The following is a 72,089-nucleotide window of genomic DNA, read 5'->3' as shown; positions in this document are numbered from 1 at the left end:
CGGCAATTCCAGATGTCGAGGGCAAGATTAGAGCCCACCTACGGCTCAGTGGTAGCGAAACCTTTTCCGAGGGGGTCATATAATGCCTCTCCAGTGAATACTCCGACTCCGATGGAGATTGACACTACACGTCATCGCGGACCATTATCAGAAGAACAAAAGTAGCGACATCAAGCAAATCGACTATGTCTTTATTGCGGTGAACCAGGGCATATTGCAGTAAATTCTCCCCATAGGCCAAGAAGACAGGTAAACCAAATAGTTGCTAGTTCTAATTGTACTAAACCCGAGTCTATTTCAGTAGGAATATCTTATAGTCCTAATAGTACTAATAGCCCAAATCTAGCGAACAAATTTGATGTCCTTAGTCAGTTAGAAGAAGAGTTAAACGACTAAGTCTAGCCAAAATAGGAGCCGTTTGGTTGGACAGCCCTAGATCTATGCAGCCCATTAGTGGTTCCATTCCCTCTAAGCAAGTTAGCAATGTGTTCGTAGCCCAGGTAACAATTAGTACTAAAAGTACCCCTCCAGTACATGTCTTAGCACTTCTAGATTCTGGAGCTATTTCTTGCTTCATGGATAGGAATTTTGCCCAAGCTCATTAGATATCTCTCAGAAAACTCCTGTGTCCAGCCTCTATAATAGTCATTGATGGTCGTCCCATTGCGTCTGGAAATATCATACAAGAGTCAAAGCCTGTTAATATTTTCCTAGATAATCTAGCGTGTGTAGTATCATTTAATATAATTAGTATCCCAGAACATCCCATTGTGTTAGGATTACCATGGTTCGAATTACATAACCCAGACATAGATTGGAGAACAAGAGAAATCTGGTGTCGACAAGCCTGAGGATCTACTCATAAGATTGCAACCATTTCACTACATCAGTTGCCAGAATAAGGACGCAAGAACGAAATGTTTCTCTTCGCAATATCAGTAAAACCCTTCGACACCACTAAAGAGGAGTCCATTGTTCAACTTCGAAAGAAGTATCATCATTATGCCGATGTGTTCGATAAAGTACAAGCCAATACGCTTCCTCACCATCGACCGTATGATTGCCCCATTGATTTACAACCTGAAAAAGAGCCACCATGGGGACCGATCTACAATTTGTCACCAACCGAGCTAGAAGTCCATCGAGCCTATATAGAGAAGAATTTGGAAAATGGTTTCATTCGGCATTCGAAACCTTCAGCCAGCGCACCCATTTTCTTCGTCAAGAAAAAGGATGGATCATTTCGTCTCATTGTAGATTACCGTGACTTGAATAAGGTCACCATCAGAAATAGGTATGCACTTTCCCTTATCTCAATTCTTTTATAACGGATCGATGGTGCAAGGTTCTTCACAAAGATCGACTTACGGGGAGCCTATAACGTCATACGGATCCGACCAGGAGATGAATAGAAGACCGCGTTTCGCACCAGATATGGGCACTTCGAGTACACGGTCATGCCATTTGGCCTCACTAATGCACCAGCAGTCTTCCAACACATGCCAAATGATATATTCCGAGATCTCTTTGATGTTTGTTTGATCATCTATTTGGATGATCTACTGGTTTATTCGAAGACCCAAAAAGAGCATGATTCTCATGTATTGTTAGTACTAAAACGACTTCGAGAACATGGTCTTTATGCAAAGCTGGAAAAATGTAGTTTCGGGTGGAACCAGATGGAATTTCTTGGCTATGTCATCTCCTCGGAAGGCATCTCCATGGATCCAGCTAAGGTCAAAACGGTGGTAGAGTGGCAAACTCAGCGTTCGTTGCGAGATGTGCAAGGATTTTTAGGCTTTGCCAATTTCTACCGCAAGTTTATACAGGATTACTCAAAGCTTGTTCTTCCTCTCACACAACTTACTAAGAAGGGACAATCGTTCGTTTGGTCTAAAGAAGCGGACATGCCTTTTGAGAATCTTAAGAAGGCATTTACATCGGCTCCTATTCTAGCTCACGTTGATCCGGAAAAACCATTCATCATGGAAGCGGACGCGTCGGATTTCGCATTGGGTAGCATTCTATCACAACAAGGTAATGATGAAATGCTACATCCTTGGCTTTCCACTCACGCAAGTTTGACGCCACCAAAATCAACTACGAAATTCATGATAAGAAGTTATTAGCAATAGTGAACTCTTTTATGCAATGGAGGCATTTTCTAGAGGGATCCTTTCATCAAGTCACCGTATTCAGTTATCACAAAAATTTTGCCTACTTTCAAAGTGCTCATGTGTTAAATCAACATCAAGCTCGTTGGGCCCAATTCCTCACACATTTCGACTTCAAAATTACATATCGTCCGGGGAAGCACCAAGAGAAGGCAGATGCATTATCACGGTTTTCGTATCTAGCATCGTGTCCCGGCGAACCAACTTTCGATAACCAAAAGCAAGTAATCTTGGGACCGGCACGACTGCAAGCAACACAGGTCTTCGACATGCCCTTGGATTCCCACGTTATGAATACTGTCATGGCCAAAGTTAGGAACAAGTTTTAAAATGAAGAAGAGAATGAGAAGTGAAATATATGAGAGAGATAAGAAGAATTTGATAATGTATTAACAACGAGAGCAATGTTTACAAGAATATGCTAAAGACTGGCGTTGAACCAGAATGGTTCATCAATAGTCAAATACATGTTTATATAGCATGGTTTGGATACATGCATGTTCGCCACCTCATAGGCACGTATGATCGCCACTTGGCATTCATGCAAGCATGCCCCTTGGCAATCATGTGTTAGCCTATGCAAGGTGGCAACATTTCAATAATATTATTATATGTATTTCCTATTGATATAATAGAATTTATTATTTAATATGTACAATATGATGTATCCTAATGGATGGGGTTGTATGCCTTCTTTGAGGAGGTCATGGGTTCAAATCACCATAAGCCTTATTGGGTTTTGTATACACATGACACCATCCCTCTCCTTTGACGACGAGTTCCACGAGTCGTAATGCATGAATTCGGACTTGGCTTATCTGGATATTGGCGATGATATTCAGCCATCAAGTCAGAGGCATTATCAAGGTTCTCAACTGGCTCCCAAGTACGATCATTTGGTGTATATCCTAACCAATCCACGAGATAATAAAGCTTTTTACGTATTATCTTGGAGTCTAAAATAGCTTTGACTTCAAATTCTGGGCCATCAACAAGTTGAACTAGAGGTGGGGGGTAGGACAACCCGATTTGGAATGGAACTACCAATGTAGGGTTCCAACAATGAGACATGAAACACCGGATGTAGATGCATCTGTGGAGGTAGATCAAGGCGGAATGCAACTTCATTAATCTGATTGGAGATAATAAATGAACCAAGTCATTGATAATCCAACTTGTCACAAGGTCTAGTAATCTTCGCATTACGTCATAGTAACCATACACGATCCCCCATTTGAAACTTCACTTCCTTTGGTGAAGAGTCGAGACGGTGACGATCTGTGGCTTTTTTGTGTGTGGCTTGAGCAGTTTGCAAATGTTGAGAAAGTGCAACAGGCACGTCTTGGAGTTGACGCAGACGATCTTCAACGCAACTTCGAGATTTCTGGATGTGCCATCATTGTCCAACAAGGATGATATCCTATGTTTGCAAAAAATGGAGTATACCCAATTGAGGAATGAACTGAATTATTGTATGCAAACTCTACAAATTGCAAAAAATCCACCCAATCATCCTGTTGGTAATTGATGAAACACCGAAGATATTGCTCTAATGTTTGATTCGTCCACTCGGTTTGACCGTCACTTTGTGGATGATAGCTTGACGAAAGTTTACAAGAGATTTTGAGCATCTCAAGCAAGTGTTTCCAGAATTTTTAGATGAATTGTGGGCCACAATCACTAATGATGTCATTTGGAAGACCGTGAAGCGGAAATACTTCTTTCATAATGATGTCTACAGTTTCTTTATTGCTGATGGTTTTCGTGCATGGAAGAAAATGCGCCATCTTTGTGAATCAATCTACTATAGTGAGAATAGCATCAAAACTCTTCGAAGTTGGAAGATCTGTAATAAAATCCACCGAGATGGATTTCCACAGACCAATAGGAACTGGCAATGGTTGTAATAACCCATATGGTCGATGTCGTGGAATCTTTGACCGACAACACACATCACAACTACGAACATAATCTTCAACAAACTCTCAAAGGTGAAGCCACCAATAGTTTCGAGAAACTAGCTCCAAAGTTTTGTGGATTCCAAAGTGCCCGGCCATTGGGTTGTCGTGACAATATTGCATTACTTGAAATCGAGACGAACCATTTGGGACATACAAAAGTGTGTTGCAAAAAAGTAAACCATTATCCCATTTAAACTGGTTATAATCTTTACGAGGATTCTTGGAGCTTGAAGAAGAAGCGTGATCTGAAATTATATGATTCAATATATCTTGAGCAAATTCATCAGAAATGATATCTGTTCGGATTGAATCAAGAAGACTTGAATCTTCAAATGTTTGAGAGGCATTAATAGTTAATAGTCGTCACCGATTAGGCCCCAAGACGATTTGTTTTTGATGATCAAATGTGGGCTCTCCTGGTTGTGGAGCCAAATAAGATCGCCGTGAGAGAGCATCTGCCTTTCCTTGTTGTACTCCTGGGCAATATGTGATGACGAAGTCAAAATGTGTTAGAAATTGTGCCCAACGAGCTTGGTGGCAACTCAAGACCCTAGCACTTTGAAAGTATGTGAGGTTTTTATGATCATTGTAAACAATGATTTGGTGGGGAGAACCTTCTAAGAAATGTCTCCACTGTTCAAACGAGTCTATAATGGCTAGAAGCTTTTTTTCGTGAATCTCGTAATTGATCTCTGCGGCTTCGAATTTCCGTGAATGGAAAGCAATTGGATGTAGCTTCCCATCATCTCCTAATTGTGACAAGATACTTCCTAGTGCAAAATCAGATGCATCCACCTCGATGATAAACGGTTTTTCTAGGGCAGCATGAAGTAGAATTGGAGCAAAAGTGAATGCTCTCTTTAGGCTTTCAAAAACTTTGGTTGCACTAGAACTTGTAAAAGAATAGCGTATGCGAAACACAGAGTACACAATTTGGAGGAATAAGACAGTTCGGTAAAACACAGAAAACGCAGAGATGGAGATGGAGAGGGAGAGACAGACAACAAAAAACTCAAATTCAAAATAATGACTCTCTATGTACATACACCGTGCTTAGTGAGCACCTTTTATACAAGCCCTGACAATTGGATTGACACAAGTACTGACAGTACTTGACGCTCATAAAGAGCAGGCTGACCGGTCCATATTGACCTTACCGAACAAATAGAGAAAAGTCTGATTTCGACGGTGCAAACCCAACTGTTGCGTAATCTTTGCATTCCAAGCTCGCGGGGCTTGCTTTAGTCCATATAAGGACTTCTTCAATCGGCAAACTGCCGAGGTGTTTTGTTTGGATAGAAATCTAGGGGGTTGTACCATGTACACCTACTCCTCAAGATCACCTTGCAGGAACGCGTTCTTTACATCCATCTAATGTAAGTGCCACCCCTTTGTTACTGCTACGACTAGTAGGTGTTATGATATGGCAAGACTCGAACCCATGACCTTATGGGTATGGGTTGAGCTCTTAACCATCACACCATCTATTGTAATTTGTAAAATATTATTTTCATTTATGTTTTATTATAAGAAATTAATTTATATTCCAGATTTCTCTAGAACATTCTAGAAGCTTCAGGACTACTCCTGAGAGCACTATAAAAGGAGGCACAAGACATTCTTTTGAACCAAATTGGTTCAACGCCAGTCTTAAGCCTCTTAGCCACTTTGTACTTATCCTTCACATAATATATTAGTTGTTATCATCATCCCTCTCTCTCATCTCGCTATCTCTCTCTCCTCTTCTCTCTTTCTCTCGAGGAATCTTACGTAGTCCCGTCCTCTTAGTACTAATAGTGCTTCTCTTCTTTAGTACTAATTCTCTCTCTGCTTAGTACTATTCCTGACAGTAGGACTCGCATAGTAGTCATCTTCGCGATAGGCGCGAAGGTCTCGTCATAGTCCACGTCGTGCTTCTGTGCGTAGCCTTTCGCTACTAAACGAGCCTTGTAGCGGTTGACAAAGCCATCGGTGTTGTATTTCACCTTATACACCCATCTGCATCTGATCGGTGTTACACCCTTTGGTGCGTAAACTAGGTCCCAGGTTTCTTTCTCCGATAATGCGCCCATCTCTTCCTCCATTGCGGCACGCCAGTTCGCGTCTTTCGCCGCTTCTACATAGCTCTCCGGCTCACGCACTTCCGCTACTCGTGTCATGTACACGTAATGGTGCGCCATGTACTCATTATACCTGTACCTCTTTACGGGGTTCTTCTGGCGGGTAGATCGGCATAATTCGTGATTACCCGATTTCATGACCTTTTCGACTACTGTCGACCTCTTCCGTGGAGGTTCCTTTTCAGTTTGCCCGTAGTCAGACTCGCTCCGATCTAACTCCGCATTGCCGAAGTCGTATTCCGGCATTTTCTTCTTGCCCTTCTCCTTGCACATAAACCCTCTCCTCGATTCTTTACGCGGGGACATCATGGTTGAGTCTCCACTACTCGCCGTCTCTTCAATAGGTTGGCCATTTCGGCCCAACCCCTCATTTGGCCCACTTAGCTAAAATGAGTTCGGACTCTCTCTCAAAGCTCCGATTTCCTCATCATGCAGAGGCATCTCAACCTCACTGACTTCTTCCTCAGAATTCGGAATGGAGTCTTCAGGTACTGGAGGTGAAGGCAAGTACCACGAAGCGGACTCGTCGAACACGACGTCGCGGCTTACGCGTACTTCCTTTGTTCGAGGGTTATAATCACTTATACCCTTTCTGCTCATCTGAATAGCCAACCAAGATACATTTCTCAGCTTTAGCATCCAGTTTCCTCCTTTTCTCCTTCGGCACGTGCACATACGCAATGCTGCCGAAAATCCTCAAGTGTGCCAAGTTCAGCTTCTTCTCGAAATACAGCTCATGTGGCGACACTCCTCCATTAACAGAAGTCTGATTCTGCAGGTAGACAACTGTCTTCACGGCTTCAGCCCAATAGAATTTCGGCATATGCTTCTCTTCAAGCAGTGCCCTGGCCACTTCTTCAATCGTCTGATTCTTCCGCTCGGCCACGCCGTTCTGCTGCGGCGTGTATCTACACGAGAATTCGTGTCGAATTCCCTCCTTCTGTAGATAACTTGTGAACTGGTCGGAGAAGTACTCCTTCCCGCCATCGGACCGTAAGCATTTGGTCTTTCTCACCTTCAGGAAACATACGAAGACTTCGCTCTTCTTCGCGATTGTGCATACCCAAATGTGCCGAGTGAAGTTGTCGATGAAGGTTACAAAGTAACGGCTTCCACCGAGACTCACGTTCTATGCCGGACCCCACACATCCGAATGGATCAAATCCAGCGGACTTCGACTACGATTACGCTCATTGGGGAATGGAAGTCGGTGTTGTTTTCCCATCTGACAGGCTTCACAGACTTGGCCATTACGGCCCCGAAATTTCAGCAAGCCGAAAACAATGTTCTTTGTTTGCATCTCACAAAGCCATGGGAAATTTACTAGTCAATCACTTGTGCCACAGGTCGATATCCGATTCGACCTTTTGTCCTTTCGCGTACAACGTGGTGCCGGCTTGATTAGTGTCGAGGATAAACATCCTCCCTTCACGGCGCCCTTGTGCGATCAATTTGCCTTCCTCTTCTATGAAGCAGTTGAGATGCGTGAATCGAACTTGCATACCTTGGTCGACGATCTGTCCGACCGACACAAGGTTCTTGGTTATTGTCGGGACATGCAATACGTTCATGAGTTTCCCTTTCTGCCCGACATGGCTGTGGGGAACTTCTCCGACATGTTTGATGGTATGCGGAGTGTCGTCTCCCGTTTCGACCACTCCTTGCGATTCCGGTTTCTCCAAGTACGAGAACCATTCCTCGTGACATGTCATATGATTTGACGCTTCGGAATCAACATACCATACATCGCTCGATTTCGAGGTGTTCACGGCCATAGAATTGGCCTTATGCTTCATTACGAAGGCTGGGCCTGATTTGTTTTCGGCTCGTTCAGAGCTTTCTGCGTAGTGCGATCTCTGACGCCTCTCTGCGTCTCTTCGGCTCGATCCGGCTTTGTCTGAATCGGCTCTCTTTTTCCAGCACTCGCTCTCCTTGTGTCCTTTTTTGCCACAGTACCATCATTCTGACGCGACTTTCTCTTGCCGGCTTCCGGTGCCACCAAGACTCCCCCTACTTGTGGAGGGTCCGGAACTGTTGTCGACACATCGATTATGCCGCTTGTTCTGCTCTTGTTGGCCACCTCCATTGTGTGCTTATCCTCCTTGTCCACCACGACCACGGGGCCTATCTTCCTCCGTGTACAGCATCTTGCCGTCGGCGTGCATACTCGTCGAAGCACCCGTGTGATTTTCCTCCACGAGCAACATTGAGTGAAGCTCGAAGAACGAAGGCGTATTCTCCCTCGTACAGACCGTTGTTCGGAAGGCTCCGAACCTAGACGTTAGCCCACCAAGGAAAACCTGCACCATTTCATTTTCCTCAACGTTCACATTGACGGAAGCGAGAGAATCGTAGATTTCCTTGATTCAGGATGTGTAATCAGCCACCGAGAGATCTTTTCGCCAGACATTGCTAAGCTCCTGCCTGAGCTGCAGCTTCCTGGCCGTTGTGCTTGCGGAAAAAATCTTTATGAGATTCGCCCACGCGTCCTTTGGCGTCTTAGCATCCCGAATATAGCTCAATACCTGGTCGCTCACACAGGATGCAAAGCAGTAGAGAAATCTGCTTGCCGCTTGTTCCCAAGCCAAAAAATCTTCGTGTGTCGAATCGGGTGCTACATCATTAGCTCCTTCGTACGACCAAGACGCATAGTTGCTCCTATCGAGCTTCTCGGTCGGTAGCGAGCTTCCCATACCTCTGTCCATATTGTTGTCTTTTACTTTTCCGAAAAAAAACGAAGAACGACTTCAACTCTGTTTTGTCACAAGCTTTTCTTGTCGGCTGCAGAGGACTTCAACCCTTGCGCTCTGATACCATGTAAAAGAATAGCGTGTACGGAAGCGTATGTGAAACACAGAGTACACAGTTCGGAGGAATAAGACAGTTCGGTAAAACACAGAAAACACAGAGATGGAGAGGGAGAGGGAGAGACAGACAACAGAAAACTCAAATTCAAAATAATGACTCTCTATGTACATACACCGTGCTCAGTGAGCACCTTTTATACAAGCCCTGACAATCGGGCTGACACAAGTACTGACAGTACTTGACGCTCATAAATGAGCCGCTACACTCACTCCCAAAATTATTCCTTTCAAGGAATATCTTTCTAACGGCCTCGCAGTGTTCGCACCATTATGGCTTACGTTATGCGTAATGTTTTACGCACTGGGTTACGCACTGCACTATGTTACGCACCCAACGTTGAGCTTGTCACTCAACAGAACTCCATGTGAATGACTTTTTCTTTCGTGTAAGCTCTGTGAGAGGCATCACAATGTTTGAATAATTCTTGATAAATTTGCGGTAAAAAATCGCAAATCCTAAGAAACATTGAACATCACGCACTGAACGAGGTGGTTGCCAGTTCAGAACTATCTAAACCTTAGATGGATCCATATATATACCTTGTTGTGAAACCACATACCCCAGAAACTCCACGTGGTTTTGATCAGAGCTACATTTCTCAAGTTTGGCAAAGAGCCCATATTCTCATAAGCGTTGGAAGACTTGGCGGACATGTATGTCATGCTCGTCTTGAGTTTTCGAGTAGATCAAGATGTCATCAAGAAATACTATGGTGAATGAATCCAAAAAATCGTGGAAAATATCATTCGCCATGTGTTGAAAAACCGCGGGCACATTCGTGAGACCAAAAGGCATAACCGTGTACTCAAAATGTCCGTATCGAGTACGGAATGCTATCTTCCATTCATCTCCTGGACGTATCCGAACAAGGTTATATGCACCTCCAAGATCTAGCTTCGTGAAAACTTTCGCTCCACTAAGATGCTCTAGTAAACTCGAAATCAAGGGTAGAGCATATCTATTTCGAACTGTGATTTTGTTTAGATCTCGATAGTCCACGACCAGTCGTAGAGATCCATCTTTCTTCTTGACAAAGAAGATGGGTGCACCAGCAGGGCTTTTAGAATGTCGAATGAATCCATTTGCTAAGTGCTCGTCTATATACTCTCGAAGGGCCTTGAGTTCGAAAGGTGATAGATTATATATTGGGCCCCATGGTGGCTCTTTCCCAGGTTGTAGATTGATAGGACAATCATAAGGCCGATGGTCTGGGAGAGAACTAGCTTTAGCTTTGCTGAAGATGTCTTCCAAATCCAAGTACTTGGTAGGGAGGGGAGTACCTACCCCTTGTGAGCTAGAGGATGGGTTTGCTATTACTGCAAAGACAAACATTTCATTTGTTTGCCCGTCTTCTCGTAATTTTTGTAGAGAGATGGGCGAGATTTGGTGAGGTTTTGAATCTTGGTTGGTAGTAACAAGGCAACTAGATTCAGGTTTCTGCTGGAAATCATTGATTGTTTGATTTTTCCAGTCAATTTCAGGATTATGAAGTTCAAACAAATGCAAACCAAGGATAACCGGATGCTCAGGGCTACTAATTATATTGAGGGAAATCATGCAAGTAAAGCTACCAAGAACTACTCAAATTGGCTCAAATTCTTCAACTATATTCCCGGATGAAATAGGGCGACCATCAATGACTACAATAGATGCAAGGCAAGGGAGTTTTTTCAATAGGATTTTCTCGGATAAAGCAAATTCTTTGTCCATAAAACTAGAGTTGGCTCCTAAATCTAAGAGAGCAGAGGCAAGAACTCGAGGACATCTAGAAGTGCTAAACTCCACTTGTGCTGAAAAAACTCTGCTAACATGATTCGATCAAATGGAACCACTACTTGGGGTTGACTTTACCTATTCAAGATTGTCCAACCAAATGGCTCCGATTTTGGTTGGACTTATTCATTTAATATTTCATCAAGTTGACTCAAGACTTCAAAACTATTGGACTAACCATGACATGTGGGACTACTAGGGCTAGACGATCTAACTAGAGAATTGGAATGAAGATTCTCACTAATACTTACTTGATTTACTTGTCGTTTTGGTCTATGTGGTCATGTGATCACGATGTGTCCTGGACCAGCACAATATAAACATAGACGCTTTGCTCGACGCTTCAAATAAAGGCCCTCGACGACGTGTTACATCGATCTCCATTGGACTTGGACCACCTGATGGAATCATGTGTGAAGTTTGGGTAGTGCTCATAGGTGTTGAGCCTACTACCGAAGCATATGTTTGATCCGTTCTTGGTCATGACATTAATTGATGCTCCGAACGTCGCTCGAATAAGCGGTTGTCACATCGCACTACACGACTTATCGCTTTTGTAAGTGATCTTGGATCTTTATGAAAAGTTAATAGCAAATCCTTTACATCATTTCTTAGTCCATAGCGAAATTGATCCATTAAGGCTTCTTCACCCCACAGAATATCACAAGCTAGGAGGCGGAAATCTGTGGCATAGGCAGAGGCAGGACGGTCCCCTTGACACAATCTTCGAATCTTGTTAATCGTTGTTCTAACACTATCAGTGTCTCCAAAGTTTTCTTGAAATTCTCTAATAAAACCTTTGAAGTCTTGGAGAAGAGGAAATTTCTTTTCTAGTAGTGGTGCAAACCACACTCATGCAGTTCCTATTAAGAGGGTCCCAACTAGTCCAACTTGAGCTACATCAATTGGATACCTATTAGGGTGCATATGAATTACTAGTCGTACTTGGTTTAGAAACCCTCAAAACAGTGATCGATTGCCATCGAACTTCCCAGGCAAAAAAATCTTCGGTTCTTTGGGAGAGGTTTGTTGCATTGAAGCTTGTTGATGAAGAGACCGCAATATTGCTTCGAGTTACAATACACGTGTTGATGAATCATCATATTGTTGTGTCTTTTCTATGCTTACTTGTTGCAAATCTCGAAGCAATCATTGATTCTCTTGTTCTAACGCCACAAACTTATTTGCGAGATGCTCTAGTTCAGAGACGACGCAAACATACTCTTGCTTACTAACTGACTCCATGGAGAGGATAACGTTTGGCAAGATTCTCAAGGAGAAGGAAGGAAGGAAAAGAGAGAGAAAGCGATAGAGAGTGAAAGAGACACAAAGAGAGAGAGAGAGAGAGAGAGAGAGAGAGAGAGAGAGAGCAAGGAAGAAAGAGAGAAGGGAGGAAGATTTTGGTTCAAACTGTCAGGGCCAAAGTTAGGAATGAGTTTTAAAATGAAGAAGAGAATGAGAAGCGAAAGATATGAGAGAGATAAGAAGAATTTGATAATGTATTAACAACGAGAGCAATGTTTACAAGAATATGCCGAAGACTGGCGTTGAACCAGAATGGTTCATCAATAGTCAAATACATGTTTATATAGCATGGTTTGGATACATGCATGCTCGCCACCTCATAGGCACGTATGATCGTGAGAACGTAAGTGTTTGCGGAAGCGTAAAACAGAGAACAACACACAGAGAGAGAGAGAGAGACAGAGACAGAGAGAGCAGAACACTATTTCAAAATTATATCAAAACTCTGTATATACACTGTGCTAAGTAGCACTATTTATACAAGTCCTCTTGGGACTGACAGAAGTACCATGTACTTCAATGCTCACACAAGCATCTGACACTTACTACGAGACTATAGCTACCTAGTAGTCTATCCTATACTAGGCTTCCGATTGGACTTCCGGTTACGGATTGCACCCGGCCTCCACTGTTTGCTGGTTCGGTTGCTCACCGTCATACCGATCCGTCTCACTTACCGGCTCCGGCTTATTCAGCCGATCCGGCTCCGGTTGAGCTTGCCGCTCAACACTCCCCCTCAAGCTCAACCTAAGGTGGGGTCGTAGTGTCGACCTCTGTGGCAGTCGGTTCTTCCAACCGACTTCTCCTGGCGTCACTCCGCCTTGCTCGCGCTCCTCGTCCGGTCCGGTCCCGTTTGCCACGACCCCTTTGGTTCTGCGCGCCTCGACCCTCTCGGTCGGCATGTCTGCTCAATAGGCCCATCTCAGTACTCACGTTGCTGTGACTCCGGCGCTTGCCAATCCGTCGGTTCTCCCACGATGGCATCGACTTCCGTTGTGTCTGTGTCCCCTTGGCCTTCAGTCGATCCGACTCATCCGGATCCATCTGTTGATCCGAGTCAGCTGTCTCCGACTCGTTCCAGCTCTTGTCTGAATCGGTACACTCCGATTCGACTTCCGGCTTCAGGCCTCTCACCACATCGGACCACTTCCGAGTCTTGGCCTTCTCCATGCTTCCCTCGGCTTCTTCAGCCGGTGAACCGAAATCGAATTCTTCATTCGACTCTGTATCATGGTCAGTACCGTCGTGATGACCTCCGCACAGCATGCACTTCTCTTCCTGAGTGCACAACTCTTCTTCACAGCCGCTTGCTCCGACCTGTTCGGATGTGTCGACTTCCTTCGTCGACTCGGCTTCCTTCATCTTCTTGTCTCCTCTTCTTCCGGCTCTCCTCTTACCGATGGGTTCAACAGTTTTTTGGCCTTTGCCCATTTCGATAGAGTCTTTGCCCTTGCTTCTCCCCCTCAAGTGCGGCACGTCGAGATGCTGAATACCAAGCATGTCGGTAAAGTGCTGCAACTTGTCCGATCCGAGTGGCTTGGTGAAGATGTCGGCAACTTGCCGATCCGTATGAACATACCGTAGGTCAACTTCACCGCTGAGGACCCGCTCACGCACGAAGTGGTAGTGCACCTCAATGTGCTTTGTGTGAGCATGGAACACAGGGTTCCTGGCGAGCTGCAGGCTGCTCATGTTATTGCAGTAAATCGGGATCGGGGTCGGTACCTCGATCCGCAAGTCTCGCAGCAGTCGCCGAAGCCAGATGGCTTCACAAGTGGCAACGGTAGCGGCCCGGTACTCAGCCTCAGTGCTTGACAAAGCCACTATGGGCTGCTTCTTGCTGCTCCACGGAACGGCCGCGCTACCTATGGAGAACATGTATCCGGAAGTGGAGTGGCGATCAGACGCATCGCCGGCCCAGTCAGCATCTGTGTAACCGACAAGCTCTTCGGGTATACCTTGACGGTATAGCAGTCCCCGGTCCTTAGTGCCGCTGACATACCGTAATATTCGTTGCGCACACTAAAGGTGCTCCACGGTTGGCTTCTGCATGAACTGACTTACCATGCTGACCGGATAGCTGATGTCGGGTCGGGTGATGGTTAAGTAGATCAGGCTTCCGACAACCTGTTGGAACCGTTTCTCATTGCAGGCCGGTCCGGAGTTGGGACAGAGCTTCTGGTTCCGGTCCAGGGGTGTGGAGACAGGTCGGCAATCCGTCATGCCGAACTTATACAACATATTCAACACGTAATGTCGTTGTGAGAGCAATATGCCGTCGGGGGTCCGGATCACTTCGATCCCAAGAAAATAATGGAGGTCCCCCAGGTCCTTCATTTCGAATGCGTCCGACAACTGGGACTTGACGCGGTTGATTTCGGGAAGACCCGGTCCGGTGATGACTAAATCATCCACATACAAGAGTATACATACCGGACCATCAGAGCCTTGCCGGATGAACAACGAAGAGTCCGACTTAGAGACAGCAAACCCCAGCTTACGCAATCGGTGCGTGATCTTCGCGTTCCAAGCTCGGGGGGCTTGCTTCAAGCCGTAAAGCGACTTCTTCAGTCGGCATACCGCCGACTTGTTCATCTCCGATTGAAATCCGGGGGGCTGAGTCATAAAGACTTCTTCTTCAAGCTCTCCTTGAAGGAAGGCGTTCTTCACATCCATCTGGTGAAGATGCCAACCCCTTGCCGCAGCAACCGCCAGTACCACACGAACCGTCGTCATCTTTGCCACGGGAGCGAAGGTCTTGTCGTAGTCGATTCCGTGGGTCTGCGCGTATCCCTTCGCCACTAACCGGGCTTTGTACCGGTTAATAGAACCGTCGGCGTTGTACTTGACCTTGTACACCCACTTGCATCTGATCGGTTTACACTGACGGGGGGGATCAACTAGGTCCCAAGTTTTGTTGGCATCGAGTGCCCGCATTTCTTCGTCCATAGTGGCGTCCTTTGTCGCTTCTGCGTAGCTCTCCGGCTCACGCACTTCTGTCACCTTAGTCATGTACGCATAATGATGCGCCATGTATTCATTGTATCCGTACCGCATGACGGGATCCTTCTGGCGAGTTGATCGGCGCAACGCACCGTCACCTGATTTGAGGTCCTTCTTGGCCAGTTCGGTCTTCGTTGCCGAAGATCCGCCTTTCTCCTTTCCGGAGTCGGATACGCACCGATCCGACTCATCGTTGCCGGTTTCGAATTCCGGCATCTTCCTCTTCCCCTTCTCTTTGCGCGTGAACCGTTTCCTTGGTTCCTTGCGCGGGGAGAGCACGGCAGAGTCTCCACCACTTGCCGTCTCTTCATCTGACTGGTCCAACCGACTCAGTCGCTCGTTCGGTCCACTCAACCGTAACGATTCCGGACTCTCATCTTGAGTCCCGGTTTCATCATCCTCTGTCAGGGCTGATTCAGGCTCACTGGCCTGATCCTCCGGCATTGGGTCGGGATCGGAAGTCGGAGTCGGTACGGAGTACCAGGATGCCGATTCGTTGAACTCGACATCCCGGCTAACTCGGACTTCCTTCGCCCGAGGGTTATAGCACTTATACCCCTTTTGCTCTTGAGCATAACTGATTAGGATGCATTTTTCCGATTTTGCATCCATCTTTCTCCGCTTCTGATCCGGCACATGCACATACGCTATGCTGCCGAATATCCGAAGGTGTCTTAAGTTCAGCTTGCGCCCGAAATACAGCTCATGAGCTGACACCTTGTCACCAATGCGGTTTTGTATGTAGACAGCCGTCTGAACCGCCTCTGCCCAGTAGAACCGGGGCATGCTCTTTTCCTCCAGCATTGCCCTTGCCGCTTCGACGAGTGTCTGGTTCTTCCTTTCGGCCACACCGTTTTGCTCCGGTGTGTATCTGCAGCTGAACTCTTGCCAAATTCCCTTCTGTTGCAGATAACTAGTGAATTGGCCGGAAAAATATTCCTTTCCGCCATCCGACCGAAGGCATTTGATCTTCCTCTCCGATTCCCGTTCCACCATCTTCTGGAGGCTCCGGAAACAGTCGAAGACTTCACTCTTCCGCTCAATGAGGTAGATCCAAGTATGCCGAGTATAGTCGTCGATGAAGGAGACGAAGTATCGGCTCCCGCCAAGGCTTACACTTTGTGCCGGTCCCCACACATCCGAATGGATGAGATCGAGCTTGTTACGGCTCCGGTTCCGTTTGGTGGGGAATGGAAGCCGGTGTTGCTTCCCAAGTTGGCAGGCTTCACAAATTTCGGCTCTCCGGCCGCTGAACTTCGGCAAACCGAAAACGACTTGTTTCGTTTGCAGATCTTGAAGCCTCCGGTAGTTGACGTGGCCTATCCGCTTGTGCCACAGGTCGATGTCCGACTCGACCTTCTGTCGTTTCGCGAACAGAGCGGTGCCAAAGTCATTGGTGTCGAGGATAAACATCCTCCCGTCTCTGCGCCCTTGCGCAATGACTTCGCCCTCATCCTCAATGAAGCACCCGAGGTGCATAAACCGCACCTGCATCCCCTGGTTGACAATCTGACCAACGGACACCAGGTTCTTCGTGATCGTCGGAACGTGTAATACGTTCATCAGCTTCCCTTTCTGTCCGACGTGGCTTCGAGGGACTTCTCCGACGTGCACGATTGGGTGAGGAGTGTCGTCTCCGGTTTCGACTACTCCTGGTTGATCCGGTCTCTCCAGAAAGGAGAACCACTCTTTGTGGCTCGTCATGTGGTTCGACGCGCCGGAATCAACATACCACACTTCCTCCATTTTGGAAGTGGTCTTCTTCATTGAGTTTGCCTTGTGATTCATCACCAAGGCTGGCCCCTTACCGGCCTTTCCGGTTCCGGATCCTTCTGATCCGTTTGCGTAGTGCGAGTTTTGCCGGCCATCCTTACCGGTCTTGCCGGATCCGGATTTGTCCGAATCGGCACACTTTCTCCAGCACTCGCTTTCCCTGTGGCCTTTTTTGCCACAGTACCAGCATTCCGTAGCAGATTTGTCTTGCCGGCCTCCGGCACCGCCTTGACTCCCCCTGCTTGTGGAAGTCCCGGAACTGCTGTCAGCACGTTCATAGTGCCTCCGTTCCTGCTCTTGCCGGCCGCCTCCATTGCGTGCCGACCCACCTCTTCCACCACGCCCACGGAACCGATCCGTTCCCGTGTACAGCATTCGGCTGTCCGGGGATGCACTGGTAGATGCACCGGCGTGGTTCTCCTCTACAAGGAGCATCGACTGTAAGTCGAAGAATGAGGGGGTATTCTCCCTTGTACACACCGCAGTCCGGAACGCTCCGAACTTGGACACCAGGCCTCCGAGACATACCTGCACCATCTCGTCTTCCTCTACGGTAACATTGATAGAGGCGAGCGAGTCGCAAATCTCCTTTATCCGGCCCGTGTAGTCTGCCACGAACATGTTCTTCTGTTGAACATTGCTCAACTCCTGTCTGAGTTGCAGCTTCCGGGCAGTGGTGCTTGCGGCGAAAACCTTTTTCAGGTTCCCCCAAGCATCCTTCGGTGTCTTGGCGTCACGGATGTGGCTGAGCAGCTGATCGCCGACACTGGACGCGAAGTAGTACATCACCCTGCTTGCCGCCTGTTCCCATACCGGGAAGTCCTTGTGTGCCGAGTCGGGTGCCGCATCATTCGCTCCTTCGACATAACTCCAGTACCCGTGTCCAAGCAGGTACTGGTGCATCTTGTAAGACCAGGATGCGTAGTTTCTCCTGTCGAGCTTCTCCACCGGGAGTGACGTAGCCATGCCTCTATCCATACTGTGTCTGTTTTCGACCTGTTAGAGTTTTCTTCTCAAGAGTAAATGTCTGCAGCAGAGGTTCTCAACCCTCACGCTCTGATACCATGAGAATGTAAGTGTTTGCGGAGGCGTAAAACAGAGAACAACACAGAGAGAGAGAGACAGAGAGACAGAGAGAGCAGAACACAATTTCAAAATTATATCAAAACTCTGTATATACACTGTGCTAAGTAGCACTATTTATACAAGTCCTCTTGGGACTGACAGAAGTACCATGTACTTCAATGCTCACACGAGCATCTGACACTTACTACGAGACTATAGCTACCTAGTAGTTTATCCTATACTAGGCTTCCGATTGGACTTCCGGTTACGGATTGCACCCGGCCTCCACTGCTTGCCGGTTCGGTTGCTCACCGTCATACCGATCCGTCTCGCTTACCGGCTCCGGCTTATTCAGCCGATCCGGCTCCGGTTGAGCTTGCCGCTCAATAGATCGCCACTTGCCATTCATGCAAGCATGCCCCTTGGCAATCATGCGTTAGCCTATGCAAGGTGGCGACATCTCAATAATATTATTATATGTATTTCCTATTGATATAATAGAATTTATTATTTAATATGTACAATATGATGTATCCTAATGGATGGGGTTGTATGCCTTCTTTGAGGAGGTCATGGGTTCGAATCACTATAAGCCTTATTGGGTTTTGTATACACATCACACATACCATACGTGAGGACTTGAAGACAGATGCTTTCGCCCAAGCCATTCTAGCACAAATTGATCCCTCTCGAGCATCTTGTTCACAGTCGCAACAACTAGGTACAAACTATCGACAATTCGAATGTCATGATGGATTACTATTCTTTAAGAAACTCTTGTATGTTCCTAATGGTTCTTGCCTCCTTTGAGTAGTCCAAAACTGTCATGACACATATGCAATTGGGCATTTTGGTAGTACTAAGACATTAGATTTAGTACAACGATCATTCTAGTGGCCTTGTATGCGACAATTTGTCGAAGATTTTGTTCGGCCTTATGATACATGTTGTAGAGAAAAAATGTCAAGGCATCATCCATGTGGTTTATTAGAACCATTATCAATTCAAGGCAAGCCATGGCAATCCATTGCTCTAGATTTCATCACGGATCTTCCAATCTCTAAGGGATTCAATGTGATTTTAACAGTAGTAGATCGATATATACGAAGATGGCTCATTTCCTGCCGTGTACTAAGGAAATCTCTAGTGAAGAAACCGCTGAAATTGTCATGTGTGAAGTATGTCGGCATCATGGCCTTCCTGATAATATCATCAGCGACCGTGGACCCTAGTTCATCTCTAAATTCTGGAAGCACCTTTTTAAAATGCTCAAAGGTCACTTGTAACCTCTCCTCCGGCTACCACCCGCAAACCGACGGCCAAGCAGAACGAACAAATCAAACGTTGGAGCAGTATCTTCAGTGCTTTCTAAGCTATCATCAGGATGACTGGGTGGATATTCTCCACTTCGCCGAATTTGCCTATAATAACTTTATCCAATCATCGACTAAAGTTACTCCATTTTATGCTTATACGGGTTGTCACCCCCCGTGGTGTGTATTTGAAACCCTAGAGTTACCCACAAATCCTTGCGCAGAGGATTGTTTGGAGCGGTTACGCAAGATACAAGCAGATTTATCTACTCATCTACAACAAGCTCAACAAACACACAAGGTTTACGCCGATTGTCATCGGCTTCCATCCAGTTTTAACATTGAAGATCGAGTATGGCTACTACGACGACACAACAAGACTACTCGCCCATGCGAGAAGTTGGATTATCGGCGATTAGGTCCTTTCCGTATTATCAGAAAGATTAATGATGTCGCTTTTCATCTCGATCTATCCCCCCAGCTTCGCATACATCCAGTGTTTCATAGTTCTCTCCTCGAACCCTATCAAGACAGCACCATCCTAGGACGTATTCCACAACCTCCAACCCCGATCGAACTTGAAGATGGACCTGAGTACAAGGTTGCCGCCATCCTCAATTCTAAGATTGTTCGCAACAAGCTCTACTATTTAGGCGATTGGCTAGGATATAATCCCAGCAAGCATACTTGGGAACCAATAGAGAATGTGACCAATGCTCGTGCTCTTCTTGAAGACTTCCATCGTCAATATCCAGATAAACCGGGTTGTTACATGGGTCAAGCTCTTGACCATTACACTATCTATTGTAATACGTAGGATATTATTTTTATTTAAGTTTTACTATAGAAAATTAATGTATATTCCAAATTTCTCTGGAACATTCTAGGAGCTTCAGGATTACTCCTGAGAACACTATAAAAGGAGGCACGAGGCATTATTTCGAACCAAATCGGTTCAACACCAATCTTAAGCATCCTAGCCTTCCTTGTATATTCTTCTCACATAATATATCGTTGTCATCATCATTTTCTCTCCCTCGATCTCTCTCTCTCTCTCTCTCTCCTTCTCTCGAGTGTTCTACACCCTCTATTTCTCTTAGTACTAATATTCCTCTCTTTGTACTAATTTCTTCTCTGTCTCAGTACTATTCCTAACAATCCCGAAGTTTCTATATAAATTGGCTAAGTAGACAAACCGAATAGTTGAGGTCAGGTCGGGTAATGGTTAGATTAAGCTACCGATCAGTTGATGATACTGAGTCGGTTTGCAATCTTTTGTTCCCGAATTGGCATCAAGCTTGAGATTTCGATCGAAATGGGTAGACACAGGTTTGCACTAAATCATCTTGAACTTGTAGAGTAAGTGAAGAATATAGTTTCGTTGAGAGATCAATATCCCGACTGGTGTACGAATTACTTCGATACCAAGGAAGTAATGGAGCTCGTCCATATCTTTCATTTTGAATCTGTCGGATAGGAGCGTTTTGACCTTATTAATGTTGACGAGATCCTTTCCTCCGATGACCAGATCATCCACATATAGGATGATGACAATCGGGTTGTCTAACTTGTTTCGAATATATAGAGAATTGTCCGATTTCCACATTCGGAAGCCAATTCGGTGAAGATATTGGGTGATTGCTTGAGGCCGTATAGAGGCTTCCTGAGTCGGCAGACTACTTTCAAGTGTTTACTCGATCCAAAACCGGGTGGTTGAATCATGAATACAACACGCGGCTTGTGGCCTGCTCCCATGCTAGGTAATTTGCGTGTGTTGGGTTGGGTTGCGTTTCGTGAGCTCCCTCAATATAGCTCCAATAGCCTTGTCCGACAAGGTATTGATGCATCTTGTACTCCCAAGATGCGAAGTTTGTTCTATCAAGCTTCTTTGTAGGAAGAGCGCTTCCCATCTGAGTGTTCATGATGTTGAATTATTCTCTGTTGCTTAAACTAGTTCTGTTGATCATCGTTGTGTAGCTCAACACAATTGGAAAAGCTCAATTAGAAAGAATGAAAGACGTAGGTGGTGTTGTGCAACGGAAGCGAGTTATGTGTGAGTGTGAGTGTACGTAAGGAAAACAGAGAGAGGGAGAGAGCCAGAGAGAGAGCTTAGAACAAGAAGTTGTATTAGTGGAAAAAATGAAATTACATCCAACAGTAACTAAGTTACAAATAGTTGGTTTAAATACCAACTAGTCTAGGGCAAGTGCCCTTTCTACTAATTACAAAACTAGCCTAGTATGATGTCCACTGGCTAGTGTGAACACTATCTCCATGGGAAGTTGAGTTCGATTCTCAACATGTTTTTTGGCCATTGTAGGGCATTGTTATGCAACACTTCTAAATGCTTCGTTGTGTGCAACACAATAACCATGTCGCTATGTGATGCCGAGGCTTCATAATGCGACACATTTGCTACGTTGATAACTACATCGAACAACAACACATAAGCAACACCTTTATTGTCGTCCATAGTAACGTGGTGTGGCATTGTTATAGCCCTATTCTATAGTAGTGTTAGGAGAGAGGAATATTTTTGTTGAAAGGCTATCAAGACACTAGTATTGTGGCTATCAAAAATATCCTAACCCTAAATGTTTGCTAGCAATGACATTCTAAATTGCCACTGCTAGCAAAGTTCTTCATTTGGAGAGTAAAAATGTGGGATTAGCTTTAAAGATAAACAAGCTAGCAACAGGTGATTGCGTCAAGTGGAAAATAATACTCATCTTGTCATACAATGTCGCATTGCTCATCGCATAATATGGGTTTACAAATTACAACAGTAGATGGGAGGGCCTTTCGTTGGATCAGATCGATGGATGCAATTGCCCCCCAATGTTTTGTCATAATCAAAAGCACAAATCACTTCTTGTGGTAACCCACTATTATGATTATTATTACCAACATACTTTCTTGTGTGTTGGAACTTGGCTCTACTACCCCTACATACACACACACACAGACACACTGAGAAAGAGAAAGCATGGAGGGATTTCTGCAGGTTTTGGACGACGTGGATGCCCGGCTGGAGAGGCCACGAAGACATGGAATCACGGAAATCAGAAGCCCCTTCTACTCCGTCATGGCTCCTCCTTTTCTTCAGGTAAGACCCAACAACATCTTTCAATTTGAAAACAAAATTTCATTGCATAAAATGGATTAACATCCATCAATATCCCCACCCCACCTTTGTACTCTGTTGTGGGTGCTTCCTTTCATCCAGTACATAGTAAAATATATCAAATCTTGAATACAATTGTTTTCCTCCTTTCTAATCTACTATGGGTCCCCCATCTCATCCCGGTAAATTAATCAAAGAAATAAAGAAATAATCTTGATATTTGTTTGCTACAAAGTTTTCAGATTTGCGGTCTCTCTCTCGACATAAATATATATATATATATATAACAGGTTTCATTTGAAACCTAAGATATTCCCTTAGTCTACTAGAGTGCCTCTGGATATGGCACTTGATGTAGAAGTCTAAATTTTGCTCCATTTATTTACACATCAATGAACCCTCAAGGTTCCGAATCTCATTTACTTTTTGTGTATGTGGGTAGTGGTAAAACGTGTTCAGATTTATATGTTCGATGATTGGGTACACATCCCATTATTGTAATCAATTGTCTCATGGACCAAATTTGGTCTTAGAAGACATTAATATATCTTTCTTTCTTTCTCAGATCACTCTTACGAAGATCTATAGGGTGTATAGAATTATGAAAATGTTCTGTATCCGATGAAATGACTAAAAATGTGTTGGATGAAAATGTTCCATATCCCACATTCTTCATTCAGGATTTCTTTTGCCAGAAGCATTGACCTTGAAACATAAAAAAACATCACTTCCACAAAGAAACTGTAGAGGAAAAATAACATTTCAGATCATTTACAATTCAAAGTGTCATAAACCAGTCCAACTTATTTTCTTCTTAGATGCACAAACAAATAGTCTGGCAAGGAATAGAACGCATACAACTAGAGATTGATAGATTCATCTAGCTTTGGATATTGTCCCCTTCTCATGCTATCACATGTAGTCTATATACATTATGCTCTTAAATGTTTTGAATAAATGGTTGAAAGGAAAATGGCCATTTAATCTGGCCTTTCAGTTTGGTCTCTTTCTCGTACTATATGGTACACAGTATTTCGTTAAACTGTGAACAAGTATAGACTTATTGATTATCTTTCACCAAACTGAGGCTTGTTTCTATGGAAATGTGCTGTTTCTTCTGGTATCAGGATATGCTTGAAAAAAATGCAACTTTTATTGATGGTCTTAAGTTCGAGGGAGGTTTGGCAAGTTTGATGCCAAAGAGCTTCCTCAAGGAGATTGCCGACATGGCACACCAGCATGGTCTATATTTGAGTACAGGAGGATGGGCTGAGCATGTACTTCAAAGGGGTCCTAGTGCTTTCAAGCAATATATCCAGGTGACCACTGGAAAATCTGAAGTTTTTTCTTTCTGGTTTTGGATGTACTTTTTTGTTTGCATTTCCTGTTTTTCTTGCTATTTAGCTGCATCATGGTGCTTAATGTTTGTACATAACAGGATTGTAAATATGTTGGTTTCGATATACTGGAGTTTAACACAGAAACACTGAATTTTCAAGAAAATGAGCTTTTACGGTTGATTAGATTGGTAAAGAATGAGGGTCTCAAGGTAAAACCTCAACTAGCTTTGGGTGCAGGTGATAGCAATTCTCTCCGTGATCTACAGAGAGGTTAGTGCTTTTGCAGCATACTATTAGTTATAATAATCCTGTTGAGGGGATCAGTATGGAACACTTGACTCTATTACGAGGGTTCACCTAAGCAAAAACATTTAGCTGTTCCCTACATAACAGTACACAATATAAATGAGGATTTTACAGATTGAAATTAAAAGGATACTTTTTAAACTCTTGCGGAAAATGTTTTCACAATAAACGGATTCTGAACAGTCTTGAACACATGTGATGAGAGAAATGCACATATATAGTGACTCTGAGGCCCCCAAAATCCCCCCTGAGGTCATACAAATGAGTCTTTGGCTGATCCTATTTGTTGGGCTGATCATGACCAGAAATGGACTATTTGATTCGAAGAGCTGAAAGGTGTCTCGAAGCTGGGGCTGACATGATTATGGTTGATGCTGAGGGTATTACAAAGGATGTGGATGTGTGGAGAACAGATTTGATAGCAAGGGTGGCGGAGCGCCTCGGGTTGCAAAAGATCATGTTTGAGGCAAATGAACCTGAAAGTGTGCAATGGTTTGTCAACCGATATGGATCAGGAGTAATGCCTCCAAATACCAAATTCCTTTACTTAATTTTTCTTTTAAACCTTTACAACTTGCCTTCGATCACAAAGTTTGTTGATTTCTCTTAAGACTTGATGATGCAGGTCAATTTGTTTATTGATCATTCACATGTTGCAAAGCTAGAGTGCTTACGATCACGAGATTGGGGTTATGAGCATCTACTAGAAGAACAGCTGGAATTCAGAGGTTTGTTTCCACCTCTAAAACAACTGGGATTTCAACAACAGAATAAGGTTAGGATTCTTCATCGAGAAGACTTGTTAAATCACTCCCGTTCATTTTGGCATTAAATTTTAATTCCATCATGAACGGATGGAACAATTCTCTCTCTCTCTCTCTCTCTCTCTCTCTCTCTCTCTCTCTCTCTCTCTATATATATATATATATATATATATATATTATCTAATGGACTTTAAGAAAGACATATACATGTATGAAATCATGTAGTCATGTGGAGATATTCAATTCAGATTTAAGCCTATCGTGGAAGTTGGATTACATGTCAAACTTAAGTACATCTTTCAGTATATTGTTTGGTACATTAAGTTCCTGTAAAGAAATCAGTAGATTATGCTAATATATCTGCTTTTTTTAAAAATACAACTTAATGCTCTGAAAAAATGAAACAAATTCCTTGTCTATATGTGCCGAATTATACTTTACCCTTTTCAAGTTATAAACTATGAGGATTTACGTCTCCTTTGTAATGTTTTCTGTTAAGTTTGGTATATACGTTCTGATCTCTTTAATGAATATGTTTGTTTGTTTTTAACATTATTTCTTTGTCATGCATTTCTATTAGATTTTATCCATGTCTGGCCTTATCAATGCTTATTTTTTGTTTCATCTGCTTTAGCTCAATAGTTGGCGTAAGCTTCAAAGAAATTAAATGAAATCATCTTTCGAGGTTGGATATTATCATTGATGCTATCTATTGATTGAATATTTACAATATTTTGAGTATATATTCCTTGGGTCAACATCTTTGGTGATTGATCTGCACTTAAAAGTTGCAGCCATTGGTTAATAAAAACTCATGGCTCGTTATGGGTATGGAGTAAATTTTATTGTGCCCTCTCTAGAAATTGTTCCAGTGCAAAACAATTATTGGCAGTGGACTAATACTTTACAGTACTTATTCTCAGGAATTTCTCTTGTAAAAAACAAAAGGTGCCTACCACCTTGGTATGTCGAGTTTTTTGAACCAGACAGGAAATCATGGACTTCGTTAAACTCCACATTAGGAATTTTCCCAAATGTTTTTAATATATCAGAGGTTATAAAATATCTATTACATTTTGTCCATGAAGTTCCATCAAGTAGGAACTTGTGTAACTTAATATAAAAAAGCCATGTTGAGTTGGATGCTATTGCTTTAGTGTTGGTCTTTATGTGTAACTTGGGTTATCATATAAATAATGCAACTTTGCTAGTGAGATGTGGTTTATGCCACAACCTCTACTTGTCAATCTGGATGGGCCAGAGGCTGAAGACATGGCCTCAATTAGATCCTCATGTTTGCTTCAATAGTTAGATGAATGCATCAGGATTTCTTCCTATGTTGATGTTGGCAACGCCATGAAGGTTTTCTTATCTTACCAAAGGACGGTCATGTGTTCCCAAGCCTCAACTTTGGTCAAAAGTGAATTTAAATTTGAGGTGTCAAGGCTTGGCCAAAGGTGTATCTTTTAACCTATCAATTTATGCACAATTCTCACATATAAGCCAAAGTTGTTTTCCAAAACACTTGAGTTATATCTTGGAAATTACTCCATGAACAAGGTCAAGTGTCAACCAGGAATTCATCTGAACGGTCATGACTAGGGTTCCCAAGTCACAACTATGGTCAAAAGACAATTTAAGTTGAGGTGCCAAGGCTTGCCCAAGGTGTATTTTTTAACCTATCAATTTAAGCACAATTCTCACATATAAGCCAAGGTGGTTTTCCCATACACACAAGTTATATGTTGAGAATAACTAAATGACTTATTTTACGCTTGGAAAATTGAAATGAGATGCAAAAATATAACTGGGAATTTTCAATTGCATTTTGGTTTTAGCCATTGGCTAAGTGGATGGGTTTCACAAGCCCAAACCTTCTTCATCTTTGAATTAGGATGACACTCTTTTTTGGCCACGGGTTACTTATTGTTCCACACGTCAATGCTAGTGCTAGAGGGGGAACCTTCATGCCATACAACGAGATGTGTATTTTGAAGTGTATAATCTTTGTTGGGCATTCATGATGGTTATTGAGATTGCCTTTAGATTCAAAATACAAGAGCTTGTCAAATCAGCCTACAGCTAACATTTTATGTATCGCCCAATTATGGTTTGTCGACATTCCCAAGTATTCAAAAGAACCCACATATTTGATAGCTTTGAAAATTATCTATAAATAGGGAAAATAAACGAGATTAGAGGGTGCATAGATTGACATATTCGCATTCGTGAGCTTTCCTATTCGAATGAAAACGAATACGAATACGAATGGGTGGTCAAGTATTCGTTTGATCCCAAAAAGAAAAAAGAGAGTACGTAAACTTATCTATTTTAATTTCTTAGGATAAAAAAAAAGGAACTTCACAATAAATAGGGATAATAAAAGAGGGACTTGACACTACTCAATTTTTATAATAAATGTGTAACTTATAAGTTATAACTATAAGTATTCGTTTTATTTTTAATAAATAAATAAAATAAAATAAAGGTTCTTTAATTTTTCACTTTTTATTCCCTCAAAATTTATGGATATTTTTATCTTGACATTAAAAATAGCACATGAAAGTTCACAGTAATCATATTTTTATAATAAATATAAAAATATTTATTTTTTAAAAATTAGTTAATTAAAATAAGTTTCATGAAGGCTGACATGACACTACAATCTATTAATGAATAATTATTCTTTTTTTGGTGAAATAAATTTATTTAAATAAAAAATTAATTAATTAATTTTTTTTATATTTATTTTGCAAAACGATTGGTTTTATAATATTCTTGGGGCGATTTCGTATTCTCGAATATTACGAATATCACGCATAGAGAATATCACGAATATCACGCATGTGTCAATCTATGAGAGGGTGCATCCATGAGATTGCTTTCTAGGTTATCAAAGGACGTATATTGTGGTTCTAGCAACATAATAAAATATTACTCTGTCGATAATTTAATCAGATTTTTCCTTGTCATTCATGTTTTAAGTTATGCATTGAAACTTAGCATTACTAAGCAAAACTTCCATGAAATTGTCAATCATCTTACCCCTTATTTCTGTAAATTGTCTTTGTACATCTAATGGATTCCCTACATAACTTTATATGCCAAACCAATTACACAAATAATTTACCAACCTAGTTACCATTCCTCTTAATTCCAAAAGCAGCAATTGCAACTTTGATGCAAGTCCACAACTATTACAATTTGTTAAAGTTGCCTTCTGAGAACAGTGATATCATTTTAGCTCTTATTATGCAATATCTATGACGAAGTTCTATGGACATCTCTACTGTGTCTATGATATCAAGCCATATTATGAACCCTAATTATGGCAAATCCGTAATCCCAACCTTGTTACAATTTTTCTCCCAAAAGCAGCAATTGCAACTTTAATGCAATGCCACAAGTGCCACGATTTGTTAACATTGTCTTGTGGATGGTGCTATCATTTTAGCTCTTCATACCATGCAATATGCTAATGATATTTTAGCTCTAATGTCTATGATAAGAGTTCTATGGGCATCTCTAATGTCTATGATATCAAGCCAAATTATAAAGTGTTGTAATTATTGCAAATCTCCAATCCATTGTAGGCTTGTGACCACTACTTTCAATCGCAAAGAGGATGATCTCAAACAGAGACATTTGAACATCATGGAATGTTGTTCACGTGAGGCATCAAGCAAGAATGCTCGTCAAATATCTACACCCCATGTTGCCTTCTCAATCCAATAATATTTCTGTTGTTCACGTGAGGCATCCAGCAAGAATACTCGTCAAATATCTACACCCCATGTCACCTTCCAATTCCAATAATATTTCTCCTTCTGCAACTCCGATTATCAATGGATTTGCCACTTCCCACACAGCTACCCAACCAATATTATACATATCCAGAAGAGTAAATAATATTACAACCAATATTACAACCAACTAATCCATCATAAGTAGTTCTCACTCATTTTCAATGGAAATCTTCTAAATTTAAAAAGAAAATCAGAAATATACATGGGCATATACTGCAAGAACTTGTAACAAATTCACAAAACATCAAATTTTGGATGTTAAAAGCACAAGACAATTTTGTATAACAAAAGGATAGTTCTATAAAGAATAGGTTAGCATTCAATCTAATCAACAATCAATAGTGCACTCACCATAACTGTACTCTTCACTTAAAATAGTACCAAACGCCCTTAAAATTGCTCTAAAGCATCATATCATATGCTTTTCTTTGGCTCAAAAATACATGCATGGTGGCTTTATTTGGCTCAATAAATACATGAATAATTGGAACACACTTGAGTTTCTCTAGTATGTTTGCAATCTGCTAGAGGAAGTTTTACAGAATCCATCAACATTCTCCAGCTATCTTTTTGAGCTTATCTTGTTTCTCTTCAGAAACTGTAAACTAGCGCCAGGGTAAGCTTTACTTCTTTTGTGGCTCCGGCTCCACCAACAAACCATCTACAGGATACATTGATTTAGCACTATCCAAAAAAACCACCAAATTTCGCCACTTCTCATTCCTTATATTTATCAAGCATAGCTTCAATTTCATCAAGCTAGTATGCTTTCTATACCTTGAAATTGTGAAACAAAAAGTGTACATAACCACTACTAGAGAATACCTCACCATCTCAAAGCAGTCTCCTTACACCTCCTCACTAATGGTATTGTTACTCTTAATGATATTATATTTGCAAAGCGGGCACGTTGCATTTATATGAAGCCATTTGTCTATGCATGCACAATGAAAATGATGACTACATGGAAGCTCTCGGAGCTCTGCACCATCTTCATAGGCTGAGAGACAAATACAACATTCCTGCATAGACAAAAAGAATGTATTATATATTACGCTATATTTTATATTTATGCATAGGCATTGATATATCATATGTGAAAATAATGAGGTTCAGGGACTAAATGTAACAGCTTGTACCATTTAAAGTGGAATCTCACCTTGCTTATTGAGATTCAACAATGGTGATCTAGCCATTTCTTGTTTTATAACGTCTTAAATCATTGTGGAAAAAACAACAGAATAATCTTGAGTTTTTAAATTTTACTAATAGCACTAAGTTTACAAACACGTAAGGATATTCTAATACCCCCTACGCTTTGAAACATGACCAAAATATCCCTGTAGTACAAAAATTACTACTAATTAGGGGTATTCTCATAAGATTTGAAAACTTCGTGGGATTTTGGTAATTTGGCCCATTAACTTTAACCCGGACTACTTTTTTGAAATGTTGTAACTTTAATGCTAAGGAAATAGGCAAGCTATTACTCTAGTGACAATGAACTTGAGGCTACAAAAACTAGCAAGAATACGCATGAAAAGAGGAAACAAAGGGGAAAATGAAGTAAAAGAAACATAATAAAATCCATGGATGCAAGCAAAGAAACCAAAAACTAGGAAGTACAATATTTGACCATAGAAAACCCAGTGCATAGATTATCAATCTCTTCATGTGAGCAGTTATATACAATTTATGGATGTAAATAAGCAGATTGTATATTAATAATTCTCTGAGTAAATAGGACAAACATGTAGAATTTCTGAACTAGCAAAGTAACAATTATTCTCTTATGAATGCACTTTCATCTAATTTTCATGTGTCTATTTGGTTACATAGCTCATCCCACTCCTACTGTCTCCATGTTTTAACAGTCTCTGTTGCACGGATTCAGTTTCCAACCTGAAAAAATTTTATGCAACTTTGCATAAATACCCATATCGTGGAAGAAAGCTAACACAACAGAGAAGTGTCAGATCGCACCTACCCTTGTGCCCCTCTTTGCTTACCCTCTTAATGCTCCATTATTCTTCAAATAACTGTGTTTGTTTCATGGGAATTAGTATTTCTACACTTTGCCACTGTTTGGAATCAGCCATGCTTTCCAACAAATAATAAGCTAAAAAGCATTCTATATGTTCACTTAAACTGCCAGGAAGAAACCTTGGGCAGGATTTAGAAGCCCTTTCGGAGACGAACACATCGATGATATGAAAATCAAGATCAAATTGTACTTAGAAGGGCATAAACTTAAAATCACAAGAGTCAGTGCACCCACCGCATTCTCTGCAGTGAGGAGGCGCTCTTTAGTTTCTTCAGGAGATCCTACTGCAATCATTATTCCCTTAGAAGGGCTTGGCTTTTCTCCTACACCATTATCAAAACTTCCTGTTCGGCGAAACGTAAATTTTGAAAGAGCATTTATCTCTTCGTCAGACGCACCGTCCTGTAAGAAGTCAGACATTTAGGATGTTAAACATAACACTCCCATAAGTGATACATATTACTCACTAAATATGTTGCCCTAGCTTGCAAAGAAGAGAACACATTCAAATAGAGAACTCTAGTTAACTTTCTACACCCAACAAAGTCGCAACTCTCTACCAGTCTTCTGATGCAGTCAAACCATTATCCTCTTCTGCCATCAACTAGCATACGATGCTGTAACTTAAAAAGACAAGGAAATCAAATACAACAGCTTTCATTTCAGCGTGCAATCTTCTAGACATGCATCCATCCTTCCATAATCTTCTGCAGAAAAACAACTTACCTATACGTTCATGATCTTGCAGCTGCAAATTCAGATGCATTGGACTAAAACATTTATGTATAGGTTTTGCCTGCATACTAAAGAGTATGAATGTTCACATCCAAACTGTGATGAAGCCTCTTCATGAACCAATAGTCAAATCATAACCTCCTCAGTACTTGGATTGTCGCAGTTCATAAACAATTCTTCGAGCACCTACTGCATGTTCTAATTGCTGAAATTTAATGAATATTCAGTTTTCTAATGGTTATACGCTTCAGGATAAGTGGCAGAGAGAAAACCCTGGTCAGAAAATTTTGAAACTTTCAAAAATATGAATCTGGTAGATATTTCACTTCCATTTCATTCAGCATCCTATAAGTTTCATTTCATATGGAATGTGTCTTTTGCCACACCGTCATTGAAGAATGTATTGATGCACAAATATGATATTTATCGTCATGGAATCATAAAAGGAAGGTGTTGTGATGTTGGAGGGTGGCAGCTCCAGACCTGCAATCTCTTTCATCTTTATTATCTCCGTTCTACATTCTCTCTTCCTAGATTCTTCTCTCTCTAGAATCTACAACTCTTTAAATGCCTTCTCTCTCTTCACTTTTTCCAAGATATTCCCTCTTATTCCTAGTTTATTGTACCTGTTTGGTAGTACAAGAGTCACTTGACTACCACACAACCATTTCACCCATTTTCCCCAATTTTGTATAAATAGGCTATACCAGCCTCTTTTGTAAAGACTTTTACTTTTGTTGCTACTTAAAAACAAGCTCTACTCTTTGGCTGTGTCTCTACTCTTTGCAACCATTTTTTCTACTGCTGTCTAACAGCCTTCTCACAGCTTGGTTGTGTCTATTTTGTTCTAACAACTGTTCCACTGCGGCTATTAACAGCTTTTCTCACATGGTATCAAAGCAGTGAGGTCTCCATATCCTCAGCCTGATTTTTTGCCAAAGAGCACAAAACCTATCTTCTTTTATCCCTCCCTCCCAACCCTATAGAGGAGGTTCTCTTAGCAGCCACCCTTCCAAATCTGTCGAGGAGGTTCTTTTTTTTTCCCCCTCATCTGAGCCTCACCTAGCATCTAGGGAGAAGTAGAAAGACCCTGAGCATCTACTTACAGTTGCTGTAAATCGTCCAGTTGTAGCTCGAGGAGGATATCCATGGCCTCACATGCCACCATTGTTTCATCAACCATTCCCCAACTCCCCAAAGAATCCATCTTGGATTGGAACAATTACTTGGATTGGGAACTGCAAATAATGACCTTGCTACAGTACCGTCGTCTATGGAATGAAGTCAATGGTAGTGACAAGAAACCACCGGTAACTTCATCCTCTTCAACCAAATCAGTTGCTGGCTCATCTAACACTGAAATTAAAGCTTGGCTAGATAAGGATTCTCGTGCTCATGCTTTCCTCATGTTTAATATTAAACCAAGCATCGCTCGTCAATTTCAAGATACAGATGAAGAGACAGCCAATGAGCTATGGGCAGCCATCAAAAAGAGGTATCATCGAGCTAATCATGCTCAAATGATAGCTACTGAGAGCCAACTAGCAAATCTCAAGATTCATGACACTCCCAACATCATGGATCAAATAACGCAATTTGTTACTCTCCAAAAGGAACTAGTTTCTTTGGGAAGCAAGTCAACTTTGTGCATTGTCTAATGATAATTGCCTGAGTCATTCTCAGCCTTTTATGACACAATTTCTCTTCTTCCCAACACACCTGATCTGAATACATTTTTTGGCATGCTACAAGATAGGACAACAAGGAAGAAAAGTGCTCAAACTTCCAATGAGACGCTTCTACATGCAAAAAGTAAAGGCAAGTGGAAGCAAAATGGCAACTCCTACAACCCAATCCAAGACCACCAAACAACCTAGCCTACAAGGAGCTCACCTGTCATTATTGTGGCTACAAAGGTCACATTCAGCCCGACTATCCGAAAAAGAAAAGGGACAATGCCAATAAATCTTCTTCTACCGAAAGTCAACCTACACCAAAATCAAACTCGGTCCACTCAGCCAAAGAAACAGTTTTTCCTTGGCATTAAGGAACATTCTTCACATTTGACTAGAACAACTACCTCAACCATTGATGAGTGGTTAGTAGACAGTGGTGCCATTGCACACATGACTTATGACAAATCCATTTTGCATGATGTGAAGCCTAGCTCCTCCCAAATCTCAATAGGAAATGCCTCAAGCATTGAGGCTTCGTATATAGGTAATGTGTTTCTTAACACTTCTTCATATGACGAACGTGCCGTTCTTCAAGATGTGCTACATGTGCCTCGCTTATCTGCCAACCTACTTTCGGTCTACCGAATCACTAAGCAAGGTTATGGAGTATACTTTGATAATTCAGTTTTGGAATTCATTGACACCAGCAGCCTACAAATTGTAGCCAGTGGCACACAAGAAGGCGGTTTTTATCACCTGAAAAGTTTCCATAGCACCTTGGAAAAATCCAAATCTCATCTTCTTCAAGGCTCTCATGCCTTGGTGGCACAAGAAGATCCCATGTTGTGGCATGCTAGGTTCGGTCACCTCAACGACAATTCTCTACAAAAGCTCTCCTTTCACAGCTAGTTGAAGGTCTGCCTATTTTAAAAACTCCCAATACCCCATGTGTTGCTTTTCTTCATGGCAAGCAACATCGGGTGCCTTTCCCTCATGAAGCCACTCACCGTGCAACATCTATCTTGGAGTTTGTGCACATGGATCTTTCTGGTTCCATGAAAACCACTACTCTTGGTGGTGCATGCTACTTCATGCTTATAATTGATGATTTCTCCCGTAAGGTTTGGGTTTATTTTCTTGTAGAGAAATCTCAAGCCTTCACCAAATTTCAAGAATGGGTAGCTCTTGTTGAGAACGAGACATCAAACAACGTTCGAAAGATCAAGTCCAACAATGGTGGAGAGTTTATCTCCCAAGCTTTCCACCATTTCTGCTCTCAACGAGGCATTGCTCGCCAATTTTCTACACCCAATACTCCTCAACAAAATGGAGTTGTGTAAAGGAAGAACCGGACAGTCCAAGAGATGGCTCGTACAATGCTATCTCAATCTGATCTTCCTCTCTCATTTTGGGGTGAAACTATCAACACATCAGTCTACATCATCAACTGCTGCCCAACAAAAGAAGTTGTTGCAATGACCCCTACAAAAGCATTTACAGGTGTAAAGTCCTCAGTATCTCATGTTAAAGTCTTTGGTTGTGATGTTTATGTTCACATTTCAGATCATAAAAGGACTAAATTTGAGTTCAAAACCAAGAAATGCAAATTTCTTGGTTACAGCACACAATCTAGAGCCTACAGGTTATGGGATTCAGAATCAAAGTCCCTAGTCATCTCTAGAGATGTTCATTTTGTGGAGTCTAAGCTGGATGACTCTAGGCTTTCACCTGAGTTCATGGTTGAGATCCCAACTGCTCCACACTCTTCTATTTCAGACGAAGATGTCTCACCTTCAAGCCCCCCATCTCCTCGTACTCAACCTCTAACTTCGCCAACAATTCAAACCTCCCTCAACTCCACTCGTTTCCCCTCCCTCTACACACCAGCTTCCACCACTTCCCAAGTGGTTTCAAGCCACCATTCGTGATTCTCATCTCTCCGATGCTGAACTTCATGAGTATACATCTGGTTCTCCGACCAACATGAAAAGAACGCGTAGGTCACAACGGCCTCTTCATTCATGCAACTTTGCCTTATTGTGCACTGTTGTGCAATCACAAGAACCCACAACAGCAAAAGAGGCCCTTGTTCTTGCAAAGTGGAAAGCAACAATGGAAGTTGAACTTCATTCCATCGAGCGGAATCATACATGGGAGCTGGTCCCACGGCCTCAACATCAACAAGTCATTGGATTGAAATGGATTTTCAAGACCAAGTACCATGTTGATGGTACTTTGGATAAGCACAAGGCACGTTTAGTTGCAAAAGGCTACTCACAAGTCGAAGGAGTGGATTACGAGGAAACTTTTGCTCCAACAGCAAGGCATACCTCTATTCGATGTGCGCTTGCACTTGCTGCTCACAACAAATGGCCCATCTTTCAAATGGATGTCAAGTCAGCCTTCCTTAATGGTGACTTGAAAGAGGAGGTTTATGTTGAACAGCCTCCAGGTTTTGAGATTTCAAAGCAGAAAAACATGGTCTACAGGTTACACAAAGCCTTGTATGGCTTTAAGCAAGCTCCCAAAGCTTGGCATGACAGAATTAATACCTTCTTTCTCTCTCTTGGGTTTCAAAACTGTTATGCTGACAGCAATCTCTATGTTTTTTCCCAAGATAATTTGCTATGCTTGATCATATTATATGTTGATGACCCTCTAATTACAGGGTCCCTTGCTTCTAAAATCGAGGAGCTCCACGCTAACCTCAAAACAACCTTTGAAATGACTGATCTAGGACTTCTCCATTATTTCATAGGTATGCAGGTCTATCAATCACATGGCGGTATATTCCTCAACCAATATAGGTATCTCAGGAAGCTCCTTGAGACCTATAGCATGTCTCCTGTCCAATGGATCCAAACTCAAAGATATCTCGTGAAGACAATTCTCCCATATTTGAAGATATCACGAAATATAAAAGGTTAATTGGATCCCTTCTTCACTTAACTTATACCAGGCCTGATGTGTCCTATAGCGTGAGTATTCTCAGCCAATTCTCAAGTGCTCCAAGCCAAAGTCATTGGCAAACAGCTATTCGAGTTCTTAGGTATTTGGCCAACACAGTTGACTATGGTCTCTCTTTTAGGGGTGGCATTGAGCTTGTTGGCTATTCGGACGCTGATTGGGCAAGTGACATTGATTCTGGAAAGTCCACATTTGGTTATTGTTTTATGTAGATTCAAGCTTGATTTCTTGGAAATCGAAGAAGCAAAACTCAGTTTCTACTTCATCGACAAAAGCTGAATATCGCGCTTACTTGGATACTTGTTGTGAGTTGCTATGGTTAATGCAATTGTTTTCTCACATTGGTGTTTGCAAGACTCCTATTGCAGTTTTCACCAACAGCCAAAGTGCCCGTGGCTTGGCACATAGCTCAGCATTTCATGGTAGAACAAAACATATCGAAGTGCACTATCATTTTGGTGGCAACTCCAGACCTGCACTCTCTTCCATCTTTATTATCTCCGTTCTACATTCTCTCTCTTCCTAGATTCTTCTCTCTCTAGAATCTACAACTCTTTAAATGCCTTCTCTCTCTAGAATCTGCAAAACTTTAAATACCTCTTCTCTCTTCCACTTTTTCCCAGATATTCCCTCTTATTCCTAGTTTATTGTACCTATTTGGTAGTACAAGAGTCACTTAACTACCAAACAACCATTTCACCCACTTTCCCCAATTTTGTATAAATAGGCTATACAAGCCTCTTTTGTAAAGATTTTACCTTTTGTTGCTACTTAAAAACAAGCTCTACTCTTTGGCTGTGTCTCTACTCTTTGCAACCATTTTTTCTACTGCTGTCTAACAGCCTTCTCACAGCTTGGCTGTGTCTATTTTGTTCTAACAACTGTTCCGTTGCTGCTATTAACAGCTTTTCTCACATGTGAATAGGGATTGAGTCAAGATCTCCTGTAATCAAGCCATTACTCTTGCATTCTGTTAGATATGACCAAAGAGTACTATAGATTGAAAGCATTCTGAGCATATCAGAAAGATGTACGAGTAAACTGTATGTTGTAAGAGTAAAATCTCAGGTTGGCTAGAATCGTAGGAACCACACCTATGCTGCACACATGGAAAAGTGTGTAGCATGGGTGCAAACCATTGACAATGTGAGAGCAGAGAAGGTTCCAGATGCATGATGAAGAGATGTGAACAAAGGCATAGATTGCCTTGTCTGTCTACTTACTCATGTCTTCATAAGAACACACAAAAATGGTATAGATGCATTATATTGTGGCAGAATGCAAACCATTGACAATGTGAGAGCAGAGAATGTTTCAGATGCATAATGAAGAGATGCAAACAACGGTATAGATAACCTTGTCTGTCTGCTTACTCATGTCTTCATAAGAACACACACAATAGGTTCAGCGTGCCTGAGGTAACATACCTAGAGTAGCATTGTTTTTCAGCTATTTATATTATTCATGGAACCATGGACCTGAATCAAATTTTGTTGAGAAACATTACATAAGACAATTTAGCCATTATACTCATTTATGTAACTTTTTCTCACAAGCAATGGAGAGGCAATACAGAGCCACGAGGATGTAACCATTTCTTCCTGTGCTTCGTAGCTTTTTCAGCCATTAGTACGCATTTATGTAGCTTTTTATCACACAAGAAGCATTGGAGAGGCAATAACAGGAAATCAAGGAGGGAATAATATAGAAACTCGTGTCAATGCTAGAAGAAAACCAGAGCATGTCTGAATCAGAAGAGCATTCACACGTGAGGATATGTGAAGGTTGGCAATGCACAAATATACTGCACCAGAGGAGAAAAAATCATGTTTACATCACAAAAACAGAAGAAATCAGAATAGATAAAAACGCTCTCCCAAGGTTTCCCGAAACAAACAAAACACTTGTTTCCTAACATTTCCGAGGGTCAGACTCCCGTGCACTTTTGTCAAAGTTATTTCTCAGTTTTATTCTACGAAATAGGCTTTTCCAATGGTCTGTTCTTTGTAAGAAATTGGCACACAAAATAGACTCCTATTTCTTGCATCTTTTCAACTTCCGGAGATTTGAAAATCTACAATAATCGAATAATTTCTGGAATTTCACTTAAATGATTGGAATCTCCCTATTTCTCTCAAATTTCAGCATATTTTGGATACCACACTAGCTTTAAATTGAGAAATTGTCTTAATTCTCTTTAAATTTCGAGCTGTATGAAGATATTTTTGCTATAGAACTATCAAAAAATAAATGCAGCATTTCACAGTTTTGAAACAATTTTCCTGTTCCCATCATTTCCGTTTCACTCATTTACTTCACAGATAGGCAACCATAGGCTATCACCTTTGTGTATATCAGTAAATCAAGCCCCAGAAAGACCGTTAACTAAAGAAAATATTGAAGTTTAAAGGTAAGTATGCAGTCATGCATTGCTTGGAGAGAGTCATGAAACAGACAGAATCATTAAGTGACACAACTAAAGAAACTAGCCAATCGGAACCCAACGTAAAAGGTCAGTTTACAGAGGTGTAGAATAACCAAATAATTCTACAGATCAAAGAAATGTCACATGTATAAATGTTGTATTCATGTTTAGGACAGTTTGGAGTAACCAGAAAAATTGGTTTCTTTTTGTTTCATTTGGCACTCTGAGGTGGAATGTAGTGGATATAGATGTATCCATTTTGTGCACAGGTCAAACTCCCTCCCCTTCTCTCGCTCATGTGGCCATTAACATCAGCACGCTGTATATTTCTATCATGAGATTGATGATAAAAGAATAGCATATTATACAGTCTGATGTCTCTTATAAAAAATTGAGAAAAGGCAACGCATAAAAAAATATTGTATAGCCTAACTATTAAAAAAGGTGTTATGACCTTCTTACATTATTCTCTTATAATAACAAACAAAAAAAGAGGTTGGCAATCAACCAAACAGCATACCTGATCAGCCACTGCATACAATATGGCTATGATACACGGTAAGCAGCAACAAACAGCTATTCCAATAACACATGCTAGAGCAACACAAAACACGACAAAGAGCACATCAAAGGCCAAGAATACGACGGACAACCTGCAAAACATTATCAAATAAACATATTTATATTCTCCATAGTAACAAAAAACTCGACCCAAAATGATATTAGTGCATTGTACCAATATAGTTTTGGAGCTTCTTGTATCAGAACTTGACCGCCTGCCGTTATCCAATAGAACCCAACAATCCACCAAATAAATGAGAACATGGTGTTCATAGACTCTAAGCGTTTGGCAAAGCTGAAAAGCATGCAAACATTTAAGATTTAAAACTATAGTTACAAAACCAAAAGCAACCCAACAGCCTTTTGCACAATACATTGCAGTGAATACTAAATTGGCTTACGATGGTTAGCTTCATACATACTTGCAACGAAACTAAATTTGCATTTATGCAGTTAAAGGGTTAAATTTTCTAATTCATGGATCACATCTTTCCACATATGAATCAGGAAAGGGAAGTTTCTTAAAATCATGAAGGGTAGAATACATTAGATGCATACATAATACGAAGTCGCACATCTTAATACTGTCACTCGCTTTCCTATGAGATAACCTCAAATAGAATATATGAGGCAAAGTAAATATTATTTCTCTTCATTCATCAAAATACTGTAGTCAAAGTCCAACTTTCCAAATGTTTTAAGAAAAAAAAACATGAAATATAAATACCATGATAGGAAGGAACAGAAAAGGGAGCTGGATGGCAATCCCAAAATAAATCTGATATGAGAAAAGATAATCTGCATGGTCGTGGATATCAAAAATGTCCCCCCTTGCGGACAAGGGGAGACAAGAATAGACGTATGGAGATAGTACATAATCTTTGGTTTCCATTTTCCTACCTCTAAATATGATACACCAGTAAAAATGTAAGGCAATTCTCCAGACTATATATATATATATATATATATATACATATACTTCAAATATAGATGTAAAAATGAAATTCAATGCAGGTATCTAGACGCATGATCTAAGCAAGTAAAACAGAGATCTCTAAAAGTACTTGTAAGTTTATAAACATCCAATGATGCACTGGCAAATTGTTACAATTTCCTACAACTAAGGGGATTAAATGAGATGGTATAATGGAGAAACAAACCTGGTGTTAGCACCCCCTGTTTCATCTGCAGGTGAATTGTCTCCAAGAGATTCTCCATTAGATCGGAGAGTCCTATAAGGACCCTGAACAGCAATAGTTCTATTAAGTTGTTGCTGTTGTGTTGGTGATTGTTGTTGATGATGGTATCTCTGATATTGTCTATATCTCCTTCGAAACTCCGAGGAAACACAGATCGTATGAACAATGCATTGAAGACAATAACCACAGATCCATCTCCGGAGAGGAGTATTAGGCTTTTCATTGATACTAATACAAAGAACAATAAGAGAAACCATGACGAAAGCAAGGTTCCATATGAGGTCAAGAATGACAACAGGTTTAGAGTAGGCCCAATCACTCTGTCTTTCTTCAAGTTGCTCTGCTGCGGTCTCTCTTACCATCATCGACGGTTCTCTCATCATTCTTCTTCCACTGGCTCGGCGCAAGAACCGGGCGGCGCCTGATAGCCCATTAACCCTAACGTTGTTTCTGTCTAAACTAGGATTAGGGATGTTTCTGTCTAAACTAGGGGGGGTGTTCTCTGCGAGCAGAGGTGAAGAAGAATCCACAGCGGCGCCATTTGGTGGTGACGAGGAGGAGCACGAAGATCTCTGGTCTTCCATTCTCACCAGACAGAAGAAACGAAGAAGGACCTGTGCCTGCGCGCAGATCTATCTATCTATCTATCTGTGCTTTACGTTGCCTTCACTCCTCGTGTCTGATCAATACTCAGACAGACATACATACATCTCTCTCTCTCTCTCTCTGCTCTCTGCTCTCTGCTGCTGCTGCTCTCTCTCTCTCTCTCTCTCTCTCTCTCTCTCTCTCTCTCTCTCTCTCTCTCTCTCTCTCTCTCTGCGTGTGTCTGTGTCTGTTCCTCCTCCACTTCTTTGGAGACTTTTGGCTCCGCCGAAAATAAGTCAAATATACATATACATGCCATACATACATAGAGAGAGAGAGAGAGAGAGAGAGAGAGAGAGAGAGATAGATGTATGTATGTATGTATGTATGCATGATGTGTGTATGTACATACATACATACATATATCAGTATATATGTATTTATCTTCAGTGCCGGTGCCGCCGTCTTGCGTTCCTCTGGTCTCTCTCTCTCAATGTACGTATGTGTCAATCAATGCACCACCTGTGTTGTGTTGTGTTGTGTTGTGTTGTGTTGTGTTGTGTTGGTGTTGTGTGCATGTCTTTGATGGGGTGGGCATGATGTTGCCCTCGGAGTTCTTCTTCTTCTTCTACCGAGCTAGCATGTGTCCTTTTGCATATGCACTTCTTTGAATAATACATTCTCTTCAACCGTTTGGCTCTGGCTATCTCATCATCCAGGCTCCCTCTCCTTTGATCATCCAACATATATAACAAGGCTTGGAGTTCTTTTTCTATAATAGTTCGGCCGTGGACATGTTAAATTGTAGTCATGTATGGTGTTCTACTTATGCACGAGTTGGGTTATAACAAGCCTTGGAGGATTTCCTCTACCATATGTCATTGGGTAAACTTTTGGTTTTCTACTTAAAGTCATCACGTAAACCATCCATCTTGCATACAACTTATATGGTAACTTTGACTTCTTTGTTGAAGCCACCTTGTGATGCTAATAGGCTTGGAATTCTTCTACGTGTGTAGGTTATTGCGTATATCTTGAGTCTTTTGTTTAGGTCATAAACAGGGTCATTTTAGTTCTTCTATATGGGTACTTTAAGCCTTGAGAGTTGGCATCTGTTTATGTATATGTCATGTCATAACACGAGACTTTTATTACACAAACACATTCTTTGTGTACCTTCTATCAAAATAATGTAAACCCAACAAATGAATATGTGAAATGCACATATCTATGAGGAATTATCTTGTTGGCTAGATCAATGTGAAAAAAACCATATAAATATTGATTTAGACTTGTAACACAAAGAAAATGGGTTGTAAAGAGAAGTCAATTAAATTAACTAAGCAATATTAGTTTAGATTAGGTGATTTCTTTTTCAAATGCGTCAAGTTTATCCACTTTGTCATAAGAAACTACCTATTGCATAGTCCTACACTCATAATTTAGATTTAGCCCCATGATAGCCCTCGCTTATATGATGAATTTGTGTGATTCAAATTTTTTTAGATATATTTTATCACTAATGTGAAGTAAATTTATCGGTTTTCTAAAAAAAGTGAGGGTTTTCTTCATGCCTTACATCTCATTGGTGCCTTCAAAACAATCTTCATTTTTTATTAGATTTTGTCATTCGGAAAAGAGTGATTTTGAGATACAAAATTTGGTACACTCTTTAACCCTAAGTTTATATTGAGGGAGATCATGCATGGCCCATGGGACCATTAATTAATAAATGAAGAAGGATCTAATCAATCAATATACACGAAAGATATGAGCTTACGAAAATTTGCAAGCTTTTAATTTTAAATGTTGAAAGATAAAAAAGAAGCTAATATAATGTTTCAACTAAGAAAAATAGCTACATCACCAAATGGCACTGCCTACAATGGGCCTAAATATGTTATTAATATACATATAGTGTTGAAACTAGAATAAAGATGTCGAAAGAGACAATCTAACATCATGTGAAAGGGTGAAAAATGAGGAGCTAATGAATGCACCATGATTCATGAAGTCATAAGAGATGAATGAGCATTAATAAAGGCTTTTTTAACCTAATAGGCGACAATGATAACTTTATGCACTATCAATCTTGAAACACTAATATTCTTTTCTATTTCCAATTTTCCTTTTGCCTAATAATACTTTGAGAATGATCATCTTTTAGTACCTTGTTATCAACTTACAATTCTACTCTATATCTAGCATGTTTCTCTTCTTTGTTTTCTTCATGTATCATCACTTTGTCAACTTAATAAACGACCTTACAAGAGAATGTGTCAAGAGTGCAACTGCTTTTAATCATTGAAATTGCATCCTTATTCTACATTTCTTAATAAAAGGCCTAATCCGATAATGGGTCAAGAGTGCAATTGCTTTTAATTGTTATTATTGCTCAATATTCCACTTTTTGGAAAGTTGGCTTTTAATGTTGATGTTACATGCAAATTTCCATCTCATGACAATGATGATATGAATTATTAGATCATACTTTTTGCATTTCTTCCAAACATGTAATCAGCTTGAAAGACAATTTGTCATGTGATGTTGTTTTAGAAATTTTGTTGTTCTACAAATAGTGTAAGTTTGATGGACAATGCTCCATTTGTTAGTGGACTTACCTTGCCTATCATGAAACAAATAAAAATATACTATTGGATATATATTTAATTTTCCATTTTAAGCACAAAAATAATCATGTTATTCAAAGGAATGTCAAATATTACAATGTTTTATTCCATCGTATTTTAGATGAGTTGGCCTCAAAACCCTTTATAAATATGTTTCTTAGAAAGTTGGGTGTTTCAGTGTGAGTTGTTGGTTTAGATCGTGGGATCAATCATACGAACTAATTGTAGGGCATGATCGTGGGCTAGCATGTCTTATCTTGTTCCCTTCAGTTGCTTTTATTCGCAAAGGGTTATGCGCATGGATGTGCATTTGCATTTGCACTTGCACATGCATGTGTATGTGTGCTCACCCTCCAAAACAAAAACAAAATGGGTGTATGACTTGGGGTTGATATTCCAAATGTTATGTGCATGGAACTCTTTATCCTCTTTAGAATGCTAGGAATTGACAGGAATATGTGGAATATTGTTCGGCCACAACTAAGTCTTAGGATCAACCACAGAAAGATGGAATAGGAAGAAATGCACGTATACACACAAACAATAGAGCAAGAGAGAGTACACAGGATGTTTACTTGGAAAACCCTAAATAGGAAAAACCACGGGAGCCCGCTAGCTCCAAACTATCCTTATGTAAAGATTACAGTAATAAGTCACAGAGGCGACGACCTCGTGCTCTCAATCTTCGCCAACAGGCGGTTACAACAAAGATTGTTCAAGGTCTCTCTCTCTCTCTCTCTCTCTGTTATGCTCTGTACAACAGTTACACCAATAACTCTAAATAGTGTTTGCCCTAGGTCATATCTATACTAATATGACTTTCAGGCTATTTACAAATATAGCCACAATGGGCTAACAGAAACATATTTATATCTATGTCCCTTCATCCGGTGAGAGGTTCTCACCGGGCCTGTGTCATCTGGTTCTCATGGGGTCTTCCTTGTTAGGTACTCATCATCCGGTTCTCACCGGGTCTTCCGTTGCCGGGTACTCATATCCCATCTGGAGGGACCGAAATCCTAACCGAAATGATATAAAATAGATTTGTATATAAATGATAGTAGAATATATATGAAAATTAGTAAAATCCATCATATTCAAAGTGATGATTATGCTCTTGCACTTGATATCTTCATATCCACGCCTACATGTGTACACATGAGACACCTATAATCGGTTGGTCAAACATTTTATTTGTATAGCTAATTGTTGTACATGCAACGACTATATAATCATGGCATTGATACTTAATATGAAAATCATACAAAGTTGGCTTAAGCGTCCCCTAGAATATATCTTGTTATGTTTGAAGCCTACATGCATGGTTACATGATATTGAAAAGTCCATAATCCCCAATGTCCCAACCCTTTGAGAAATTGTTTGTATTATAGAATAACTTGAGGCCCTAAGCTATTTTAGAATACAAACATGTGTATATACATTATTACACAATATCGACTAGTCCAAATACTTATTCTCAATTTGTGTCCATGACAATCAATTGGCAAGATGATCATTAACAAACCCAAGACAACTTTGACTTCTTTTGTGAAACCATACTTGTGTCCGGATACTTAAGAACTGTTGAGGGGAAGGATGGGGATGCAAGATATTATTGTGGCCACATTCGAATGAATTTCTATATTTTATTGTATTGTTCAATGATGGTTGTACCTATGAATTGTTACAAAAGACATCATCACATGTTCATTATCGATGTGAATTGTGTTGGTGAATTTGAGAGAAGGGTGTGAAAGATGCAAGTAGGATTGTAGGACCACCAAAGTCTTCAACCAAAGAAGATGGATTTGGTCATATTGCTAATGAAGGTTTCTAGAAATTGAATGACTTAATTCTCACTCTTGTGCTTAAGAGTAGAATGTGTTCTACTTTTTTATGTGTGTATGCATAGATGTGTATGTGTATACATATGGATTTAGCGATTCAACACTAGTCTCGAGCTCTCCAAGTAAGCTCTCTCTTGGATCACTTTATCTTAATACATATTTCCTTTCATAGTTACTCTCTCTCACACACTCTACCTACCGCAATCTCGTCTATGTCTATCATCCATCACTCTTTCTCTCGCTCTTTCTCTTACTACCTTGTCTCAATTTTGACATGAAGAGGCCAAAGGCCTTTATTACATATCACGTTTACATTGCCATTGTCTTATATCGTCAATTAGGATTCGTCTATGTGTACATATGTGGTCACATCTATAATTTTGTTATTTATGCCACATGTCATATCATATAAGCTACATTCAATGATTCCGTTACATTCAATGTCAAATGATGTCTTTTTTGGACATTTAATATCCAATTGGTTGTGTACATGTCTTGGTTGTGTACAACATCCAATATCTTGTAGCTTGCTAATTTGTTACAGGATCGCCATGATACCATCATTGCAAAAAGAGCTCAATATGTAGTAACATGTGACATGCTACATTGGTCTTCTTAGGGATAGATGGCCAGTCCATTATTGTGTTATGTCTTCATGACTAGGTTTGGGGTTGGGTAATGTAAAAATGTAGTTTTCTAATTGCCACGATGCAAATAAAAAATACTACGGATTGAAGACATATATGTGTTATATTTGTAAAAACATATATGTTTGTAGTTCTTATGAATATGACACGTGGTATAAATAACAAATGTATAGATGGGATCACGCCGATGGGACAAGGTGAGAAAAGAGACAAGGAGCCAAGCAAAAAAAGCAAAATAAAGGGAGTTAGGCAGGAACCGAATGCAGCGTTACTATAACGTCGAGTATTTAATGAGGAACGATTGTAATGCGCCATGCTTCCTAGAAATAGGAAGCATGGAGGCCTATATAAATACCGAGTGATCAGAAGAGTGGGGGGGGTGTAAAGAATCAAGAGATGGATTCTTATGAAGCGGAAGAGATGTGAGTTATGTGTGTGTGTAAGAGAGAGAGAGAGAGAGAGAGAGAGAGAGTGAGTGAGTGAAACACAGAGAATACGCAAGGTAAAAGTATATTGACAAAGGAGAAAGACTCAACATTATACAAGGTGGGAGGAGGGTGCTTTATGTAGTCACCCTCTCTCTTCATTAACTACAAGCCTCATGGAGCATGGGGAATGTGAAAGCTCATAAGTTATGTGTCATAGAATATGATTCTATGACTCATACTAAATGCTAGAATACAAAGTGGTGACATAATGGTGACTCTTGACCGTTGGAGTGTCTCTTCACTCTCAAGGCGAGTTCACACACTAGACCAAGTTGAGCTTGATTCTCAACACGCCCCCTCAAGCTCAAGTCGGGTCGGTTTCAAATGGTATCCGAAATCCACTTCAACTCTCGTTCCGGAGTCCGCGTCGACTCGCGTTGGCTCGCTTTATGCGTAGTTGCGGAATCCGTGCTCCAACTTGCGTTGTGCGAAGTCTGTGCTTCGGCTTGTGTCTTTCTTCGCGACTTTGCGCGGTAGATCGGCTCTTCGCTGCTTCGTTGCGTGGTTGCGGAATCCACGCGTTATTGCGTAATGTCTTCAGTACTCCCCCTCAAGCTTGGCAAGTCAGGGATTGTCAATCCGAGATCGGTCATGAATTGCCATAGCTTGTCGACTCCTAAGGCTTTAGTGAAGATGTCGGCCGTTTGAAGATTGGTGCTAATGTGTTGTAGGTTGACATCGCCAGCCAGAACGCGCTCTCAAATGAAGTGATAGTGCACTTCGATGTGCTTTGTCCGCGCGTGGAACACCGGGTTCCGAGCCAGATAGATACTGCTCATGTTGTCGCAGTAAAGGGAAGTCGGATCCTTGATGGGTACGCCCAGATCCTTCAAAATCCTCTTGAGCCATACGGCTTCACACGCATCTACAAATGCGCCCCTGTATTCCGCCTCCGTACTCGAAAGAGCGACGATAGGCTGCTTCTTGCTACTCCAGGATATTGCTCTGTTGTCGAGGGAGAAAACAAATCCGGAGGTTGAACTTCTATCAGCTTTGTAGCCGGTCCAATCGGCGTCTGTGCACCCCTCGAATCGTATTGGCATCGTGGTCTTGTAGAGGATGTCGCAATCCATTGTGCCACTGACGTAACGTAGAACTCGCTTAGCGCAATCCAAGTGAGTATCACACGATGTTTGCATGAATTGGCTAAGGAGACCGACCGGATAACTGAGATCGGGTCGAGTGATCGTGAGGTAGATGAGACTCCCGATGAGTTGCCGATACTGAGTTGGCTCACACGGTTTGGTGCCAGAGTTCTCATCTAGTTTGAGATTACGATCGAGTGGGGTTGCCACGGATTTGCACTCAGCCATCCCGAACTTGTATAACAAGTTGAGGATGTAGTGTCGTTGAGAGATCATGATTCCGGCCGGAGTCCGAATTACCTCGATGCCGAGGAAGTAGTGGAGCTCCTTCATGTCCGTCATCTCGAACTTGTCGGAAAGGAGGGATTTGACCTTATTGATTTCGACGAGATGCTCACCTCCAATGACTAGGTCATCCACATATAAGATGATGACGATCGGACTTGCGGAATCGCTTCGTATGTAGAGGGAGTTGTCCGATTTTGACATACGGAAGCCGATTTGATGAAGATATTGCGTTATCTTCGAATGCCAAGCACGCGGTGCTTGCTTGAGGCCGTAGAGTGGCTTCTTGAGTCGGCAAACAACTTTCGGATGGGTGCTCGAGTTGAAGCCGGGTGGTTGGATCATGTACACCTCCTCTTCTAATTCGCCTTGTAGAAAGGCGTTCTTGACGTCCATTTGATGGAGGTGCCACCCTTTCGCCGCGACAATTGCAATTACGGTCAACACAGTCGTCATCTTTGCCACCGGGGCAAAGGTCTCTTCGTAGTCGACACCATGCGTCTGAGCATATCCTTTCGCTACGAGTCGAGCTTTGTAGCGATTTATGGAGCCATCGGCGTTATACTTCACCTTGTAGATCCATTTGCATCCGATCGCCTTTTTTTGTGGTGAGGTGGGAACAAGATCCCACCTCTCGTTCTTCCGTAGTGCCCGCATCTCCTCGTTCATTGCTTCGATCCATCGCAGGTCCTTCGCGGCTTCCGAAAAGGTTTCCGGCTCCCCTACTGTCGCTACCTTCATCATAAAGGCGTAATGGTACGCCATATAATCGTTGTAGCCGAATCGGCTTACAGGGTTCTTTTCATGGGTGGATCGGCGGAGCTTTTCATTTGCAGAGATGAGGCCTTTCTTAGCTCCGATTGGTGCCTTGAAACTGCCGAACTCATTGTCGAGTGAGTGAATCGATTCATCGTCATTGAAGCGATCGTCTTCGTATTCCGACATTTTCGCCTTGCCTTTGTCCATCTTCGGGCTAGGCCGTGATGTGCTTTGATCGCTCAAAGGCTCTTGTGGTCCACTCAATCGGGTCGTGATCGGACTTTCGTCGAATATGCGCATAAGGCGATCATCATCCTTGATCTCTTGTTCGGGGAATTCCGGGTCGAGCGGAGTCGGAGTTGGAGTTGTCTCTGGTGCGTACCAGGATGCGGACTCGTCAAAAACAACGTCTCGACTTACTCGAGATTTTTGAGTTGAGGGGTTGTAGCACTTGTACCCCTTTTGCTCCAGTGAGTATCCTACGAGGATACATTTCTCCGACTTCGGGTCAAGCTTTTGACGCTTCTCGTCGGGGATGTGCACGTACGCTATTGCGCCAAATATCCGGATGTGTGATAAATCCGGCTTCCTTCCGAAGTATTTTTCGTGCGGAGTGACCTCGTGCACGCCGGATGTTGTGCACCGGTTCATTAGGTAGATGGCCGTATTTGCAGCTTCGGCCCAATATGACTTGGGCATATGCTTCTCGTTCATCATGGCCCATGCTACTTCGAGGATGTGCCAATTTTTGTGCTCGGCTACTCCGTTTTGTTGCGGAGTGTGTCGGCAAGTGAATTCTCGCCGAATTCCTTCCTTTTGGAGGTACGCCGTGAAATTGTCCGAGAAGTACTCCTTGCCGCCATCCGATCGAAGGCATCATACATGTCGGCCCGTGGCTTTCTCGACTTCATTCTTGAAATTTTGGAAGTGTCCGAACACTTCGCTCTTTTGCCGCATCGGGTAGATCCAAGTGTGCCTAGAGAAGTTGTCGATGAAGAGCACGTAATATCGGCATCCGCCGAATGTAGCCATTTGCGCCGGTCCCCATACGTCGGAATGGACTATGTCGAGTAGACCTTTGCTCATGTTCCGCTCTTTCGGGAATGGGTGTTGGTGTTGCTTGCCGAATTGGCACGCTTTGCATACACCTTCAATCTCCTTCTCTTTGAATGTCGGGAGTTTGATGACAACTCCTTTCGATTTCATTGCTTTGAGTTTGTTGAGATTGATGTGGCCGATTCGCTTGTGCCATAGCTCTATGTCGGAGTCGGCTTTCGTGCTTTTCGCGAACATGGCGGATTTCATCTCGCGTGAATCGAGAATGAACATCCGGCCCTCTCTTCGTCTGCGTGCAATGAGTCAGCCTTCTTTTTCGATGAAGCAACTGCCTTGATTAAATCGAACTTGCATCCCTTGCTCTACAATTTGGCCAACGGAGACCAAATTCTTCGTAATGGTCGGTACATGCAAGACATTTTTAATGTAATTTTGCTTACCTTCTTTTAACACCGGGTCATTTGAAACAGGTAATATGTCGTATTCTCTTTTGGCATAGTTGGCCAGATGTAGAAAAGTACCCTATTTTAGCCCGATATCGAAAATATACGATGCATGCGTACCCCTTTTGTGACTTGATGGTTAAATATAGAACAAAAAAACCTAGCAATTACTAAATTGTATATGTGTCCACATTCGTGTCAATTTGCATATCATGGAGCACAATTGAAGACTTGGTTCAATATAAAGTTCTAAAATTGGTATCCATATTCAAATTGTAGAGTAAAACTACATAAACCGTAATTATAAATATGTGGTTTTGGGTTTAGGAATAAAGTAGTACCCCACTTGTTGGACGGGTATATCGATAGTTTCATTGTATAATGTCATATAGTTCATGACAATGTAATTGGTAAGAGTAACAACTACGTACGACATTCATTTATACTATGTGGAACCAGTAGACTTGAACCGTAGGTAACTAAAAACCTCTTATTATCAAAAACATTTGCCTTTTCATATACAGTCATGCTAACGGAAATGAGAAATTACAATATCATGTTAATATCTCAAACTGAAGAAGAGCATGGTGACCAATTATATGTAAATACAAACTACGGTTCCAATAATGATTAAAAAGGGAAATTATGAACAGGTGAATTTAATTAAACGATAAACAATTACAGATGTTCTCATATACAAATATAATATGAAGTGATGGTGAACATTATGCCTCAAAATCCTCAATTTTTACATTACGCCATCTACATCAATCTATAAGCAAATCAGGCAGAGCAGGCTCCTCTGGCGCTAATTGTTCTAGACTGTTTTCATTCGTGTCATCTCCAAACTCTCCCGAATCTTACAGCTTCTAGGTCCACCAGCTCCCCTGCTTCTTCATCAATTGGTTCCATTGGTTCTCGTGAAGTCATCTGGAACATCTCTGTCTCGTTGATGTGTTTTGCTCCGACTTCTTGATCCTGATCTGGACAGTCCCAGATTCCTGTGATCCTCATTTTGATGAAGTTAACTTGAGCAGGGTCCTTCTCCAATGCAACACAGTTTCTAAACATCTTCAATGCACAAGCTGTCGTTGTACCTAATGGTCGCATGAACACAAACAAGTATATATAAGAAGTAACTTCTTAAACTTGATCGACAACATTGAAATTAAATATATATATTATACCTGTGCTAGAGAACAAGTCTAGGACCCAATCATCTGGATTCGAGAAGAGCTCTATGAGGCGGTTGATCAATCTTTGAGGTTTTTGATAAGGGTTCACCATACTTTTATCCCCTGACACATGTCTTAATTTTTTGGTTACAGCTGGGCACATGATGTAGTTAACCACGTTACGCTCATTGACATGTGCTCTAGCCTTCTTCTTTGTAATTGAATCATAGTAGCCCACACAAAAATGTTCGACCGCACTAACCATTCGATCGCCAGGGCTACGTGTAATATTTGTTTTGATCCTATAGAGAAAGAAAATCAAGTATTAGAGGTGTAAATGTGTACATATAATAAGAAGTACTGTAATGAGTAAAAGCGAACTATAACACACCAATGCATGTGTTCAATGGCATGACAACGGGACTTCAAAGCTATTGTGATTGACAGTGATTGCCCCATGCTATGAAATATGACTATCCTCCACAAGGGGGCCAATGTCAGTTCTGCAAAATCCTTTACCATTTTCTCGATCTGAGGGTACTTGAAAGGCACATCATCATATGTTGATCCCGCAATACGGAAACCATATGGTATGTTAGCTATCAACAAAGTGTAGTGCCTTCTCGGTAATAGTTCGAGCATCTGGGATACTTCGCCATTGAAAACACTATAATGAAGCTGTTTGAAAGGATCGGACCTATGCAAAAAACTCTTTACAGTCTCCGAATCCTTGGGCAGTTCCATTTCCTTCCCTTTGGTCATTCTCTTCTCATATTTCGCACGTTCTAAGTGCGTGATGAAGGCCGCTGGAATACCAACATTATTGTCGTTCTTTTTCGATTTTGATGGTTTCTGCAAGTGTCAATGTTGTTAGCAGGGAACATTAGTTTCTAACATATCAACATTCAAAAGACACATACCCATTCTCTAAATACAATAAAATATTCCTCCAATGCCTTGTAGGAAGAAGTTATCGGGCAGGCTTGCTCAACTTCTTCCCATGTCGGTAAACTCAGTTTTTGCATCATCAACTCCCGAATCTTCATGTATACCTTGTGACTGCACAATCAATATGAAATTAGAAATAAGATATTCAAAATAATTGAAGACTTTCATGAAAAGGTATACTATAAACACTTACTTTTGCAAGTCTGTTACCATCTCGTCCAAACTAAATTCCTTGGCGACCACTCGAGATAGCACGGATATTAACAATCTATCATCTTTGATACCTTGTAATGATCTCCAAGGTAAAAGTTTCATGTCCTCTGCTAACTCCTCGATTACCAAGTCGCTTTTTCCCTTGGTCTTTGATTTGATCTCAACTTGTGGATCAATTCTTCCCTTTTTTGATCTTTGCCCCTTGACTTCTTTCCGCTCCCACATAGAGAATATTTTGTCTTGGAGATCCCACACCTCTCCAGTCCGAAAAGCTAGTTGAAACCAAGAATCATATTTTCGGAGACCTTCGGATTTGGTACTCTCATCCACTGCAATCCCTACTTCCAATAAACACTGGCGTCGCAATCCAGGCCACAATCTTGGACCAAAATGATTCAAGGCATCCAAGTATTCATGATGAAAAAATCTTATCCTCTCTATACATGACATCTTTTGCCTATAATCGTTGTCATTGTTATGGTCCCATGCGAGCAGCTTCGCCTCGTGAGTTAGTCCTGCATATACCTTACATTCGGCGTACTTGAAGAACGACGTGAGAGGATATTCTTTGACAAGCTGTCGTCGAGCTTCGGCCGAATGTGATCTTCCGATTACATAGTATGTGTAATCGTTTGCAAAGCTATACATGAAATCTGCTACTGTTGGGCATTGTTCTTGATCAACCATTACCAAAAATGGCACCACAGTAGCGTGAGGATTGATTTTCATTTTGCTTTTCAGGTTTTGCACATGGACGGAGTGCGGCTCCCTAATTTCCAGGGGACGTCTTCCAGTCACGGGGTCAATGGGGGGCCTTTGGATAGAAGTAATGGGCAAATGAAATAGCTGGCCCCTGCGCACAAGTTTAGTCTTCACAATATTTTCTCTTATTTTATTTTGTTCTGACGTCAGGACACCAGAAGATAGTTGTCCGCCTGGAGCCACGACGTCGACTTGTTGGTCATCTTCTTCTTCCACGAACTCTAATATTTCTTCTTCTTCTTCTTCGGGTCGTGGTCGTTTAGTATATTTCTTTTGAACAGGATTTGTCTTCCTAGACTTTTTCGGTGGAGTTTTTGCTTCACCGGTCATCATCTCTCTTGTCACGTACGGCCGAAGAGCTACCAACAAGTTATTTTTCGTTTGCAGGTCTTTACGCAAAGCCTTGGGATTGCAAGATTCAGGTACTAGGTTTCCCTCGTCAAGTCGCAATCGCCTGTTGCCAACTGAGCTCGAGACGTCGATTAAAATACTTGTAGAGTCAATGTCTTCGTACTCTAGCTTGGTTACATGCCCGTAATTAAATGTTTTTCCAAGCTGAAGTTTCCCTTCCCTGTCCGATTTTGCTGTTATCAATAACAACACCCCATCCTCCTCGACATAGGAGAGACACCATTCAAGTTCGGGGTAATCCTTATATTTCACCTCAACCGTTTTCTCCTCTTGCGTACTACCTTTGTTGATTTTGGTAGTAGCCACAGATGACTTGGATCCTCCTTCCCCCGTTGAGTCAAATAAAATCTTTTTACTCGTGTCCTTGATGAAGGAGCCAGAATCTCGTTTTGTCGGAGATCGAATCATCAATCTAAATGAAGGAACTTTTTGTCTGGGTTCACTGAAATTAAAAACGTTGGTGAAAACATAGAAACAACGTAGAATTTTATCTAAATCACGCAAATTATCATCTAAATTACGTCAATTTTATGGTTCCATGCGATAGTTTTTTATAGCAAAAACAACATTTTTTTCAACGCAAATCCGTTGCACTGCATTGGATTTCTTCGTTGAAAGTCATGCCTTTCAACCAAAATCCGATGCACTGCATTGGTTTTGCATGACTTTCAACGCAAATCTGATGCACTGCATCGGATTTGCATGACTTTCAACCAAAATCCGATGCAGTGCAACGGATTTTCGTTGAAGGTCCTGCCTTTCAGAATTGCTTTCCAAGTTCGTTGTACAAAAAAAAATACTAGTATATGACTTCTCATTGACAAAATCAGGTCATCTAAGACAAGCAACTATCAAGATAATAAAGGAGAAAATCCCAAACATGGTATCAAATGAAATACAGAGAATAACCAGAAGCAATTCTCATAACCACAAAGATGTTGGGTTGGAATTGGATGAGGATAATGCTTTGATTGCTACTGATGATGAGGATGAGACGTCAGAATGCTCTTCTAGTCCATCGTACATGTCTTAACATATTGGTTTGGTTCAAGCTGGGGATTGTTTTACTACATGATCGGAAACTTTGTAAATTTGTTTTGGATGTAAACTCACGAATATGTATAATTGTAACTGGTAGACATGTTGTACATTATTTTGTAATTTTGGTGATGTACTTTTGGAGGCATTTTACTTATGCCTCAAAGTGGTAGTCATGTTGAAATTCAATATATTTTGCCACCTTTTCTGAAAAGCTTTACGCATGCGTCGTGTCTTTTTGAAAACTGCGTGCTTTTGTGCCCTTTTTCGACGTAGTGTTCTCATAATGCGACATATTACCTGTTTCAAATGACCCTGCATTTTTTTCGAATGGAACATTGCCAATGTGCCGAATCGGGTGCGTAGTGTCGTCTCCGGTTTCGACATAGCCGGGTCGGTCCGGCTCTCGAAGTTCTCGGAACCATTCTTGATGCGATGTCATATGGTTCGAGGCACCGGAATCGACGAACCATACGTCTTCCGGACCGGAGGCACTAGTTGAGGTAGCGGCCGACATAGAATTTGCTCTATGTTTCATCATGAACATTCCGCCACGGTCGGAGTTGTGCGCATACATTCCGCCACGATCTTCGTAGTCGGAGTTGTGCCCGTACATTTCTCCATGGTCGGAGTTGTGTGCATACATTCCGCCTCGATCTTCGTAGTTGGAGTTGTGTGCGTAATTCGTGAGTTGTCGGCTTGTGGAAGCCGATTCACGCATCTTCTTTCGGCACTCTTCTTCGTGGTGACCGAGCTTTCCGCAATATCCGCATTCGGTTGTGTTTTGACGGCTCGGGCCGGAGTGGAAGCTCCCCCTTCTTGCGAAGGTTCCTCGTTGGCCTCCGTTTTGCGGCCGAAATTGGGAGTTGTTGTCGTAGGTCGGACCTCGTCCGCCTTGTCCTTGGCCGAATCGGCCTCTCGTTCGTCCGCGTCCTCTTTCTCCATTAGAGTGCGTGTAGAGCATGTGGCCTTCCGACTCATTGCTCCTTGTACGCACGTGGTTTTCTTTGACCAATAGCATTGATTGGAGCTCGAAGGAGGGAGATTTCTCCCGTGCTAGAACGGCGGTTCGCATCGCGCCGAACCGTGGTGTGAGGCTGCCGAGGCATATTTGCACCATCTCATTATCATCTATACTTACGCTTATTGAGCCGAGCAAGTCGCAAAGCTCCTTGATCTTCAAGGTGTATGTCGTGATGGACGTGTCTCTTTGTTGAATGTTGTTCAACTCTTAGCGGAGTTGAAGCTTCCTCGCGGTCGTGTTGGCGGCGAAAATCTTTCATAGATTTTCCCACGCTTCCTTCGGCGTCTTGGCTTCTCGAATGTAACCGAGCATGTGGTCGTGAACACATGTCGCCAAACAATACATCACGCGGCTTGCGGCTTGCTCCCATGTTGCGTATCCGGGAGCCGCTTCGGCGGGTCGGTCTTCATGCGCTCCTTTGATGTAGCTCCAATAGCCTTGTCCGACAAGGTATTGGTGCATCTTGTACTCCCAAGATGCGAAGTTGTTTTGATCCAACTTCTCGGTAGGGAGAGTGCTCCCCATTTGAGTATTCATTATGTTGATTCTTCTTCTTCTTCTCTCTTCGAATGCGAGCTATGTAGCGAAGCTATGATAACTATGAGCTGGTTCTTGGTCGTTGGCGTAGAGCACAAAACACAATCACGATGAGGCGAATGGGCTAGATCGAGCTACCAAATCGCTTTGATACCATGTAAAGAATCAAGAGATGGATTCTTGTGAAGCGGAAGAGATGTGAGTTATATGTGTGTGTAAGAGAGAGAGAGAGAGAGAGAGAGAGAGAGAGAGTGAAACACAGAGAATAAGCAAGGTAAAAGTATATTGACAAAGGAGAAAGACTCAACATTATACAAGGTGGGAGGAGGGTGCTTTATGTAGTCACCCTCTCTCTTCATTAACTACAAGCCTCATGGAGCATGGGGAATGTGAAAGCTCATAAGTTATGTGTCATAGAATATGATTCTATGACTCATACTAAATGCTAGAATACAAAGTGGTGACATAATGGTGACTCTTGACCGTTGGAGTGTCTCTTCACTCTCAAGGTGAGTTCACACACTAGACCAAGTTGAGCTTGATTCTCAACAAGGGGGTTGTAGGAATATTATTTTTAGGCAAGAAGTGTATAGAGAGGGAGAGTGAGTGCTATACTGATAATCAATCGATACTTGTATAAATGTGTATTCATAATCGATTATTCTTTTTGTAGAAAAAGTGATCAACCACAACCGATTATCACTCACAAGAGGAAATGAAAGAGCAGAGAAATGAATACACAGGATGTTTACGTGGAAAACCCTGAAAGGGAAAAACCACGAGAGTTGACAAACTTTGAACAATTACAGTAGAGACTCGTAGGCAACAACCTCGAGCTCTTCTTTGCCTAATAGACGGTTACAACAAAGTTCAAAACTCCCACTCACTCTCTCTTCTACATACTCTTAGTTACTGAGGCAACAACCAATAACAACTATTCACGCCCCATAATAATGATTTGCCCTAGTTGTATTTATACTAATACAATTTTATGTCTATTTACAATTCTGGCCTAAAACCTACACGACAAAACCTATTTACAAATATGGTCATTTCTAGATGCGGCTCTGGATCCGATCCGACTCCGGCTCCGGCTCCGGTTTCCCTTCTACTTTGGATCTATCCGATTCGACTCACCCTCCTTCATCCAATTCTGACCCCTTCTTATCCAAGGCTATCTCTCTGGACTCCAATCTGGCTCGTGCTTACTTCCCATTCGGAGGGACCTGTTTCCTAACAAACTCCCCCTTCACTCCGGCATGGGGTGCTTCATCAATCCGACCCGTCTCCGACATGCATCCAACTTCTCTAATGACAACACCTTCGTCAACATGTCCAATCCGTCTTCGTTGTGTGGATCTTCATCAGAGCAAAGTTATTCTCTTCTACCCTCTCCCGGAGCTAATGGTATCTCCTTTGGATGTGCTTGTTACTCAAGTGGTAGGTGGCATTCTTCGCAAGGTGGATAGCACTTTGGTTGTCGTAGTAGAGTCAGAAATCTTCTTGTTGAATCCCCAACTCTATGATGAACTCCTTCATCCAAATTATCTCCTTGCCGGTAGGGATCGGCAACGGCTCAACTCAAGCTTAAACCGTTTGGCTAAACCAGCTTAGCGGCTTAGAGGCTCGACTCGGCTCGACTTAGGCTTGAGCCTACCTTAAGGGTTTGAGCTCAGGTTGGCTTTGCTTGAGCCTCACCAAACCGGCTCAAACCGGTTAAGCCATTTAGAAACTTGAGATAGAGAGAGAGAGGGAGGGAGGCAAGGAGCTTGTATTCTACATAGTGGATCGTTTGAGAGAGAGAGAGAGAGAGAGCTAGGGAGAGAGAGAGAGGGAGGTTTCCAAACCGTAGCCGGTTTTCAAGCCGTTTCCCAAACCGGTTTTGGATCGGTTTGGTTTAGGTTTGAGAACCCCAAAATGGTTTAGGCTTAACTGGTTTGGCTTGGATAAGGCCAAACCGGCTAAGCCTAAACCGAACCGTTGCCGATCCCTACTTGCCAGTTTCTACGACTGCCATATACTCCGCTTCTGTGGTCGACAATGGCATGACCTTTTGTAGCCTCGACTGCCACGTGACGACTCCCCCTGCATAAATCATTACATATCCGAACGTTGTCGTGGTGTGGCGTGTGTAGTGTGAGAAAAAGCGAAGCTTCACGCACATCTCAGAAAGTAATATATGAATGAAAATAGAATAATAAGAATAAACTTGTCGTAGCTTAGTGGTTAGGGCTTATAAGTATACATGGGGAGGTGTAGAGTTCAAGCTTCTCTTGTGATAAATTAAGGAGTATTTTGCTCCTGTTCCATTTTTGTGGTAAAGGGAAAAAAAAAAAGCATGCAATGTTAAAATAGGCGCCTCTTTCCTCTATAAGAGGGGAGGAATAGGCTTATTATGGGGTCGCCCATATTGCCTTAGGGGTGTACCATTAAGTTTTCATCTTCTCATCTTCTTCTTAGGTTAGGGTTTTGCTGCCTCCCTTTCTCCTTATCCCTTCCTCCTCCTTTTTTATCTAGGGTTGGAGAGCTTCTACTTTTCTACTTTTCTTCTTTTCTCCTCAACATATTAGAGGACATATGATTTTAGGGTTTGTGACTTTTGCTCCTATTATACTTCTTACTCGAGATTTTAGGGTTTTGATTTCTTAAACAATGGCTTTTTCGACATCTCGGTGGTGGTCAACTCAAAGCTGATTGCGGAAGGGAGGTTGTAGTGGCACGAGGGCTACTCCGAATTGAGGCAACATAGCCGTCGGAAGTAGTCGAGCTCGGAGCCCACTAGACTCGCCTTCGCTAGACTATTTTAGCCTTGATTATTTCATAATGATTGTTGTAAAAACCACCGAAATCATGGTGTCAAGCCTAACAATTCTTGTTATTGTACGAGATGTACGGGTGATTGATAAGTGAGGGTGAAAGATGTAATGTATGTTTAATCTTATACGATTATGAGTGTGAATGTAAGTGTGAGTGTGGTGGATACAAAGAGGTGTGAGTGAGTGACTAGGTGTGAATGCCCAAGGGGCTTGCACCCTTGTGTATCTACCCTTTTGTACCTATTTAACCCCTTATGGGGAATGAATGAAGACAATGATCAATTTCTCTCTCTCTCCCCTCCCCCTTAATGTTGAACCCCCTTGGGAGGGGGGTGGAGCCATTCTAGCCACCACCCCCCTAGCCCACAATGCTTCTCAATGCTTGTCTTGTTCTTCATGTTCTCTCTCACCATCATACCATTCATCATCTCCACTATTACACCATGTCTATCTTCATTATCATCATCATTATCATTATCATTAACCCTAACCCTAAAAACCTACAACACTTTTTGGCGACCACTAAGGCGACCCCCCTTTGGATACGAAGTCAAAGACTAATACGTGGTAGAGACAACAACAACGAAATGTGCGATAATGGTGACGATGATGTGCGACAAATCGAATTTATGATGAGTAGCAAATCAAATCGGTAATGTGCAAGAAATGGCGACCACAATGTGTTGGAAATGGCCATGCTAACGAAAAAGAAAAAACAATCATAGCAACAACCGGAATGACGGAGAGATTGACAACAATGATGGCCTAACCAAAGACGAGTGGGACGACAACTAGACAGCCGGAAAGACATGATCGTTTGTGCCGAACAACAACGGAGATGACCGGGGACGACGGCCGGGATGAACGAAGACAGTCGGACAAGGTTGACGACAGATATGCGAAGAGACAAAGACCACTGAAGAACAACTTGATGGTCGGAAACGGCCGAACGGATGGACGGAAGAATGAACGAAGGACCGGAAAGATATGGTCAAAGACGGATAGTCGGATCGACCGACAGACAACAGCCAAGAACAGCCGGCGGCCGGAAACCGGCCAAAAAGCGGACAGAGACGGCTGGAAAAACATGACAGATCGAAAAGACGGTGGTGGCCACATACCAACAACCAAGAAGTGGTCGGAGTGGTTGGACAACATCCAGAACGACCGGATAGGGGCTGGAGCGATGGCGGTGGCTCGACAACTGATGACAAGAACAATGATGATGCCGAAAGAAGACCGGAGAGACATTGGCCGAAGATGGAGTGGCCAGACAGAGGCCGAACAGTGGAAAGCTTGAGAAAAGCAACGGTGATGGAGTGGAAGTCGACCGAAATGGCCAGAGATGGGAGCGGCCGGACAACAGCTGAACCGACTGCTGGAAAACTGACCGGACGACAACCGGAACGGGTCAGACTAAAACAGATCGATGCCCAGAACGGCGACACCAATAGAGACTAACGAGAGGCCGGAAAAGCACCGGTCGGAGAGCGGTCGAAGACGGCAACGGAGCCAGAGACACAGACGCGGACGAAAACCGACAAAGACGGTGATGGAATCCACAACGGAGTGGTGGCCGGACAACCACCAAGACATAGACGGAAAAGGCTGGAAAGAGACAAGCAAATCGAGGGTCGAATAGCGAAAAAAGACCAACTGGACAGGGCCAAATGAAGAGAGAGACGCTGACTTAGATGGACAACGAAGCGACGGACGACGACAGACAAAGACAACGCCAGAGCCGAAGACGAAAACGAAAACATACAGAACATCAGAAGGTGAGAGAGCTAGAAGGGCCGGACAGAGATGGGCGGCAATGGCGATGGTTAGGACAAACAACAGAGAAAGATGGAAGACGCAACAGAGATAGACAGACAACGAACGATGCCTGTAACCAAAACAGAGGAAGAAAGAGAAAAGAAGGGAATATTTGCAGAAGAAATTGAACAAGAAGAGATCGCAGAGAAGAAAGAAGAGGAATGAGAAGCAACAGTAGAAGAATAGAGAAAAACAAGAAGAAGAGAGAAGAGAAGAAGAAGAAGAAGCAGAAGGAGATGTAGCCGTTGATGAATAGAGAAGGAAGAGAAAGAAGAATTCATGGAAGAAGAGAAAGGCATGGACAGACAGACACGAGCGGGAGAGACAAAAGCAAACAGAAAAAAGAGAGAGGGAAAAAACGAGATGAGGGCATCCATGAAATTTTAAAACATTTAAGGGTATCAAGTATAACTTTAAAAACATAAGGGTACATGATAGAATTTTAAAAACCAAAGGGCACCAATGGAATTTCGAAAACTCATGAACCTAAAAGAAATGGATGCGATCCACACACAACTCAAATCAACAAAAGGAAGATATACATACACACAACGTTTTTAAGGACCCGAAAGAGGATACCAAAGTTCGTAAGTCGACAGAACGAGAATGTTCGTGTCGTGGAAGATTCGCTGACCGACGGAGATTTTCGAGTCAAGCGCTCCGATCGAGGGAGTCGATCATTGAGAGGACCGATGGAAATTCCAGTCGAAGAAAGATTATGATCAAGGCATGTGGGATCGACGTGCAAGGCACTCTCCCACGGGCATGCCATATTGTGTTACCGGACGAGATGTACGGGTGATTGATAAGTGAGAGTGAAAGATGTAATGTATGTTTAATCTTATACGATTATGAGTGTGAATGTAAGTGTGAGTGTGGTGGATACAAAGAGGTGTGAGTGAGTGACTAGGTGTGAATGCCCAAGGGGCTTGCACCCTTGTGTATCTACCCTTTTGTACCTATTTAACCCCTTATGGGGAATGAATGAAGACAATGATCAATTTCTCTCTCTCTCTCACGTTGAACCCCCCTTGGGAGGGGGGTGGAGCCATTCTAGGCACCACCCCCCACCCCTCAATGCTTGCCAACATCTTCATGTTCTCCATCCCTGTCACTATCCTATTATCATCATAATCGTCATCCCCAAACCTAAAATTATACAACAATTCTAAAGAAAATAAAAACCCGTTTTGATTCATAGCTGTTTTTATTAATTATGAAACCAATTCTATGTAAAAAAACCCCACTGGAATCATGGTATTTAGCCTAATTGTTGTTTAAAGCCTATTTTATATCTAAACTTATGTATATTTTCCCCATGTCATTGACATCATAATCTCCCACTATCCTTAGTTCTTTTGTCTCCTTGGTCCAAAGCCCCGACGGTCCCGTTCAAGCGACACACACACACACACACACGTGAAACTTCGCGACAACGTGGACTAACTAGAATCCACATCAGTCGACATGTCTGAATCAGTAAAACCTTCTAATACGGGGTTACCTGAGTCGAATTGGAGGCACATGCTCAAGGTGCCTCTTAGGTACCGGAGTATCCACTTTATTGCAACCCAATGCTCTCTACCTAGATTGCTCATAAACCGACTGACAACTCCAATAGCATATTCAATGTCAGCCTGGTACATACCATAGCGTACATTAGACTTCCAACTACTGAGGCATATGTTACCTTACTCATCTCGGCCTTCTTCATCTTTGTCTTCGGACATTGTCCCCCGAATAGCTTGATGTTGGTCGGTAGTGACGAGCCGACTGACTTTGCACTTTCCATACTGAACCTCTAGAGCACCTTTGTCTTGTACTTCTCCTGTGACAACCATAATAACCTCTTTGTCTGGTCTCGGACAATGTGCATTCGTAGGATCTGTCTTGTCGGACCCATATCGGGAATGACCTGCTCAAGGCCTTCTTCAACATTCCAATCTTGATATGGTCCCGTCTGAAAATCAGCATGTCCTCCACATACAACAAGAGGACGAGAAGTCCTCCTCCATTGAACTTCTTCACAAACACGCAGTGGTCAACCTGCGGCTTGTGGTACCCTTGGTCGGTCATGAAGGATTCGAACTTTCGGTACCATTGCTGGGGAGCTTGCTTCAATTTGTAAAGGCTCTTCCTCAATTGGCACTCCAAGTTCTCCTTTCCTTTCTCGACGAATCCTTCATGTTGCTGCATGTATATCTCCTCTTCAAGATCTCCTCTTCAAGATCACTCGTTTCTTCAGTTGGAAGCCCTTCACCACAATGCGAGCTTTGTACCTTGGTGGATTCCCCCCATCTCCTAGTTTTAATTTATACACCCACTTGTTCTAGACTGCCCTCTTTCCTTTTGGCAACTCCATTAGCTCATACGTGTGGTTCTCATGCAAGGAATCCATCTCATCCTGCATGACACTTAGCCACTCTCTGTTGTGGGTGTCCCTCTTCACTTGTTCGAAGCTTTCCGACTCCCCCTTGTCTCTCTCTTAGAGGGTATATCCTTCCTCTATTTTCCTCAGCTGACTCACTAGGTCCTTCCACTTCGGCTAGTTCCTCATTGTTGGCCAGTGTCCAGAGTATGAAAGACAAGTGGTGGACGAGTCAGAAGTGGAATTTAAGTTATTAGTATTAATTATTATTAAAATATGAACGGATGGATACGGAAGAGTTGCACCGATCCAGATCCGGACCGATTCGTAATCGGTTCCCGATAGGGCACCGTTTTGTAAACAAAACTAGATGCCTATAAAAGGATCCGAACAACGATGTATTAAGGGACAAAATTAATATAAGTGAAGTTGGCTTTAAGATTATTGTGTATCTACTTACCTTCCATTCTGTGCTTACTGTCGTATCTTACACATGTAATCAATCTATGTGAGCGGTTAATCCAGAACCAACCGGATAAAGGGAGATATGTGTCACAAAAATTAACCCCCCTTTGGTGAAGTGATCCGGAAGGACACCCTGTGTTAGTGACTAGTCCAACCCAGAATTAACATAGTTTTGTCGACCACGATTCCTGTGGAGCGCAATGAACATCGGGGAATGGATGATTAGATCGACAAACGACCCAGTTGCCAAACGAGCGAGAAGACTAGTTGAGAGACTGCGGAGGTGGGAGGCCTACTAGCAGGCGGCCGAGGAGATCCGACAGGACCGGCCTTTTCCTAGAACGATTAGGCGGGTCGTGGAGGAGTCACTCCAGTTGCAGAACCAACAATATACCGATGAAGGCAGTGTTGGGAAAGGGTCGCCTTCGAATGTGGAACTTAAGCGAAACTCTTCTATATGATGATCATGAAGTGGTGTATGTAGACAGAAAGCTCAATGGTAGATGGAAACATTAGACAAGATGCTGCAGAGCACGCAAGAGAGAGTGAGAGAGAAAGGTACAACAAACTAGTTGTATATTAGGAAATAGAACAAAGAGCAACTCCAACAACTAGGTTACAAAGTCAGTTTATATACTAACTTAGGGCAACTGCCCTTCTCAGTATTTACATAAATAGTCTAAGCCTAGTGTGTACAAAAGGAGACAATGTGAATACGTCCATTAGACACCCGTATTCAACATTCCCCCATAATGGACGTATATATATTAAACTTATACTCGAAACGAGTATATATAATACAGATTGATACAAGGCTTCGAACAACCGAAGTCTGGTGTTCGAAAAGGGATCGCAATTGTTCAATTTAATCAAACCAATTCTCCATTACACCCATGTGTTGTCTAAGAGATCAAAATCGATATGCCGAGAGACACTTGGTCATTGTGTCCGCGATATTATCGGCTGTAGATATCTTCGCAAGGCCGATTTTCTTTGAAATGACGTAGTCTCGAACGAAGTGATATTGAACATCAATATGCTTGGAGGCGTTATGCTGAACCGGATTTTTTGATAGAGCGACAACACCCTGACTGTCGCTATAACAATCTGAGTCGAACCGATTTCGGCTTGTTGAAACGTGCAGGCCAACCGGCCAAGCCATAAGGCCTCTTTCGCGGCATCGGAAGTAGCTACGTATTCGGCTTCGGTCGTTGATGTGGTCCTGCATTCTTGAAGTTTGGATTTCCATGAGATGACCCCGTTTCCAAGTTTGAAACAATATCTGGTTGTTGATTTTCGGCTGTCTATGCAGCCCGCGAAGTCAGAGTCGGTATATCCGACTACGCGTGAGCTGTCGTTCGGTTCAAATAGAATACCGAGGTCTTTTGTGCCCACCAGATATCTGAACATATGCTTAACTGCGTTCCAATGCGATCAACTGGGGTAAATGCATAAATCTGCCGACGACTCCAACAACGTGAGCTATATCAGGCCATGTCGCGATCATCGCGTACATGAGGGAGCCGACTACCGGTGCATACGGTACCGAATTCATAATTTCCCCCTCCGGACCGGATGTCGGGCAGTCTCGACGAGACAGCTGAGAATTAATAGGGAGCGGGGTAGAGGCCGATTTCGTTGATTGCATGTTGAAGCGTTTGAGGACACGTCCAATGTAGTCGGATTGAGACAGAAACAATTGTTGTCGATTACGATTCCGACGTATCTTCATGCTAAGAATGTGGCGTGCTGGACCGAGATCCTTCATGGCAAACTTCAACTGCAGTTGCCGAACAAGTTCGGCTAGTTTGGTTGCATGGTGTCTAGAAATTAGCATGTCGTCCATGTAGATGATGAGAAAGATGGGTGATCCATCTCGAGTTGTTTTCGTGAAGAGACAGTGGTCCTCATCACTCTTTGAGAAGCCGATCGATTGGATGAAGTCGTCGAACTTCTTATACCACTGTCGTGGCGCTTGTTTCAGGCCGTAGAGACTCTTCTTGAGTCGGCAGACTAGATTTTCTTGGCTAGGTACCACAAAGCCTTTCGGCCGCGCCATATAAATTTCCTCCTCAAGATCACCATGGAGGAAAGTCGTTTTGACATCTAGCTGAATCAACTCCAACTTTTCGGCTGCCACTACGCCGAGGATAAAGTGAAGGGTTGTCATTTTCACCATTGGTGAAAAGATTTCGTCGAAATCGACGCAGTGTTCTTGTCGAAAACCCTTGGCTACTAATCTGGCGTTGAACTTCGGGCTTGCCGAATTAGACGTCTCCTTAATTCGATAGACCCACTTGCACGGAAGAGCATGTCGATTTTTCGGGAGTTCGACCAAGTCCCAAGTGTTGTTCATATGAATAGAGTTCATTTCTGACTCCATTGCTAGATGCCAGGTGGCCGATTCAGCTGATGTCGAAGCTTCTTCGTATGACGTCGGTTCTTCGGCATCTGTGAAGAAGATACCAGGAGAGTATCTCTCCAGGGGTTGCGACAGTCTCTAGGATCTTCGAGGTATGATTGGACTGGTCACATTGGGTGTCGTGGTCGGATGATCCAAAGTTGAATCGTTCAGCTGTGCCGAGTCAGAATTCTCCGAGTCGGTGTTAGGGGGTTCAACTGCCCGTGAAGCTCATCGTGTGTTGTGTGCTGGACTTTCTTGAAGGGTTGGCACATCAGAAAAAATTACCCTTCGGACTTTGATCAGTTTTTCGACCGATTGATTCATAGCTGACTCATTGAACACTGCGTCCGAACTTCGAACGATTTGTCTGTGTTCGGGGTCCCAGAGTCGGTATCCCATTTCGCCATCTGATCTATAACAAAGGAAAATACATTTCTTGGACCGTGGTGCAAGTTTGTGGCGATCATCTTTCGGGATGAGGGCATATGCCTCACATCCGAAAATCCTCGGCTTATCGTAATTCGGCTTACTGCCGGTCCATAATTCCTGAGGTATCCAAAGTCCTAGATGCCTACTCGGTGACATATTGATTATGTGTACTGCGGTAAGTAGGGCCTCTGCCCAAAAGCCATCTAACAGTCCAGAGTGTTGGAGCATGGAAACTATCCTTTCTTGAATTGTCCGATTCATTCGTTCGGAAATTCCATTCTGCTCCGAACTATGTGGTGCCATAAATTCACATCGTATGCCGCGGTTTCGGCAAAATTTGACGAATTCCTCTGATTTGAACTCTCCCCCATCATCGGTCCGAAAACATTTCAGTTTTCGGCTGGACTGATTCTCTACCATAGCAAGCCAATCGGAGAAGATTGAGAAGACACGATCTTTGGTTCTAATTGGATAAGCCCATACCTTCCTAGTCGAGTCGTCAATGAAGCTGACGAAATACAAAGCACCGCCGAGTGACTGATGTGGCATAGGGCCACAGACATCTGAGTGAACCAAATCGAGCGGGCTCGATTCTCTCAGGGCTGAAGATGGGTGTGTTGTGGCTATTTGTTTTCCATATTGATAGTGCTCGCAGAATTGATGATCTGAGAAGGAGAGTTTAGGGATGTAACCGGCTCTATATAAGTGCGTGATGCCGGCCTTGTTGAGGTGTCCGAGTCGTTCGTGCCATAGTGATGACACGGGAATGTCAACCAAAAATAGGCTACCCTGCCTGAGCGTAACGTGCAGTGGATACAGTGAATGTATCTTCGGTCGTCTAGCAAGTAGGAGGTTTCCCCTGTGGAGTGTCCATCGTCCTAATGAGAAGCCGGCACGAATACCATCTTCATCCAATTGTCCGATTGAGATTAGTGGTCATGAGAGTTCAGGTACATGTCGGACATTGCATAGTACCAATGTAGAACCACCCGCAAGGTGGAGCTCTACCGTGCCGATTCCATTTATATCGCAGTGTTGCGAATTTCCTACTCAACTGAGTCGGAATGTCGGGCCGTGTATTGCCGAAATTGGGATCGATGAGGAGTTACATGAAATGACGCACCCGAATCTAAGAGCCATGTGGTTGATTCTTCAGTCGTAAGTAGAACTTCTAATCCGACTGAATTTTCGTTTGATAGTACGTCAGCTGAAGAACTGATGTAGTTGATCTCCTCCTACCGGCCACTCTTCTTGTCGGCTCGCTGAGCCTTATCGTTTTTGGTTTTGAGAGCACGACAATCGACTTTGATGTGTCCGGGTTTCTTGCAGTAGTTGCATACTCGACTATCCCGTGTCTGGTTTCGTCTTCGCTGATTGCTCGGCTGCCGTGAAGAGTCACTTCCACGGCTGTTCGATTGGTCAGTCGAACCTTGTACTACGTCAGCGTCATTGGTCGAATTGTTCGCAAACGATTTTCTCCAAGCTGCTTCAGTCAGAATAACACTCGTGACTGAGGAGTACTTGACTGCTGTAGTTGACGCATTGCACACGGTGGTGAGGAAAGTTTCCCACGACGAAGGGAGACTACTCATAAGCAACATTGCTTTTAGTTCATTCTCGATGATCGTCCCTTGAGCTGCAATTTGGGAGCTTAGACTTTCGTACTCGTTTAAATGTGCCTGGACCGAATCGGATTCCTTCATCCGAAGATTGTAGAGATGCCGAATCAAGAATATCTTCGTGTTGAGAGACAAGCTCAACATTGGCCGGATCGGTTGTGCAAGCCGAGAATAGGATCGGTTAGGCTGGTCCAGTGCGTAAACCGGTACGCAAACCGGTGCGTAACGAGAAGCCGTAGTGGTGCGTAAACCGTGAGGCCGTTTGAAAGATATTCCGCGCAGGAATATATTTTGGGAGTTAGTGTATGTCGATCCTTTCCTCCCGAAAAGTTAGGAAATTACTTTTAGATTCGAGGATTCGGAATCGTACAATACAACACTTAAATGTTTCTTTGTCGGGAATTGGAATGCGCCACAAACAAACGATGGATAATTAGGATTTGAACGATGAGTAGGAGAAATCTAAGCCATAAGAGAGGGTTGATAATCATCCCTCATATTAGAAATTCTTAGATTCTTTAGCTTACCCAAAGGGACGGACTAATGTGAGGTTGAAAGGTTCGTCGGGGGAAGGAAAGAAGCAAGCGGAAACTCGACTGATTATGAGTGTGAAGCCTACCCATGAACGCCTCAAACATCCTATTCTGCAAGAGTTAGCCCTCTTTCAGGCATCATTCCTCTTAGCTTAGAAAACGATGGCTTGCTCTTCTTTACCCGCGCCTCTTATCTTAAATGGAAGCGACCTTTACTTAGGCGGGTTACTTAGATTACATAGCCAATAATTTTGTCTTTTCTTGGTATTGAAATTCTTTTTGAAAGGAAGATAGTGTTGAGAACTCGACGTTCCTTATGTCCGACGCTCGGCCACAACCGAGATTCTTTTCATACACAGAAAAAAAACAGGTAATGAAACGCGACACCAAGGGGAGAAATGGTACACAGGAGGTTTACGTGGAAAACCCCAAAAATAAGGGAAAAACCACGGCAGCCCACAGGCTGCAAATTGTCACTATGTAGGAATATACAACAGTGAGATCACTGAGGCAACGACCTCGTGCTCTCAGATCTTCGCCATAGGTGGCGGTTACAACAGAGGCAACGACCTCGTCTCTCTCTCTCTCTCTCTCTCTGTACAGTTGCGCGCTCTCCCTTCTTCTTGCACCAACAAGGAAGAATAACAACAATAAAACAACAACAAAAACAAAAGTTTGCCCTAAGTCATATTTATACTAATATGATTTTTCGGCTATTTACAAATGTAGCCTCGATGGGCTCTCAGAAACATATTTACAAATATGTCTCTTCCTCCGGTTCATACCGGGCCTACACCATCCGGCTCTCCGAAGTCGGGTACTCCCTATCCGGTTCATACCGAGTCTACACCATCCGGCTCTCCCCAGTCGGGTACTCCCCATCCGGTTCATACCGTTTCAGCACTGTTCTTCTCCCTTCCCATCCGGAGGGACCTGTCTCCCAACAAACTCCCCCTTCACTCCGGCATGGGGTGTCTTTCCAGCCCGATCCTCTTCCGGCATGCGTCCAGCTTGTCGGGTGTCAGCACTTTGGTCAGCATATCTGACCCGTTCTCGGCCGTGTGGATCTTCGTTAGTGCGAACTCCTGGTCATCTACCCTTTCCCGGATCCAGTGATACCTCCGCTGGATATGCTTCGTCCGGGAATGGTAGGCCGCATTCTTAGCCAGGTGGATGGCACTTTGACTGTCGCAGTAGAGTCGGTATTCCTCTTGCCGGATACCGAGCTCTCCGATGAAGTCCTTCATCCATAATATTTCCTTGCCGGCTTCTACAGTCGCCATGTACTCCGCCTCTGTGGTTGACAATGCAACCGTCTTCTGCAGTCTCGACTGCCACGAAACAGCTCCCCCTGCATATGTCATCACATACCCGGATGAAGACCGGCTGGTATCCACCTCAGCCGACATGTCCGAATCGGTGAAACCATCCAGTTGAGGTTTTCCGGAGCCGAATCGGAGACACATATTTGAGGTGCCCTTCAAATACCGGAGTATCCACTTGACCGCGTTCCAATGCTCCTTGTCGGGATTACTCATGAACCGGCTCACCACTCTGACTGCGTATCCAATGTCCGGTCGGGTACAAACCATTGCGTACATCAAGCTCCCGACGGCAGAGGCATATGGAATCTTCATCATATATGCCTTCTCTCCTTTTGTCTTCGGGCTTTGCTTGCCGGACAACTTGCAGTTTGCCGGAAGTGTCGATCCGACCGGTTTTGCATCTGACATGTTGAACCGGTGAAGCACCTTTGTCACATACTTCTCCTGTGACAGCCATAATTGCTTCACTGACCGGTCCCGAATGATGTGCATCCCCAACATCTGTCTTGCCGGACCCAAGTCTTTCATTGAGAAGGTCCGGTTGAGAGCCTTCTTCAGCATCCGTATTTTGCCTTGGTCTCGTCCGACGATCAGCATGTCATCCACGTACAGGAGAAGTATCAGGAAGTCCCCTCCTTCGAACTTATTCACGAACACGCAGTGATCGGCCTGCGTCTTATGGTACCCTTGATCGGTCATGAAGGAGTCGAACTTCCGGTACCATTGCCGGGGAGCCTGCTTCAGTCCGTACAGGCTCTTCTTCAACCGGCATACCAGGTGCTCCTTCCCTTTCTCCACAAATCCTTCCGGTTGCTGCATGTAGATCTCCTCTTCGAGGTCGCCGTGGAGGAATGCCGTCTTCACGTCCAGCTGCTCTACCTCGAGATCCATGCTTGCTGCTATACTCAGCACCGTCCGGATGGAGGTCATCTTTACTACCGGGGCAAATATTTCGTCGAAGTCCACGCCCTTCTTCTGCTGGAACCCCTTCACCACGATCCTGGCTTTGTATCTCGGGGGGTTGCCGGCATCTCCCGGTTTCAACTTGAACACCCACTTGTTTCGGAGTGCCCGCTTTCCTTTCGGCAGCTCCACCAATTCGTACGTATGGTTCTCATGCAGGGAATCCATCTCATCCTGCATGGCACTTAACCATTTTCGGCTGTGGGTGTCTTCCTTCGCTTCTTCAAAGCTTTCCGGCTCCCCCTCATCGGTGAGCAGGACATGCTCTGCATCCGGAAATCTCCGGGGCGCCCTTCTCTCTCTGAGAGGATATCTACGTCTTCGGGCTTCGGTAACCGATTCCTCCATTTGCTCTTCATCCGAATCCGATTCGGGGTCTTGACCGGTTCCGGTCTCAGCTTCCTCTACTTCTTCTTCTGCTGGTTCGGTATCCTCACCGTAACCGGCTGGTTCCTCGAGTGCTAACCGGTCTCTTGCCGGTTGGGTCTGCTCATTGTAGAGTCTATCCTTACCGGTCGACTCAGAGTTCATTACCTTCTTCTCCGATGTTGCGAATCAACGCTCCGATTCACCTTGAGCTCACTGTCTTCGCCACAGGCGGCGGTAATACACAGAGGCAACGACCTCTTTGTCTCTCTCTCTCTCTCTCTCTCTCTCTCGGCTGCTCTCTTCACTCTCTCTAAGTGGAAAACAGAAAACATGAGCAGCAACATAAAACTGTTTGCCCTAAGTCATATTTATACACATATGACTTTCCGGCTATTTACAAATATAGCCACAAGGGCCCTTGGCAAACATATTCACAAATATGTCCCCGCATCCGGATCTCTCTCCGGGTACATACATCATCCGGCTCCGTAGCCGGGTCTTCGTCATCCGGTTCCGTAGCCGGGTCTTCGTCATCCGGCTCCGTAGCCGGGTCTTCGTCATCCGGCTCCGTAGCCGGGTCTTCGTCATCCGGCTCCGTAGCCGGGTCTTCCTCATCCGGCTCCGTAGCCGGGTACTCTTCATCCGGCTTCATGCCGGGTACTCTTCATCCGGCTTCATGCCGGGTACTCTTCATCCTCCGGTTCCGTAACCGCAACCGGGCTTGCCGTCATTCATCTCCGGACA

General features: G+C 42.8%; 2 protein-coding genes across 2 annotated transcripts; one reads left to right on the top strand and one right to left on the bottom strand.

The window, feature by feature from the left end:
* The first annotated feature begins 22,282 nt into the window (after positions 1-22,282).
* On the top strand, positions 22,283-25,179 carry LOC147863208 (protein HEAT-STRESS-ASSOCIATED 32-like). The gene is made up of 5 exons (XM_087321665.1): positions 22,283-22,461; positions 23,607-23,798; positions 23,918-24,089; positions 24,431-24,642; positions 24,751-25,179. The coding sequence occupies exons 1-5, from the start codon at positions 22,342-22,344 to the stop codon at positions 24,955-24,957; spliced, it is 903 nt and encodes a 300-aa protein (XP_087177791.1). The 5' UTR covers positions 22,283-22,341; the 3' UTR covers positions 24,958-25,179.
* Positions 25,180-29,042: 3,863 nt separating this feature from the next.
* LOC147863207 (E3 ubiquitin-protein ligase At1g63170-like) lies at positions 29,043-40,984 on the bottom strand. Its single transcript, XM_087320728.1, has 5 exons — positions 40,264-40,984; positions 39,279-39,398; positions 39,063-39,195; positions 30,974-31,141; positions 29,043-29,717 (listed from the first exon to the last, which is right to left on the bottom strand). The coding sequence occupies exons 1-5, from the start codon at positions 40,884-40,886 to the stop codon at positions 29,544-29,546; spliced, it is 1,218 nt and encodes a 405-aa protein (XP_087176854.1). The 5' UTR covers positions 40,887-40,984; the 3' UTR covers positions 29,043-29,543.
* Positions 40,985-72,089: the final 31,105 nt, after the last annotated feature.

This window comes from Azolla caroliniana, unplaced genomic scaffold (genome assembly GCF_043228905.1).
Source record: "Azolla caroliniana isolate FFs.n. ecotype wild unplaced genomic scaffold, voAzoCaro1.0.p SCAF_6, whole genome shotgun sequence".
Lineage (NCBI taxonomy): Eukaryota > Viridiplantae > Streptophyta > Polypodiopsida > Salviniales > Salviniaceae > Azolla > Azolla caroliniana.
Note: the sequence above shows the minus strand (reverse complement) of the source record. Positions and strands in the feature narration are given on the sequence as shown.

Coding starts and splice junctions, on each gene's coding strand:
- LOC147863207 (XM_087320728.1), bottom strand. CDS start 40,886: ATGGAAGACCAGAGATCTTCGTGCTCCTCCTCGTCACCACCAAATGGC. Junction 31,142..39,062: donor TGTATGCAGTGGCTGATCAG/GTATGCTGTTTG, acceptor GACTTCTTACAG/GACGGTGCGTCTGACGAAGA. Junction 29,718..30,973: donor TCCTCACTGCAGAGAATGCG/GTGGGTGCACTG, acceptor TTGTCTATGCAG/GAATGTTGTATTTGTCTCTC.
- LOC147863208 (XM_087321665.1), top strand. CDS start 22,342: ATGGAGGGATTTCTGCAGGTTTTGGACGACGTGGATGCCCGGCTGGAG. Junction 23,799..23,917: donor CTTTCAAGCAATATATCCAG/GTGACCACTGGA, acceptor TGTACATAACAG/GATTGTAAATATGTTGGTTT. Junction 24,643..24,750: donor TCAACCGATATGGATCAGGA/GTAATGCCTCCA, acceptor TTGATGATGCAG/GTCAATTTGTTTATTGATCA.